The sequence below is a fragment of the Cherax quadricarinatus genome, unplaced genomic scaffold (assembly GCF_038502225.1).
Source record: "Cherax quadricarinatus isolate ZL_2023a unplaced genomic scaffold, ASM3850222v1 Contig1844, whole genome shotgun sequence".
Classification (NCBI taxonomy): Eukaryota; Metazoa; Arthropoda; class Malacostraca; order Decapoda; family Parastacidae; genus Cherax; species Cherax quadricarinatus.
This window is the reverse complement of record NW_027196870.1, coordinates 7,501-75,789: the sequence shown is the minus strand read 5'-3', so window position 1 is coordinate 75,789 and position 68,289 is coordinate 7,501. Positions and strand designations below refer to the sequence as shown.

The window sequence follows — 68,289 nt, the reverse complement described above, 5'->3', positions numbered from 1 at the left end:
TTGTCAGTGTTTGTGTGTTTGGTTTGTGTTCATGTTTTTTTTTTATTGCACACATGTTTTATCTTAGTTGGTGGTAAGTGTAATCATAGAAATTGGTAATCATCTTGGTTATAGTGATTTGAGGGGATTTGTGTGAAAATGGGTGTTAGTTGGTGATGTTGATCTTAATTTATGGCGATTTTGGTTGTGTTTTGGTAGTATTCATTGGCGTATTTGGGATACTTAAATGGCGTTTGAGACTATTCAAAGGTGTTCAAATGATGTGCAAGAGTATCCAAATGATTTATGAGAGTGTTTTGATGGTGTTCGAAGTAATCTGGGGGTTGTTCTGTAATGAGATGATAAAAGTTGTTCATGAGAGAATATATTTCTTAAGAGATATTGAGAAAAGGTGGTCTTCAAACGATGTTTGAGAGTATTCAAATGTTGTATGAGAATGTTTTGATGATGTTCAAAGTAATCTGGGGTTGTTTTGTACTGAGTTAAAGGGAGTTGGTGAGAGAATATTTCTTAACAGTTACTGAGAAAAAGTGTGTGTGTGTGTGTGTGCAACTGTGTGTGTGTGCAACTGTGTGTGTGTGTGTGTTTGTTTGTTTGTGTGTGTGTGTCTGTGTGGGTACTAACTTCGTAATATGTAAAATTGTGACTTGTGAATTTATCGAAAAGTAGTTATAAGTTGTAAGTGTTGTGGTGACTTTTTCTGATGAAATAGATAAAACGAGAAAAATTGTGGGTTATGAGTGAAAATTGTGGCTTGTGAGATGTTGTGGGAAGAGTGAAGTGTTGGGAGATGAGTGGGTGGATATGAGGAGGTAAGGTTTGGGGGTTGTGGAGAAGGGGTAAGAAGAAGATTGTATTAGAATTTTAATGAAATATTGGAATTTTACTGAAATTAAAGATATTGTGTGAATATATTTTAAAATAATGGATTGAGTAAGCATATCTAGGCTTAAAATCTCTGTATGGTAGAAATGAGTGTTATTGTTGAGGTAGAGAGAGAAGGTTAGTTCGTGAGTCTGACCTGAGATCTGTATCTGAGGTCAGTCAGATAAGACTCGCTGGGCAGTCCTTGCCAGTCGGCAGATGTCTAGGCTTGAGGAGAATGAATCTTTTGTTGTATTGTGTAAAAAATTGTGGATTGTTGTGGGTATTAACGAAAATGAGGAATTATTTGGGTTATTCTGGTTAAGAGTGAAAATGTGTATTAGTGTCATTTATGAAAAAATTTGTTTCGAAAGGGGAAAAATTGTGAAATAAAATGGAAAATGATGTGGGTTGTGGGGATTGTTGAACTAGAGATGCTGAAAAAAAGGTTATAATTGTGGGTTGTTGAGGTTGTTATGGTGACAGACCTGATTCTGTCTGTTGGCTTGTGTGTGTGAGGTCATCATGTGACGTCACTGACCGCTGAGTAAACACAGGTGGGGTGACGTCATGCATGCGAAGAAGTTACTTGTTTAGACCTGCATCGACCCAAAAATTTGATCCAAGGAAGTGGAGGGAAAATCTTTGTATTATTGATATCGAGAAAAAAGTGGTTTCAAGGAGATGGAAATTTTTTTTTTGGGGGGGGGAGATGGAGTTTATCTGGAGTTTATCTGGAGAGAGTTCCGGGGGTCAACGCCCCCGCGGCCCGGTCTGTGACCAGGCCTCCTTAGGTCAGTGTCCCAGGATGCGACCCACACCAGTCGACTAACACCCAGGTACCCATTTTACTGATGGGGAACATAGACAACAGGTGGAAAGAAACACGTCCAGTGTTTCTACTCTGGCTGGGAATCGAACCCAGGCCCTCACCGTGTGAAGCGAGAGCGTTAACCACCAGGCCAGGAGAGGGAGGTTTTGATCCAAGGAAGTGGAGCAGGAATATTGGGTTTAGAGGGTGGTGTGAGGGAAGAGGTCTTGATCCATGGAGATGGAGCAGGAATATTGGGATTAGATAGTATGAGAGATGGAAGTGGGTGGTGGGAGGTGGGGTGGAGATGGAGGGTAAATATTGATCCGAGGAGTTGGAGAATACAAGAAAATGGAATTTTTTTTGGGGGGGAATGGAGGTCTTGATCCAAGGAAGTGGAGAAGAAATATTGGGTTTAGAGGATATTGGGAGATGGAAGTGGGAGGGGTACCCATAGGGGGAACCTCAAAACTTGATCCGAGGAAGTGGAGAATATAAGAAAATGAAAATTTTGGGGGATGGAAAGGGAGGTCTTGATCCAAGGAAGTAGAGCAGGAGTATTTAGACATAGAGGGTAGAAGTGGATGGTGGGAGGTGTGGGGAAGGGTGTTGATCCGAGGAGATGGGGAGCACAAAAAAATGAAATTAAAGAAAAATTCGAAAAAACTGGAAAAGAACTCGGGGGCAGAGGCGATCCGGACGATGCTGCAGAAGGTGCTGCAGGGGCGGCGCAGGCACAGGTGGGCGCGGGCGTGTGTGGGCGCGGGCGCGGGTGGGCACGGGCAGGCGGGGGTGGGCACAGGCATGGGTGGGCGCGGGCACAAGCAGGCGTGGGCACGGGTGGGCGGGTGCGCGGACGGGTGCACGGCACTGGGCCAAAAGGGTCATTATCACATAGGTGCGATTTTTCACACCTAGGTGTGAAAAGGCTGCATCCTTTGAGAAGCCACTGACCCGCCTCCCTTACTTCTATATGTATATATATACACACACACCTTGTCCTAAGGTTCGTAGGTTCGAGTCTCCTTCAGCCAGAGATCAGTGTTTGTGTATATTTCGCCTGCTCTCGCGAATTCCTTGCATTGTTAAAATCTCTAGTAAGGCATGCAGGGGATGAGATGAAAAGCTGTAAGCCTTCTCCCTGAAAGCTGGCTGCCTTGGATCAAACGTGTAGCACAAGCTACACGCCAAGGTATTGTCCAGTGTGGGTAGATTGGTAAAGCACTGCGTACCTTGTCCTAAGGTTCGTAGGTTCGAGTCTCCTTCAGCCATAGATCACTGTTTGTGTATATTTCTCCTGCTCTCGCGAATTCCTTACACACTCACACACCCTCACACACACACACACACACACACACACACACACACACACACACATATATATATATATATATATATATATATATATATATATATATATATATATATATATATATTTTTTTTTTTTTTTTTTTTTCAACAAGTCGGCCGTCTCCCACCGAGGCAGGGTGACCCAAAAAAGAAAGAAAATCCCCAAAAAGAAAATACTTTCATCATCATTCAACACTTTCACCACACTCGCACATTATCACTGTTTTTGCAGAGGTGCTCAGAATACAACAGTCTAGAAGCATACACATATGAAGATACACAACATATCCCTCCAAACTGCCAATATCCCAAAACCCCTCCTTTAAAGTGCAGGCATTGTACTTCCCATTTCCAGGACTCAAGTCCGACTATATGAAAATAACCGGTTTCCCTGAATCCCTTCACTAAATATTACCCTGCTCACACTCCAACAGATCGTCAGGTCCCAAGTACCATTCGTCTCCATTCACTCCTATCTAACACGCTCACGCACGCTTGCTGGAAGTCCAAGCCCCTTGCCCACAAAACCTCCTTTACCCCCTCTCTCCAACCCTTTCGAGGACGACCCCTACCCCGCCTTCCTTCCCCTATAGATTTATATGCTTTCCATGTCATTCTACTTTGATCCATTCTCTCTAAATGACCAAACCACCTCAACAACCCCTCTTCTGCCCTCTGACTAATACTTTTATTAACTCCACACCTTCTCCTAATTTCCACACTCCGAATTTTCTGTAAAATATTTACACCACACATTGCCCTTAAACAGGACATCTCCACTGCCTCCAACCGTCTCCTCGCTACTGCATTTACCACCCAAGCTTCACACCCATATAAGAGTGTTGGTACTACTATACTTTCATACATTCCCTTCTTTGCCTCCATAGATAACGTTTTTTGACTCCACATATACCTCAAAGCACCACTCACCTTTTTTCCCTCATCAATTCTATGATTAACCTCATCCTTCATAAATCCATCCGCCGACACGTCAACTCCCAAGTATCTGAAAACATTCACTTCTTCCATACTCCTCCTCCCCAATTTGATATCCAATTTTTCTTTATCTAAATCATTTGACACCCTCATCACCTTACTCTTTTCTATGTTCACTTTCAACTTTCTACCTTTACACACATTCCCAAACTCATCCACTAACCTTTGCAATTTTTCTTTAGAATCTCCCATAAGCACAGTATCATCAGCAAAAAGTAACTGTGTCAATTCCCATTTTGAATTTGATTCCCCAAAATTTAATCCCACCCCTCTCCCGAACACCCTAGCATTTACTTCCTTTACAACCCCATCTATAAATATATTAAACAACCATGGTGACATTACACATCCCTGTCTAAGACCTACTTTTACCGGGAAGTAGTCTCCCTCTCTTCTACACACCCTAACCTGAGCCTCACTATCCTCATAAAAACTCTTTACAGCATTTAATAACTTACCACCTATTCCATATACTTGCAACATCTGCCACATTGCTCCTCTATCCACTCTATCATATGCCTTTTCTAAATCCATAAATGCAATAAAAACTTCCCTACCTTTATCTAAATACTGTTCACATATATGCTTCAATGTAAACACTTGATCTACACATCCCCTACCCACTCTGAAACCTCCTTGCTCATCCGCAATCCTACATTCTGTCTTACCTCTAATTCTTTCAATTATAACCCTACCATACACTTTTCCTGGTATACTCAATAAGCTTATTCCTCTATAATTTTTACAGTCTCTTTTGTCCCCTTTCCCTTTATATAAAGGGACTATACATGCTCTCCGCCAATCCCTAGGTACCTTCCCCTCTTTCATACATTTATTAAACAAAAGTACCAACCACTCCAACACTATATCCCCCCCTGCTTTTAACATTTCTGTCATGATCCCATCAGTTCCAGCTGCTTTACCCCCTTTCATTTTACGTAATGCCTCACGTACCTCCCCCACACTTACATTCTGCTCTTCTTCATTCCTAAAAGATGGTATACCTCCCTGACCAGTGCATGAAATTACTGCCTCTGTTTCTTCCTTAACATTTAAAAGTTCCTCAAAATATTCTCGCCATCTACCCAATACCTCCATCTCCCCATCTACTAACTCCCCTACTCTGTTTTTAACTGACAAATCCATATTTTCCCTAGGCTTTCTTAACTTGTTTAACTCACTCCAAAATTTTTTCTTATTTTCATTAAAATTTCTTGACAGTGCCTCTCCCACTCTATCATCTGCTCTCCTTTTGCACTCTCTCACCACTCTCTTAACCTTTCTTTTACTCTCCATATACTCTGCTCTTCTTATAACACTTCTGCTTTGTAAAAACCTCTCATAAGCTACCTTTTTCTCTTTTATCACACCCTTTACTTCATCATTCCACCAATCACTCCTCTTTCCTCCTGCACCCACCCTCCTATAACCACAAACTTCTGCCCCACATTCTAATACTGCATTTTTAAAACTATTCCAACCCTCTTCAACCCCCCCACTACTCATCTTTGCACTAGCCCACCTTTCTGCCAATAGTCGCTTATATCTCACCCGAACTTCCTCCTCCCTTAGTTTATACACTTTCACCTCCCTCTTACTTGTTGTTGCCACCTTCCTCTTTTCCCATCTACCTCTTACTCTAACTGTAGCTACAACTAAATAATGATCCGATATATCAGTTGCCCCTCTATAAACATGTACATCCTGGAGCCTACCCATCAACCTTTTATCCACCAATACATAATCTAATAAACTACTTTCATTACGTGCTACATCATACCTTGTATATTTATTTATCCTCTTTTTCATAAAATATGTATTACTTATTACCAAATTTCTTTCTACACATAGCTCAATTAAAGGCTCCCCATTTACATTTACCCCTGGCACCCCAAATTTACCTACTACTCCCTCCATAACATTTTTACCCACTTTAGCATTGAAATCCCCAACCACCATTACTCTCACACTTGATTCAAAACTCCCCACGCATTCACTCAACATTTCCCAAAATCTCTCTCTCTCCTCTACACTTCTCTCTTCTCCAGGTGCATACACGCTTATTATAACCCACTTTTCACATCCAATCTTTATTTTACTCCACATAATCCTTGAATTTATACATTTGTAGTCCCTCTTTTCCTGCCATAGCTTATCCTTCAACATTATTGCTACTCCTTCTTTAGCTCTAACTCTATTTGAAACCCCTGACCTAATCCCATTTATTCCTCTCCACTGAAACTCTCCCACCCCCTTCAGCTTTGTTTCACTTAAAGCCAGGACATCCAGCTTCTTCTCATTCATAACATCCACAATCATCTCTTTCTTATCATCTGCACAACATCCACGCACATTCAGACTTCCCACTTTGACAATTTTCTTCTTCTTATTCTTTTTAGTAATCTTTACAGGAAAAGGGGTTACTAGCCCATTGTTCCCGGCATTTTAGTTGACTTTTACAACACGCATGGCTTACGGAGGAAAGATTCTTATTCCACTTCCCCATGGATATAAAAGGAAAATTAATAAGACCAAGAACTATTAAGATAAAAATCAAAGAAAACTCAGATGAGTGTGTATAAATAAATGTGTACATGTATGTATAGTGTGACCTAAGTGTAAGTAGAAGTAGCAAGACATGCCTGTAATCTTGCATATTTATGAGACAGACAAAAGACACCAGCAATCCTACCATCATGTAAAACAATCACAGGCTTTCGTTTTACACTCACTTGGCAGGACGGTAGTACCTCCCTGGGTGGTTGCTGTCTACCAACCTACTACCTAACCTAACCTAACCTAACCTAACCTAACCTAACCTAACCTAACCTAACCTAACCTAACCTAACCTAACCTAACCTAACCTAACCTAACCTAACCTAACCTAACCTAACCTAACCTAACTATATATATATATATATATATAACTATATATATATATATATATATATATATATATATATATATATATAACTATATATATATATATATATATATATATAAATATATATATATATATATATATATATATATATATATATCACAGAGTTGTGACAAACCTCTACATCGGACCATTGCTTCTGTATCAGTGAAAGTGCAGTGTGCATGTTGGGATTTGGGAAGTAGCGGTGGTGAGGGGATCCTGGCAGTGGAGGTGTGGAGGGGGTTTTGTTTACATCTGTGATCGGCCGGGGTCGTGGGTTGGGGAAGGAAGTGGCCGCCCACGACACGGTCATTGGATGGTGAACAGAACACCTCGGTTAATAGTGTGAGCATGGTGATTAGTGTGCCAAATGGCGAGGGGTTTTTTCTAAATGGAACAATAAGTGTACAACAATTAGCAAAAGTTAGTCAGTGATGTGCGTCTTGAGCGAACACACAGGGCCACTCCCTCCCCCCTCCCCCATCCAGATCCCCTCCCCTCATCCCAGCCTAGGCCCACTGACTTCCTGACCAAGGGTGTTGCCGTTTAGTGCCCCACCAATTACAAGTTCCGCCGCTCGCTACTCCCCCACCCTCATCCCCCATGCATCCATGCTGCCCTTCACCCGTCACCCCACAGCTGGCGCCCTCCCACCCCCACGATATCAGCAATGTCACAAGTAGTCGCGGGTTCCCAGGAATCTTCACGACAGAGCCAAAGCTGTCGTTCACGAGGCATCTGCCGGGTGTGCCACAGGGAATGTGCACTCAATCCCACATCTGGCAACATCCGTGCACACAATAGATGTCTAGGCTCCAGGAGAGCTCCAAATGAGAACAACCAACAGCCCCAGCAGACAGGGCTGACAGCTACCGTGACTTCACCTCTACAGAGGACCTCAAATCTGCAATCAAATTAACATCCACCAGGACTCTGACACACATCCCCAAAGCAGCTCGCCCTCAAGCTGCTAGCAAATTCACTGACCTTCTGAAGAAAGTCAACGATGCTCCTTCAAACAACAGATCCTGGCACAACTTGCTGCTTTTTGGCAATGCCTGTTTGGCTGTCCCACCAAGGAGGGACAAGTCACTAGCAACACATGTTATTAGGGCAATAAATGCATTCCCAAGGGATGACAACCTCGTCGGTCTCCCCCCTAGGGCGACAAACACCCGCCGGGCAAATGCCAACAACAGGACACCCGACACCTCAAAAATCAGAGCCCAAATTAGCAAAAAAATAGAAGAGGGTAATACTATTGGAGCTTTGAGACTTATAACCAGTGAGGATACCATCGCTCCCAAGGACGTCAGCACGGCGCAAGCTCTGAAGGACAAACATCCACCCAGGGCTCCCAGTACCAACATTGACCTCCCTGACATAGCAGCAGGCGAAGAACATCTAACCTTACAGGATGCTGATGTGTATAAAGCTGCTATGTCATTTCCACAGGGTTCAGCAGGAGGTTTCACCGGTTTAAGGCCTCAACACTTAAAACAAATACTCAATCCAGCACTTGGTGAGGTTTCAGAGAGGCTGCTGTCTGAACTCACCAAATTTTCCAACCTGTGCCTGGCTGGCGGTGTCCCAGAGGCCATCAGACCCTTTTTCTTTGGTGCCTCATTGTGTGCCCTCCGGAAAAAGGATGGCGGAATCAGGCCCATTGCAGTGGGTAACACCCTTCGGCGCCTAGTCGCCAAGGCTGCAGTAAGAAGGGTGAGTCAAGAGGCTGCTGCAATGCTGAAACCAACTCAGCTCGGTTTCGGCGTTCAACAGGGCTGTGAAGCAGCTGCCCACACAGCACGAGTATATATCAAAAACATGTCCTATGAAAAAGCCTTGGTCAAATTGGACTTTGCCAATGCTTTCAACTCAGTCAGAAGGGATGCTGCTCTCCAAGCAGTTTATAGAAACTTCCCTTCCCTTTATCCCTTCATAGAATCGTGTTATAGTGTGACTTCCAAACTATTGTTTGGGGACCATGAAATTGACTCGTGTGAGGGCGTGCAACAGGGGGACCCTCTCGCCCCCTTTCTATTTTGTTTGGTCATCAAGGAAGTCACGGAGGCACTCTCCAGCGAGCTCAATATCTGGTTCCTGGACGACGGTACCCTAGCTGGCACAACAGAATCTCTCCTGGAGGACATCAGTAAAATTAAAGACATGGGAGAAAGCCTGGGCCTTTCTTTAAACCCCACCAAATGTGAAATAGTTTCTACCAATCAACAGTTGATCCAGAATATTAGTACCGTTTTACCAGGAGCACGAGCCATTGATCCAGCCAATAGCACTCTCCTCGGTGCTCCTCTTGGGTCCAATGCCATCGATCTGATCCTAGGAAAAAAAGTCTCAGACCTCCGGACGATGGAAAGCAGGATGAAAGACATTGACACACACGATGCCTTCTACCTACTCACCAGGTGCCTGTCAACCCCAAAACTTACCTATTTTCTGAGATGCTCCCCAGCCTTCAGCAGTCCAAAACTCAAGGAATATGACTCTCTCCTGAAGGCCATGCTAGAGAGTGTATTGAATCTTTCCCTTGACGATGGACAGTGGTTGCAAGCCTCACTTCCGGTCAGGCTTGGAGGGCTAGGAGTACGCAGATCCTCCCAGATTGCTCTACCAGCTTTCCTATCCTCTTCCATTGCATCAAACGAGTTGATAAGACAAATTCTTCCTGACACCCTCAGTGACTCAGCAGGAATAGAAGACCCTAGCTATGTCAGTGCCATCACCGAATGGGAGACTCTTGCTGCTCCAGCACCAAACCCTAGTGCAGCACTGGCTCACAAACAGTCAAGCTGGGATAGCCCAATTGCTGAAAAGGTGCTTGACAACATGCTCAGAGCTGCAACATCAGATAGGGAGATTGCCCGTCTTTAGGCTGTGAGTGCACATCACTCCGGGGACTTCCTCCAAACAGTTCCCATATCGGCAATGGGAACGCGACTCGACCCTAAGACCCTCCGTATTGCAGTGGCTCTGCGCCTTGCTGCCCCAATTCACACAGAATATATGTGTATTTACGGCAAAGTGCAAGCAGACCAATACGGTCTACATGGTCTTAACTGTTCCAAAACCAAGGGCTGGCATGCAAGACACAATGAGGTCAACGACATCATTAAGAGAACCCTTGCTACAGCTGGATGCCCTGCCGAGAGGGAGCCACGATCACTTGCAGCAAACAATACCCACAACCCAGCAAACCGCCCCGACGGGATCACCATCTATCCTTGGAAGAATGGCAAGCTCTTAGCATGGGACTATACCTGTGTGTCCACACTGGCTGACACCTATATCCATCACAGTGTGGGGCGACAGGGAGGAGCTGCTGACCACAGGGAGGAGTACAAGATCAGCAAGTACAGGGACATTAGCCAACAGTATCAATTTGTCCCAGTGGGATCAGAGACCTTGGGATCATGGGGAAAAAATGCCACATGTTTCCTTAAAGAATTGGGTTCCAGACTCATCGACACCACCAGGGACCCAAGGGCAGCCACTTTCATGTTCCAGCGCCTCAGCGTCGCCATCCAGAGGGGAAATGCTTGCTGCATACTTGGCTCACGTCCAGCCTCGGAGGAGCTGGAGGAAATTCATGATCTTTGATACATTGTGCATTTGTATTCATGTTTATGTTTTTTTCTGTAAATGTATTTTGTTTATTAATAAATGTTCACATAGAAGAAAAAATATATAGGGGGTGGTAGGAGAAGAAAATATTCAAACAGCTCCGGGGAGAACCTTGAGTTTTCTCTGAGGTACGTTTATTGTCTTCTCTGAGGATGAGGGTCCCCATTCCAGCTATAGAGGTGGTACTTCCCTATATTTTAAATATATATATATATATATATATATATATATATATATATATATTTTATATATATATATATAATATATATATATATATATATATATATATATATGTGTATGTATATATATATATATATATATATATATATATATATATATATATATATATATATATATATATATATATATATATATATATATATATATATATAGATAGATAGATAGATATATATACACGTGTGAACATTGGGAAAAAAATCCTACAGGTAGGGAAGAAAAAATAAGGTGGGATGTGCTAAAAAACATAGTGAACCAAGGCAATGAGCGTCGATGGGCATCACTGCACACCTTCCTGCTTCTGGACAGATACTGCAACACAGGAGAAATTGCTGCTGCTGAGCTGTGATATAACAGGGTACGGTCTCCTTTGGAGTGGTGAAGTAGTCATCGTAGTAGTCACTGCAGGGTTTACTAATCCTGGGGCACAACCTGCTGGTGCCTTCTAGTGAGGCATCATCAGTACTCGGCAACTGGGCAGGACTTCTTCTGGCAAGTGACTCAGGAGGACATTTCTCGACCGGTACTGTAGCTGGGACTGTCACTGCCGGCGAGTGTGGAGTTGTGGCAGGGACGACTCGGTGAACGTCTGGGAGTTGTAACAGCATAAACCATACTGCAGTGAGCTGGCTAGCAGTCAAAGGGACATCATCTTTGTGCAGGTTGCTCACTGAAGCTGTGACATAAGTTAGACAATTGTCTACCAACAGGGCTACTCCGGCTGGATGAGTGTCATTCTCTCGACAGTTGGAGTTATAGCAGAGGTTAGTCTAAGCATCCTCAGACTGGTTCTCTACATATAACAGCTCTCTGATGGTCAGGAGATGAAGTGGAACGAGTCTCAATGGGGAACAGTAGCAGGTACGACTCAGGAGGGTGTCTACGAGCGCCGAACAAAGCGAGCTTTCTGTACAAGGGGCTCAGATGCTCGTAGCTGATGCTGGGACTGACTAATGTCAGCTGTCAACAGTCAATGGTCTGTTGAGACACACGAAAAACACCTACCATACACATGCGGTTCAACATGGCTTGCACTAGCAAATGACACTTTTCTGTGCAAAAATCGACACTAAGCCATTCATGAACATGTGAGAACACTGACTGAGAGGAAATTAACATGTGACATAGCTTCTCTCAATTTTCCCAACAAAACTGCAACAAAATGCTCACTAATAGACTAGAACACTCAATGTGACATCATGTGGTGATGTCAGGCATGATGTCATGGGGTGACATTGCGAGGTGATGGAAGGGCAACATGGAGTAACGTTGTGAGGTGACATCGGGCAGCATCCTGGAGTGACTTCAAGCAGACGTCCAGGGGGATGTCAGGCAGACGTCGTGGGTAATATCACAAGGTGAAATCCTAGAGTGATGTTGGGCAGATGTGGTTGGTGACATCGCGAGGAGACGTGAGGCAACATCGTGGGTGACGTCGTGAGGTGACGTCAGGCAGCATCGTGGGTGACGTCGTGAGGTGACATCAGGCAGCATCATGGGTGATGTGAAATGACGTGGGGCAGCATCGTGACATCAGGGGAGTGATACGGAGAGCATTGTGACTTCATGGGTGATGCCAGGCAGCATGTGGCTTGGGTTGTAGATCCACATGGCTTCGTGATCCATGTGGCTTCGAGTGACCACAGTGGGCACAGAAATCACCACTAACTCACCTTTGACTTGCTGAAATAGTCGTCCTGAGCTGAACAACAACAGCAGAGCCATACAGGTGATGCTGAACTTGAAACAGGACTTGAAACAGCATTGGATGCTGTAGGATGAAGTTGCAGGGACACCACATATATTTATCGAAGAAATTTGGAAGATTTCGGCCTAGATCCTGCTGGTACCAGTGTCTGGATGCTGAGACCTGCAGACACGACTTCAGGATAATGCGTAGAGAGACGGATATTTCTTGTATGGGGTGATGAAGTGAAGACAATGTCTTCATTCCCCATCCTTCCTCTCTCTGGGCAAACTGCTTTGAACACTACTTCCACCATTTATCATGCAATAGTTATGTGTGTACTTGGTAGCGGGAATAAATGATAAGGCTTCGGAGGCTTTTTATTTTGTTTGCAGTTCATGGTACAAAGACAGTATGTTTTAAGTGCCCATGGCCCACAGGGTCATCCCCGAGGAGAGAGTGGTGAAGTGGCACCTTATTGACTCTAAGATGCCTGGACGTCAAGTGAGAGTAAGGTAGGGTGATGCGGGTTGAAGGGACATGCCCACCAGGCTTGCCCTCTGGTGGCAACTATAAAAACTAGCCATGTAGGCTTACAGTCTACATTCATAATACGAGTGAAACAACAAAAATGACTCTCTTTATCTTAGCAGTAAAATTATAGGAAAACCCTGCACCCCTTTACTTACAGTGTAGGACAATATTAAACTGTAGTCAATAGTTAGATAATAAGAAATTGACTATCTTGTATTGAATATAATAAGAGATAAACCATATTGTATTGAATACTGTGAGTATGTTAAGCAATGGTAAAATCATGCTGAAGTCAGCATTTAGGGGCCTGCCCTAAAACAAAGTGCGCTGCGAGGCTCAGATTGCTCTAAGAAATGGACTGGGAAATGTGCGTCACGTGGGCATAGCCCCTGAACAAAAGAATAATTGTGCAGTGCATTCTCGACTTTTGTTTATTTGACAGAATCAAAAATTCGTGGTAGAACTTTTACAGTGAAGTATAACTGGTCTTCCTGTTGTGAAAATACCATGAAGCAAAAGACTAATTTTGGTTCGAATAGTGTAGTGTAACGTGCACGTTGCCAAACATTCCTGTCTGAGTGAAAGACAGTGCAACAGTTTGAGAGACACTACTACATCAATCAAGACACCTATTTTGGGGTAAAATTTTCCCTACCAAGCCAGGGAAGATTTTTGGGTCCAATACAAATACCCAGTAAGTCTAGACACCCCTGCTTCTAGTTAGGCTGGCTGCAGCTGATAGTTAGGGGCAAGCCTTGCCTAGATTTACCAATAGACCTTGTAATGGGTGGGCCATTGAGCCTAACCAAGTAAGTGAAAATCCATTCAGCATTAAATTACCAGTGTTACAAATGCTGAAATATTCACTTTTTTGGGGCAATTATTTACTCATCACTTGTACCCCCAAAGTTCAGGGATAAAGATAATACGGTTTTCCTCACAGAAGTAACCCCGGATGCAGCTATGGAGAAGCTGAGCTGTCGTGAAGCTAAGTATCTTTCATTCATGTTTTTTTAATAGACTTAGCTTAGTAATATTCTCAAGAGCACTTATGTTTTTGTGCTGGGTGACAGGGGACACTGGGTACTGGGTGAGCAGTGACTGGGTACTGGGTGAGCAGTGACTGGGTACTGGGTGAGCAGTGACTGGGTACTGGGTGAGCAGTGACTCCCGTTTCCTGTCAGGCTAGTGAGGAACAGCTGGCCCTCACCATTCTCTTTGAGCCTGCAGGAACTCAAATATTTGTAAAGACTCCAGTCTTTACAAATATGTGTGGATGCCATATACACAATACTTCATAAACTATTAAAATATTTTGTTATAAACAAATAACCCGCACATAGAAGAGAGGAGCTTACGACGACGTTTCGATCCGACTTGGACCATTTACAGTCACCCTGTTATTGACAGGTAGAGACTGGCTCCTCTGATCCACTTCAGAATTTCAACTCGTGTATCCTACTTAAGTAGGTTTGATATTTAATGGAGAGTGTTAATAACATTTTCCCGCTTTTAATCTCGAAATGGTATACTATTGTTTTATGTTTTGCATTATTTTGCTTTTGTTAGTGAAAAGTTCTTGTTTCAAGGAACTTGACTTATCTTCTCCTAGCTATATGACCCTAACAGGTTTACCACTTTTCTCTTATTAAAACATAATAATTGTGGCTGATGCATCGTATGAAATGATTGCATTCCTTTATAAATCACAATGCTTTATAGGTTAAAGCTGTGTAGGCACAAGTGGTCAACTTTACATTTTTAGTGCAGACGCACTAATCAAATTGGTTTCTGTGAAGTAACTGAAGAATGTCCCTTCTGACTGGAAATAAATCAGATGTTAATGATCACTGTGTTCACTGCCGGTATGTAACATCCTATCAATAACAAAAAAAGGCACAATACCGTGACTGGAACGATACACAAATAACCCCACATAAAAGAGAGAAGCTTACGACGACGTTTCGGTCCGACTTGGACCATTGACAAAGTCACACTAACCAGAAGTGGAGCAGGACGGCTATGTATAGGCAGGAAGAGGTAGTGGTGGTGGTAGTAGTAGTAGTAGTACAAGAATGGTATATAATACCGACAAGATGAAATTAAGACACATGCGCAACACCCGGGCATCCCTATCGTAGACGTTTCGCCATCCAGCCAGCCACTGGATGGCGAAACGTCCACAACAAAGACAACCAGACTGTCAATGGTCCAAGTCGGACCGAAACGTCGTCGTAAGCTTCTCTCTTTTATGTGTGGGTTATTTGTGTAACATCCTATCAAATCCAAAAGTGCTTTAATGTTTTAATGGTATTTTCCAGCAGTAAGCAAGGCATGTATTCACTACTAGCAGTATTTATCACGCTGAAGTAATATGTCGAATTCATTCCAAGCTTCACAAACCCTTGCCTTTATAGTTTACGTTGCTTTTACAGTGTTATCACTTGACTTAATTATGTATTTCTTTTAGCATTAAAGTAGAATCTTGTCCACTTTTAATTATGAATTTAAACTTTTTCCTTCCAGATAAACTGTCAGACATTGTAAAAATCATTGGTCCAAAGAATGATGTTGACCAGTGCTTTAAACTCCTGAATAAAATGTTAAAAGAGCTTCACAAAACGAATTACCAGGTTAAAGTGTCTATCCCCCACAAGTTCCACAAGTTCATCATTGGCAAAGGTGGTGCAAATATCAACAAGGTGAGCATGTCCTGACAATAATATCATTAATGAAAATGTTTATACTTGGTATACATTGTTTGCCAGAATTCAGTGAACTGGAAAAATTGAAAGATATAAAGAGGAGTCAAGGTAATATTTCTGAAAGGATTCATATAAACTGGTTAGCAAATCGAAATCTAGAGGGGAGTGTTTGCATTATGAAGGATGTGGCCGATTTTGGAATTCCCATGATCATTTAAATTGTGATGACTATCGCTTGAATTTCAGCTAGAGCAATGGTTCTTTGCCTTTCTCGTCCTTTGACCCCCAGAGACTCTTCAGGGTATTACCGTGACCCCTGTAATAAATTTTGAAATGGTGAACCTTGTGAAAAGGTAAGATAAAATAAAATGATAGGACGACCATAGTTTATTGAAAATACCACAGAACAAAAACCTTGAAAAAAATCCACATATCCTCTACAAATGCCAGAACACTGCAAATTCCACAGAACTGTTGAACATCATACGAAACCTATTTCTCATTCACTCAGTGGTGGGTCGAAATTGTTTTGCAGCCATGAGTCTGTCAAAGCGAGGAGCAGTGCTTCATTTTTAGTGTTACCATTGCTGAGAATCGAACCTCGCAGTGATAGGTTGACGGGGACTGGATCATCTTGGCCAGTGCGCACACCGAAAGAATAGAACAGTCGTGCTGCACTCTTTGCCCAAAATGTCGGGAGCTCTTTTTCAGAAAAGTTCACTTTCAGCTGAGAATCCTCGCGAATTTGAAGAAATTCTACCTTAGCAGCAACATCAGTATCACTGATGGCACTATCCTTGACTGAAAAGGGTCTGAAGATACACGCATCAGTACAGCGGTCGTCCAATCCTGAAAAGTAACTTTAGATGGCGTCATTCACTGCCAAACGATGAGTTAAGATCTCCTCACGGAAACTGCATTCAGCATCTGGTATAGAATCCAGGAGAGTCATCATCTGAGTGAAGACAGTTGTCACTATCCTCAACTCTTTTCTGGTAAAGTTGAATCTTATACTTGAACGCTGCCACTTTGTCACGAGCTTTGTGCAGCATTGTAAGGTTTCCTTTGAGTGAAATATTCACCGAATTCACTTCAGAGAAGAAATCTGCTAAGTAGGCAACCTTTGTTACATATAAGTTAGGTAAGGTTCGTCAGGAAACAGGAGTGTGTCCTGACGTACTTGTATGAGCCTAGTATGGGCCAACAGGCCTGCTGCAGTGTTCCTCCTTTCTTATGTTCTTATGATCTTATCATGATGACCAGCCTTTGGAGCTTTGGTCATCTGACCGAGGCCTTCCGCTGGCTTACAGGTCCACCCCTTTAAAAATTATGGTCATTTATAAGCCACATTGGCAGACACCTACTTGCCATACTCCGTAATGGAAGGGGGTGGAGCTGCCAGCCACAGGGAGACCCAGAAGATCCGAAAATATGAAGACCTATCCCCTTGCTATAACTTCATTCCAATAGGGTCGGAGACCCTTGAAGCATGGGGCAAGTGTGCTCTAAAGTTCCTCAAAGAGCTAGGTGAAAAGCTCATCATACAAACCAAGGACCACAGGGCGACCAGCTTCCTCTTTCAGAGACTCAGTGTTGCGATCCAGAGAGGAAATGCCTGCAGCATTCTGGCCACGCGGCCCACTGCAGGGCAGCTGCACGAAGTATTTGAGATGTAGCTCAGAGTTACCTATGTTGTTTTACTTTCTGTTGTATTTTTGTGAATGTTTGGCCAATGTATTTTGGCTTTAAATAAAACATACTTGAAATATACCTCCAATACTCTATACTTCTTTCTTACTACTATAAATTGCTCATAATTTTAAATTACAAGTCAAATCTTACTCCAAATTAATAATATTCATTATTCTTACCTGTCCATTTAATTTTGTTTATCACTACTTGTTTTTTAGTCACTTTTTATTGTGTATGCAATTAGTGTATATTCCAATTACTTTTTTGCAAGTACCAAAACTATCTTTTGCTAGCTAGTACCAACTACCTCATTTTTTTACTTTTACTGTGCAATAAACTGCTCAATTTATTTAATATTACAAATCAGATCTTACTCCTAAACCAATATTATTTCATAGTGACCACCTGTCCATTTAACTTTGTTTACCATTACTTAATTTTAGTCCCTCATATATTTTCTCCTTTATTTTAGCTTTATATAACTACCCTAGTTTATACATTCACAATTGTTAAAATAATCAAGGTGCTATTCTCAGGTGCTAAAGTAGAATAAGTTCACAACTTTGCCATTATATTCCAAAACTACCTTAGCTCATTATTTTACATTTGTTAAATAATTCAGGTGCTATTTTTTTAGCTTAAGACTATTTACTTTGTTTTATACTTAATTCTAACTATAGATTCACTACATATCTTATGATTACAAGCATTGATCCTGATACCAACCTCTTATTTAATGACTTAAATGATTCAAACAGTTACTGTAATTACTACACTGCAGAACAATCAAAGGCACTTCTCAGTGCCAACAACAACATAACTATTTTTAACTACAATATCAGATCTTTAAGCAAGCATTACGATGACCTCATAGCATTACTAAATTCCTTACATGCCAATATGTCCATCATTACACTAACTGAAACCTGGCTAAAGCCTGATAGTACAGATGTCTATGCCATTCCTGGTTACACAGCCATACACAACTGTAGGCCAGACCAACAAGGGGGTGGCACAGCCATATACTACTCAGACCAACTAGAATGTATCACTAATACTTGCACAAGGGATGAACATGGGGAATATATAATAGCCAAATTCAAATCCAAATACCTACAAAAACCTCTCACATTGATAAACATTTACAGAGTTCCACAGTCAAACATTAGCCAATTTAGTCAAAACCTAGGAAGTATGATAACTGATGCACGCATGAACAAAGATCACTTACTACTCTCAGGTGACTTCAATATAAATCTCCTGCAAGACCAGGACCCACACGTTACTGAATTCACAAACACAATGAGTAACTGTATGTTGCTACCAACAGTAACAAAACCTACAAGAGTTACAGAGACTAGTGTTTCCCTACTTGACCACATCTGGACCAACACCATATCCCCTTTAAAATCAGGCATAATTACAGATAATACCACAGACCACTACCCTACTTTTCTCATAACAACTCTTGGTAAATTACCCCAAGACACTACTAAAGTCACCTTCAGACTTCACAATGAGGCAGCCATTAATAACTTCACAACAGCAGTAGCAAACATTGACTGGCACACTGAGCTAGAAATCTATACAGATATTGACGAATGTATTAATAATTTTCTAAAAAAGACCCAATACCTCTATAACAAGCACTGCCCTAAAAAAACTAAACAGATGACAGCTAAGAGACTGAACAGTCCCTGGTTAACACCCAGCATTCTCAAATCCATAAATACAAAACACCAATATGAAAAACAGTACAGAATGGGTCACATAACCAGAGACCAAACAAAACGTTACTCGTCAATCCTAACCAGCCTGATAAGAAGGGCAAAAAAATTGTATTATGAGAACAGATTATCCAACTTACGAGGTGATATAAAAAAGACCTGGAAAACCCTATCAGAAATTCTAGGAACAAAAAAGATATCACGAAATAGCGAAATAAAATTAGCAAAATCAGATGAACCCCAACTCCCACCAACAGAAACAGCAAACAGACTCAATGACTTCTTCTCCACTATAGGACAAAACCTTGCCAATAAAATCCCAAGCTCAGATACCCCACCAAATGACTACCTCACTGGCAACTACCCGAACACACTGTTCCTAGCTCCGACTAACCCATACGAAGTCTCCCTTATTATCAACACGCTAAAAAACAAGGCAGGAGATTTAAATACCTTACCACCCTTTATATACAAAAAAGTGTCACAAGTGCTATCACCAATCATTGCAACACTCTTTAACAAATCCATTGAATCCTCCACCTTCCCCACAGTACTCAAAATAGCAAGGGTCACCCCGATCCACAAAGGAGGAGACCAAACAGAGTTGAATAACTATAGGCCAATATCCAACTTACACCCTCTCTCAAAAATCTTCGAAAAATTAATTCATAAACGAATCTACTCCTACCTTATCTCCCAAAACATACTCAACCCCTGCCAATTTGGATTCAGGCCAAATAAAAATACTAATGATGCTATTATACACATGCTAGAACATATATACACTGCAATAGAGAAAAAAGAAGTCCCACTGGGGATCTTCATTGACTTACGTAAAGCTTTTGATACAGTTAACCATGACTTGCTCCACGTAAAATTGTCACACTATGGTATAAGAGGGCACTCCCTCAACTACCTCAAGTCATACCTCAGCAACAGAAGCCAATATGTGTATGCAAATGGGGCAAACTCTTCTGCACAACCAATTACAGTTGGTGTCCCACAGGGAAGTGTCCTTGGCCCTCTTCTCTTTCTCCTATACATAAATGACCTACCAAATGCTTCGCAATTACTCAAACCCACACTATTTGCAGATGACACTACATACGTCTTCTCCCACCCGAGCCCAGTCACGCTAGCCAATACTGTAAATACAGAATTACAGAAAATATCTACCTGGATGAGGACTAACAAACTTACACTAAACATTGACAAAACCTACTTCATTCAGTTTGGTAACAGAGCTACAGATGTCCCTCTTAACATAATGATAAACGGATCACCTATCACAAAGCTAACAGAGGGAAAATTCTTAGGAATCCACCTTGATAATAGACTCAAATTTCATACACATATACAACAAATTTCTAAGAAAATTTCCAAGACTGTAGGCATACTATCGAAGATACGGTACTATGCTCCACAGTCAGCCCTCCTGGCCCTATATCACTCTCTTATTTACCCCTATCTCACCTATGGAATTTGTGCATGGGGCTCAACAACAAGTAACCATCTCAGACCACTAATTACCCAACAAAAGGCTGCAGTTAGAATGATAACAAATTCTCACTATAGGCAGCACACTCCACCAATATTCAATACACTAAACCTATTCACCATACAAAACATTCATACTTATTACTGCACCTATTACATACATAGAACACTTAACTCTGATATTAACCCTCCCCTCAAACATCTCCTTGCCAACCTCAACAGAACACATGACCATAACACAAGGCACAGATCACTCTTTGATGTTCCTCGTGTCCATCTCACACTATGCAAAAACTCAATGCACATAAAAGGCCCTAAAATCTGGAACTCATTACCTGTAAATATAAAAGAAACACTACCTGTTTATAAATTCAAGTCTCTTCTCAAAGATCACTTACTCACCCAAAACCAAATAAATACTGAATAACTGAACCTTATAAATTGTATATCTTAAATGTTTCTCACAATTATATCACATAAATGTTAAACCTAAAACCCAATCTAACTTTATTATTTTTTAAATACACTACCTAACAGAATACTCCATTCTACTGAATGTACAACAATGCATACAACCATATGACCTGTCTTTGTAATACTCACTTGTGCTTTATAGTAATCTGTTTACATTAAAGTTTTATCACCGATGTCATCATTGCTTAGTTCATCTTAAGTTAATTTTAAGCCAGCCCGTAATGCTATGCATAGTATAAGTGGCTTTGGCATACTGCTCTTTTCTGTATTTTTTGTACCTCTGTATGTGTGCACAAATTTTTAAATAAATAAATAAATAAATAAATAGGGGGTGGTAGGAGAAAATTCTCAAACAGCTTCAGGGAGAACCTTAAGTTTTCCCTGAAGCAAATTTATTCTTTTCTCTGAGGATGAGGGTTCCTAGGACAGTTCTTGAGGTGGTACCTCCCTATATTTTATATATATATATATATATATATATATATATATATATATATATATATATATATATATATATATATATATATATATATATAATGTATATATATATACATATATATATATATATATATATATATATATATATATATATATATATATATATATATATATATATATATATATATATATATATATATTTTTTTTTATTATCACACCGGCCGATTCCCACCAAGGCAGGGTGGCCCGAAAAAGAAAAACTTTCACCATCATTCACTCCATCACTGTCTTGCCAGAAGGGTGCTTTACACTACAGTTTTTAAACTGCAACATTAACACCCCTCCTTCAGAGTGCAGGCACTGTACTTCCCATCTCCAGGACTCAAGTCCGGCCTGCCGGTTTCCCTGAATCCCTTCATAAATGTTACTTTGCTCACACTCCAACAGCACGTTAAGTATTAAAAACCATTTGTCTCCATTCACTCCTATCAAACACGCTCAAGCATGCCTGCTGGAAGTCCAAGCCCCTCGCACACAAAACCTCCTTTACCCCCTCCCTCCAACCCTTCCTAGGCCGACCCCTACCCCGCCTTCCTTCCACTACAGACTGATACACTCTTGAAGTCATTCTGTTTCGCTCCATTCTCTCTACATGTCCGAACCACCTCAACAACCCTTCCTCAGCCCTCTGGACAACAGTTTTGGTAATCCCGCACCTCCTCCTAACTTCCAAACTACGAATTCTCTGCATTATATTCACACCACACATTGCCCTCAGACATGACATCTCCACTGCCTCCAGCCTTCTCCTCGCTGCAACATTCATCACCCACGCTTCACACCCATATAAGAGCGTTGGTAAAACTATACTCTCATACATTCCCCTCTTTGCCTCCAAGGACAAAGTTCTTTGTCTCCACAGACTCCTAAGTGCACCACTCACTCTTTTTCCCTCATCAATTCTATGATTCACCTCATCTTTCATAGACCCATCCGCTGACACGTCCACTCCCAAATATCTGAATACGTTCACCTCCTCCATACTCTCTCCCTCCAATCTGATATTCAATCTTTCATCACCTAATCTTTTTGTTATCCTCATAACCTTACTCTTTCCTGTATTCACCTTTAATTTTCTTCTTTTGCACACCCTACCAAATTCATCCACCAATCTCTGCAACTTCTCTTCAGAATCTCCCAAGAGCACAGTGTCATCAGCAAAGAGCAGCTGTGACAACTCCCACTTTGTGTGTGATTCTTTATCTTTTAACTCCACGCCTCTTGCCAAGACCCTCGCATTTACTTCTCTTACAACCCCATCTATAAATATATTAAACAACCACGGTGACATCACACATCCTTGTCTAAGGCCTACTTTTACTGGGAAAAAATTTCCCTCTTTCCTACATACTCTAACTTGAGCCTCACTATCCTCGTAAAAACTCTTCACTGCTTTCAGTAACCTACCTCCTACACCATACACTTGCAACATCTGCCACATTGCCCCCCTATCCACCCTGTCATACGCCTTTTCCAAATCCATAAATGCCACAAAGACCTCTTTAGCCTTATCTAAATACTGTTCACTTATATGTTTCACTGTAAACACCTGGTCCACACACCCCCTACCTTTCCTAAAGCCTCCTTGTTCATCTGCTATCCTATTCTCCGTCTTACTCTTAATTCTTTCAATTATAACTCTACCATACACTTTACCAGGTACACTCAACAAACTTATATAATATATATAATATATATATATATATATATATAATATATATATATATATATATAAAAATATATATATATATATATATATGTCGTGCCGAATAGGCAGAACTTGCGATCTTGGCTTAAATAGCAACGCTCATCTTGCCATATAGGACTAGTGAAAATTTGTGTATGCAATAATTTCGCCAAAATCATTCTGAACCTAACGAAAAAAATATATTTCACTGTGTCTGTTTAGTATTAAATTACTGTAAACAAATCTAAAATATATTTAGTTGGGTTAGGCTAAAATAAATTGTTCTTGCTGTAATAAGGTTACGTAAGTTTTCTAAGATTCTTAAATGTGCGTGGATGTAGTGCGGATGACAAGAAACAGATGATTGCTGATGCTATGAATGAAAAGAAGTTGGATGTCCTGGCCCTAAGCGAAACAAAGCTGAAGGTGGTAGGGGAGTTTCGGTGGGGGGAAATAAATGGGATTAAATCTGGAGTATCTGAGAGAGTTAGAGCTAAGTAAGGGGTAGCAGTAATGTTGAAGGATCAGTTATGGAAGGAGAAAAGAGAATATGAATGTGTAAATTCAAGAATTATATGGATTAAAGTAAAGGTTGGATGCGAAAAGTGGGTTATAATAAGCGTGTATGAACCTGGAGAAGAGAGGAATGTAGAGGAGAGAGAGAGATTTTGGGAGATGTTAAGTAAATGTATAGGAACCTTTGAACCAAGTGAGAGAGTAATTGTGGTAGGGGACCTGATTGCTAAAGTAGGAGAAACTTTTATAGAGGGTGTGGTAGGTAAGTTTGGGGTGCCAGGTGTAAATGATAATGGTAGCCCTTTGATTGAACTTTGTATAGAAAGGGGTTTAGTTATAGGTAATACATATTTTAAGAAAAAGAGGATAAATAAGCATACAAGATATGATGTAGGGCGAAATGACAGTAGTTTGTCGGATTATGTATTGCTAGATAAAAGACTGTTGAGTAGACCTCAGGATGTACATTTTTATAGAGGGGCCACAGATATATCAGATCACTTTTTAGTTGTAGCTACACTGAGAGTAAAAGGTAGATGGGATACAAGGAGAATAGAAGCATCAGGGAAGAGAGAGGTGAAGGTTTATAAACTAAAAGAGGAGGCAGTTAGGCTAAGATATAAACAACTATTGGAGGATAGATGGGCTAATAAGAGCATAGGCAATGGGGTCGAAGAGGTATGGGGTAGGTTTAAAAATGTAGTGTTAGAGTGTTCAGCAGAAGAGGAGCGATTGGTGGAATGATGATGTAAAGAGAGTAGTAAGGGAGAAAAAGTTAGCATATGAGAAGTTTTTACAAACTAGAAGTGATGCAAGGAGGGAAGAGTATATGGAGAAAAAGAGAGAGGTTAAGAGAGTGGTGAAGCAATGTAAAAAGAGAGCAAATTAGAGAGTGGGTGAGATGTTATCAACAAATTTTGTTGAAAATAAGAAAAAGTTTTGTAGTGAGATTAACAAGTTAAGGAAGCCTAGGGAACAAATTTATTTGTCAGTTAAAAATAGGAGAGGAGAGTTATTAAATGGAGAGTTAGAAGTATTGGGAAGATGGAGGGAATATTTTGAGGAATTGTTAAATATTGATGAAGATAGGGAAGCTGTGATTTCATGTATAGGGCAAGGAGGAATAACATCTTGTAGGAGTGAGGAAGAGCCAGTTGTGAGTGTGGGGGAAGTTCGTGAGGCAGTAGGTAAAATGAAAGGGGGTAAGGCAGCCGGGATTGATGGGATAAAGATAGAAATGTTAAAAGCAGGTGGGGATAAAGTTATAGAGTGGTTGGTGCAATTATTTAATAAATGTATGGAAGAGGGTAAGGTACCTAGGGATTGGCAGAAAGCATGCATAGTTCCTTTGTATAAAGGCAAAGGGGACAAAAGAGAGTGCAAAAATTATAGGGGGATAAGTCTGTTGAATATACCTGGTAAAGTGTATGGTAGAGTTATTATTGAAAGAATTAAGAGTAAGACGGAGAATAGGATAGCAGATGAACAAGGAGGCTTTAGGAAAGGTAGGGGGTGTGTGCACCAGGTGTTTACAGTGAAACATATAAGTTAACAGTATTTAGATAAGGCTAAAGAGGTTTTTGTGGCATTTATGGATTTGGAAAAGGCGTATGACAGGGTGGATATGAGGGCAATGTGGCAGATGTTGCAGGTGTATAGTATAGGAGGTAGGTTACTGAAAGCAGTGAAGAGTTTTTACGAGGATAGTGAGGCTCAAGTTAGAGTATGTAGGAAAGAGGGAAATTATTTCCCAGTAAAAGTAGGCCTTAGACAAGGATGTGTGATGTCACCGTGGTTGTTTACTTCTCTTACAACCCCATCTATAAATATATTAAACAACCACGGTGACACCACACATCCTTGTCTAAGGCCTACTTTTACTGGGATTGTAAGAGAAGTAAATGAGAGGGTCTTGGCAAGAGGCGTGGAGTTAAAAGATAAAGAATCACACATAAGTGAGAGTTGTCACAGTTGCTCTTTGCTGATGACACTGTGCTCTTGGGAGATTCTGAAGAGAAGTTGCAGAGGTTGGTGGATGAATTTGGTAGGGTATGCAAAAGAAGAAAATTAAAAGTGAATATAGGAAAGAGTAAGGTTATGAGGATAACAAAAAGATTAGGTGATGAAAGACTGGATATCCGATTGGAGGGAGAGAGTGTGGAGGAGGTGAACGTATTCAGATATTTGGGAGTGGACGTGTCAGCGGATGGGTTTATGAAAGATGAGGTGAATCATAGAATTGATGAGGGGAAAAGGGTGAGTGGTGCACTTAGGAGTCTGTGGAGACAAAGAACTTTGTCCTTGGAGGCAAAGAGGGGAATGTATGAGAGTATAGTTTTTCCAACTCTCTTATGTGGTTGTGAAGCGTGGGTGATGAATGTTGCAGCGAGGGGAAGGCTGGAGGCAGTGGAGATGTCATGTCTGAGGGCAATGTGTGGTGTGAATATAATGCAGGGAACTCGTAGTTAGGAAAAGGTGCGGGATTACCAAAACTGTTGTCCAGAGGGCTGAGGAAGGGTTGTTGAGGTGGTTCGGACATGTAGAGAGAATGGAGCGAAACAGAATGACTTCAAGAGTGTATCAGTATGTAGTGGAAGGAAGGCGGGGTAGGGGTCGGCCTAGGAAAGGTTGGAGGGAGGGGGTAAAGGATGTTTTGTGTGCGAGGGGCTTGGACTTCCAGCAGGCATGCATGAGCGTGTTTGATAGGAGTGAATGGAGACAAATGGTTTTTAATACTTGACGTGCTGTTGGAGTGTGAGCAAGTAACATTTATGAAGGGATTCAGGGAAACCGGCAGGCCGGACTTGAGTCCTGGAGATGGGAAGTACAGTGCCTGCACTCTGAAGGAGGGGTGTTAATGTTGCAGTTTAAAAACTGTAGTGTAAAGCTCCCTTCTGGCAAGACAGTGATGGAGTGAATGATGGTGAAAGTTTTTCTTTTTCGGGCCACCCTGCCTTGGTAGGAATCGGCCAGTGTGTTAATAATTAATTATAGTATAGGTATGTATGTATGTATGTATGTATGTATGTATGTATGTATGTCGTGCCGAATAGGCAGAACTTGCGATCTTGGCTTAAATAGCAACGTTCATCTTGCCATATATATATATATATATATATATATATATATATATATATATATATATATATATATATATATATATATATATATATATATATATATATATATATATATATATAATATATATATATAAAAATATACCTAACATAAATATATACATATATATATATATATATATATATATGTATATATATATATATATATATATATATATATATATATATATATATATATATATATATATATATATATATATATATATAATATATATATATATAAAAATATACCTAACATATAAATATATATATATATATATATATATATATATATATATATATATATATATATATATATATATATATATAAACCATACCCCCGGCCGGGATTGAACCCGCGGTCATAGAGTCTCAAAACTCCAGCCCGTCGCGCTAGCCACTAGACCAGCTAGCGACGGGCTGGAGTTTTGAGACTCTATGACCGCGGGTTCAATCCCGGCCGGGGGTATGGTTTATTTGCAATCGTGTCATTACGATTTCTTAAGTCAAGTTATATTATATATATATATATATAATATATATATATATATATATATATATATATATATATATATATATATATATATATATATATAATATATATTTATATAAATATATATATATATATATATATATATATATATATATATATATATATATATATATATATATATATATATATATATATATATTTATTTTTATTATTATCACACTGGCTGATTCCCACCAAGGCAGGGTGGCCCGAAAAAGAAAAACTTTCACCATCATTCACTCCATCACTGTCTTGCCAGTAGGGTGCTTTACTCTACAGTTTTTAAACTGCAACATTAACACCCCCTCCTTCAGAGTGCAGGCACTGTACATTCCATCTCCAGGACTCAAGTCCGGCCTGCCGGTTTCCCTGAACGCCTTCATGAATGTTACTTTGATCACACTCCAACAGCATGTCAAGTATTAAAAACCATTTGTCTCCATTCACTCCTATCAAACACGCTCACGCATGCCTGCTGGAAGTCCAAGCCCCTCGCACACAAAACCTCCTTTACCCCCTCCCTCCAACCTTTCCTAGGCCGACCCCTACCCCGCCTTCCTTCCACTACAGACTGATACACTCTTGAAGTTATTCTGTTTCGCTCCATTCTCTCCATATGTCCGAACCACCTCAACAACCCTTCCTCAGCCCTCTGGACAACAGTTTTGGTAATCCCGCACCTCCTCCTAACTTCCAAACTACGAATTCTCTGCATTATATTCACACCACACATTGCCCTCAGACATGACATCTCCACTGCCTCCAGCCTTCTCCTCGCTGCAACATTCATCACCCATGCTTCACACCCATATAAGAGCGTTGGTAAAACTATACTCTCATACATTCCTATCTTTGCCTCCAAGGCCAAAGTTCTTTGTCTCCACAGACTCCTAAGTGCACCACTCACCCTTTTCCCCTCATCAATTCTATGATTCACCTCATCTTTCATAGACCCATCCGCTGACATGTCCACTCCCAAATATCTGAATACATTCACCTCCTCCATACTCTCTCCCTCCAGTCTGATATCCAATCTTTCATCACCTAATCTTTTTGTTATCCTCATAACCTTACTCTTTCCTGTATTCACTTTCAATTTTCTTCTTTTGCGCACCCTACCAAATTCATCCACCAATCTCTGCAACTTCTCTTCAGAATCTCCCAAGAGCACAGTGTCATCAGCAAAGAGCAACTGTGACAACTCCCACTTTGTGTGTGATTCTTTATCTTTTAACTCCACGCCTCTTGCCAAGACCCTCGCATTTACTTCTCTTACAACCCCATCTATAAATATATTAAACAACCACGGTGACATCACACATCCTTGTCTAAGGTCTACTTTTACTGGGAAATAATTTCCCTCTTTCCTACATACTCTAACTTGAGCCTCACTATCCTCGTAAAAACTCTTCACTGCTTTCAGTAACCTACCTCCTTCACCATACACCTGCAACATCTGCCACATTGCCCCCCTATCCACCCTGTCATACGCCTTTTCCAAATCCATTAGTGCCACAAAGACCTCTTTAGCCTTATGTAAATACTGTTCACTTACATGTTTCACTGTAAACACCTGGTCCACACACCCCCTACCTTTCCTAAAGCCTCCTTGTTCGTCTGCTATCCTATTCTCCGTCTTACTCTTAATTGTTTCAATAATAACTCTACCATACACTTTGCTAGGTATACTCAACAGACTTATCCCCCTATAATTTTTGCACTCTCTTTTATCCCCTATGCCTTTATACAAAGGAACTATGCATGCTCTCTGCCAATCCCTAGGTACCTTACCCTCTTCCATACATTTATTAAATAATTGCACCAACCACTCCAAAACTATATCCCCACCTGCTTTTAACTTTTCTATCTTTATTCTATCAATCCCGGCTGCCTTACCCCCTTTCATTTTACCTACTACCTCACGAACTTCCCCCACACTCACAACTGGCTCTTCCTCACTCCTACAAGATGTTGTTCCTCGTTGCCCTATACACGAAATCACAGCTTCCCTATCTTCATCAAGGTCCTAGCCTCTATCACCCAACTGGGAAGATTGTTCCACGCATTATATATGTATATATATATATATATATATATATATATATATATATATATATATATATATATATATATATATATATATATATATATATATATATATATATATATAATGGATTTAATTCGGACAATAGTAGATTTAGAAAGGACATAGGTAAGTACTGGTTTTCTAACAGAGTTGTGTGATAGAGGCTAGGACCTTGAGTAGCTTTAAGAAGGAATTGAACTAATATATGAGTGGGAGGGGCTGGGTTTGATTGGTGTCATTGGGTACGGGAGTTATTTCTTGGGTAGCTTTAGGTAGAGGTCGTTTAGGTAAGGACCTGTCTCGCATGGGCCATTAGGCCTTCTGCAGTGTTCCTCCATTCTTATGTTCTTATGTTCTTATATATATATATAAATATATATATATATATATATATATATATATATATATATATATATATATATATATATATATATATACATATATATATATATACATACATATATATATATATATAACATATATATATGCATACATATATATATATATATATATATAATATATATATATATATTTTTTTTTTTTTTTTTTTTTTTTTTTTTTAATAAATATAGGGAAGTACCACCTCTATAGCTGGAATGGGGACCCTCATCCTCAGAGAAGACAATAAACGTACCTCAGAGAAAACTCAAGGTTCTCCCCGGAGCTGTTTGAATATTTTCTTCTCCTACCACCCCCTATATGTTTTTTATTCGATGTGAACATTTATTAATAAACAAAATACATATACAGAAAAAAACATAAACATGAATACAATGGCACAATGTATCAAAGATCATGAATTTCCTCCAGCTCCTCCGAGGCTGGACGTGAACCAAGTATGCAGCAAGCATTTCCCCTCTGGATGGCGATGCTGAGGCGCTGGAACATGAAAGTGGCTGCCCTTGGGTCCCTAGTGGTGTCGATGAGTCTGGAACCCAATTCTTTAAGGAAACGTGTGGCATTTTTTCCCCATGATCCCAAGGTCTCTGATCCCACTGGGACAAATTGATACTGTTGGCTAATGTCCCTGTACTTGCTGATCTTGTACTCCTCCCTGTGGTCAGCAGCTCCTCCCTGTCGCCCCACACTGTGATGGATATAGGTGTCAGCCAGTGTGGACACACAGGTATAGTCCCATGCTAAGAGCTTGCCATTCTTCCAAGGATAGATGGTGATCCCATCGGGGCGGTTTGCTGGGTTGTGGGTATTGTTTGCTGCAAGTGATTGTGGCTCCCTCTCGGCAGGGCATCCAGCTGTAGCAAGGGTTCTCTTAATGATGTCGTTGACCTCATTGTGTCTTGCATGCCAGCCCTTGGTTTTGGAACAGTTAAGACCATGTAGACCGTATTGGTCTGCTTGCACTTCGCCGCAAATACACATATATTCTGTGTGAATTGGGGCAGCAAGGCGCAGAGCCACTGCAATACGGAGGGTCTTAGGGTCGAGTCGCGTTCCCATTGCCGATATGGGAACTGTTTGGAGGAAGTCCCCGTGACGGTAAGCTGTCCAATATACAAAAAGAGTTAGAAACAGAAATACAAATAGCTAGAGCTTCATTTAAGGTTATTAATATAATATTCAAGAGGTTGCTAGTAGACTTGCAGTAAATCAACCATTCAAATCATTATGAAGCTGTGTGTAGTCTGTGGTCAGTCAAACAAACGGGCTACCACATGGATAAATTGTCATTTTTGTGGAAATTGGTGTCACGCTCCTTGTGCAGATATCCCAGAACTAGCTACAAGCAGTATTAAAACAGAGAAGTGTTTTTGGGTATGCCCAAATGAGGAAAATCTGTGGACTAAAATCACAAGGGTATTAAAAGAGGATAACATCAAAGCTGCTTTCATAGAAAACCTGGAAGCTTTCTACAACAGATGGGAACATAAAAAGTCCGGGCTGAATGGTACTGCCCTTGATACTGGCCATGTAGTCACAAACTGTAAGGCTGGAGGTGATGTCCTGGTAGTCAGTAAATGTAGGGCTGATAGTGCTGTCCTGGGAGACAGTAATGGTGAAGCTGGAGGTGCTGTCCTGGGAGACAGTAATGGTGAAGCTGGAGATACTGTCCTGGGAGACAGTAATGGTGAAGCTGGAGGTGCTGTCCTGGGAGACAGAAATGGTGAAGCTGGAGATACTGTCCTGGTAGACAGTAATGGTGAAGCTGGAGATTTTGTCCAGGTAGTCGGGAATTATACGCAGGAAGGAATACATATAAATGACCTCATAGAGGACAGGAGCCATAGTAGGGAAACAAGTGTAGTCAAAGATAAGATAAAACCAATATTGCAAACCAGAAATACCGCAGGAAATAGCAAACAAGAGGACTCCAATAGCAATAGTGAGGATAAATTACCAAAAACAACTGGTGGGAGCTCCATTGTTGGTGCTAAGGAGGATAGGAATAAGACAGGGAAACATGCACCAACAGGGAATACAGTCACAGAAACCCAAGGCAAACGGAAACCAAGCCTGTGCACATACTATGCACTTGGTATCTGCTGGCATGGGAAATCTGGAAAAACAGATGGGACATGCAACTATGACCACCCTAGAAAATGTCATGCCCATATGACAACAGGAAAATGCAAACTCCCTTCCTGTAAGCTTTTTCACCCTGAAATGTGTACCTCTTCAGTACAGGAAAGACTGTGCTATAACTTAAATTGCCAGGCATACCATCTAAAGGGGACAAAAAGATACAAAACATCCAGGCCATGGGAAAACCTGGGTAGCCACAGCCACTCAAGAGGGAGAGGTTTTTTAGTGCCAGGAAGGAAAAAAAACTGGCAGGAAATGGCAGAAATCGTACACCAAATCCAGTCATTCCTGGAGTGGAACCACAGTCGATGGCCTCCACTCCAAACCAACAGATACAGATACTAATGCCGGAAAAAAAATCCCCCCCCAGTACCAACAATACCACCAGTCCGATAACATTCTTCTTTGCAAATATACAGGGTCTAAAGCCAGCAATAAACAACAAAATACCTTTCATCCGTGGACTGCTTGCAGAGGCAAAGGCAATGTTCGCGGCTTTCACTGAGACCCACATAAAGGATCACTTGGACAACGAAATATGGATCCCAGGTTACAACCTATACAGATGTGACAGAGTGAACAGGCAAAAGGGGGGGGGTTGGCCTGTACATTGCAGAGTCACTTGTTTGCACAGAACTGCTTAATGCCTCAAATGACGTAGTGGAAGTTTTAGCAGTAAAGGTCGAGAACCAAAACCTAGTCATTGTGGTAGTCTACAAGCCTCCGGATGCAACATCCCAGCAATTCCAGGAACAGCTGTTAAAAATTGACCACTGTCTGGAAAATCTTCCAGCTCCTGCACCCAGCATCTTGCTCCTGGGGGATTTCAACTTAAGGCACCTAAAATGGAGGAATATAGCAAATAATATTGTTGCAGTAATAACACCAGGAGGCAGCTCTGATGAAAACTCACACTCACACGAGCTTTTAAATCTCTGCACAAAATTCAATTTAAACCAGCAAATAATAGAGCCTACTAGACTGGAGAATACACTAGACCTCATCTTCACTAACAATGATGATCTGATAAGAAATGTCACCATATCAAAAACAATATACTCAGATCACAACATAATTGAGGTTCAGACATGTATGCGTGGAGCCTCAGACCGACAAAATGAGACTAGTCACGAGGGAGCATTCACCAAATTCAACTTCAATAACAAAAACATAAAGTGGGACCAAGTAAACCAAGTCCTAACCGATATAAGCTGGGAAGATATACTAAGCAACACAGACCCAAACTTATGCCTAGAACAGATTAACTCGGTGGCACTCGATGTATGCACAAGGCTTATTCCTCTAAGAAAAAGGAGGAGTAGATGTAAAATAGAAAGAGACAGGCGCTCCCTTTACAGGCGACGGAAAAGAATAACAGAGCGGCTAAAAGAGGTCAATATATCAGAAATGCGCAGGGAGACACTGGTCAGAGAAATAGCAAGCATCGAACTTAAGCTAAAAGAATCCTTTAGGAGTCAGGAATCGCGGGAAGAACTAAAAGCCATAAATGAAATCGAAAGAAACCCAAAGTATTTCTTCTCCTATGCCAAATCAAAATCGAGAACAACGTCCAGTATTGGGCCCCTACTTAAACAAGATGGGTCCTACACAGATGACAGCAAGGAAATGAGTGAGCTACTCAAGTCCCAATATGACTCAGTTTTTAGCAAGCCGCTAACCAGACTGAGAGTCGAAGATCAAAATGAATTTTTTATGAGAGAGCCACAAAATTTGATTAACACAAGCCTATCCGATGTTATCCTGACGCCAAATGACTTCGAACAGGCGATAAATGACATGCCCATGCACTCTGCCCCAGGGCCAGACTCATGGAACTCTGTGTTCATCAAGAACTGCAAGAAGCCCCTATCACGAGCCTTTTCCATCCTATGGAGAGGGAGCATGGACACGGGGGTCGTCCCTCAGTTACTAAAAACAACAGACATAGCCCCACTCCACAAAGGGGGCAGTAAAGCAACAGCAAAGAACTACAGACCAATAGCACTAACATCCCATATCATAAAAATCTTTGAAAGGGTCCTAAGAAGCAAGATCACCACCCATCTAGAAACCCATCAGTTACACAACCCAGGGCAACATGGGTTTAGAACAGGTCGCTCCTGTCTGTCTCAACTACTGGATCACTACGACAAGGTCCTAAATGCACTAGAAGACAAAAAGAATGCAGATGTAATATATACAGACTTTGCAAAAGCCTTCGACAAGTGTGACCATGGTGTAATAGCGCACAAAATGCGCGCTAAAGGAATAACAGGAAAAGTTGGTCGATGGATCTATAATTTCCTCACTAACAGAACACAGAGAGTAGTCGTCAACAGAGTAAAGTCCGAGGCAGCTACGGTGAAAAGCTCTGTTCCACAAGGCACAGTACTAGCTCCCATCTTGTTCCTCATCCTCATATCCGACATAGACAAGGATGTCAGCCACAGCACCGTGTCTTCCTTTGCAGATGACACCCGAATCTGCATGACAGTGTCTTCCATTGCAGACACTGCAAGGCTCCAGGCGGACATCAACCAAATCTTTCAGTGGGCTGCAGAAAACAATATGAAGTTCAACGATGAGAAATTTCAATTACTCAGATATGGTAAACATGAGGAAATTAAATCTTCATCAGAGTACAAAACAAATTCTGGCCACAAAATAGAGCGAAACACCAACGTCAAAGACCTGGGAGTGATTATGTCGGAGGATCTCACCTTCAAGGACCATAACATTGTATCAATCGCATCTGCTAGAAAAATGACAGGATGGATAATGAGAACCTTCAAAACTAGGGAGGCCAAGCCCATGATGACACTCTTCAGGTCACTTGTTCTATCTAGGCTGGAATATTGCTGCACTCTAACAGCACCTTTCAAGGCAGGTGAAATTGCCGACCTAGAAAATGTACAGAGAACTTTCACGGCGCGCATAACGGAGATAAAACACCTCAATTACTGGGAGCGCTTGAGGTTTCTAAACCTGTATTCCCTGGAACGCAGGAGGGAGAGATACATGATTATATACACCTGGAAAATCCTAGAGGGACTAGTACCGAACTTGCACACGAAAATCACTCACTACGAAAGCAAAAGACTTGGCAGACGATGCACCATCCCCCCAATGAAAAGCAGGGGTGTCACTAGCACGTTAAGAGACCATACAATAAGTGTCAGGGGACCGAGACTGTTCAACTGCCTCCCAGCACACATAAGGGGGATTACCAACAGACCCCTGGCAGTCTTCAAGCTGGCACTGGACAAGCACCTAAAGGCAGTTCCTGATCAGCCGGGCTGTGGCTCGTACGTTGGTTTGCGTGCAGCCAGCAGCAACAGCCTGGTTGATCAGGCGCTGATCCACCAGGAGGCCTGGTCACAGACCGGGCCGCGGGGGCGTTGACCCCCGAAACTCTCTCCAGGTAAACTCCAGGAGTGAGGTGCACTCACAGCCTGGAGACGGGCAATCTCCCTATCTGATGTTGCAGCCCTGAGCATGTTGGCAAGCACCTTTTCAGCATTTGGGCTATCCCAGCTTGACTGTGTGTGAGCCAGTGCTGCACTAGGGTTTGGTGCTGGGGCAGCAAGAGTCTCCCATTCGGTGATGGCACTGACATAGCTAGGGTCTTCTATTCCTGCTGAGTCACTGAGGGTGTCAGGAAGAATTTGTCTTATCAACTCGTTTGATGTAATGGAAGAGGATAGGAAAGCTGGTAGAGCAATCTGGGAGGATCTGCGTACTCCTAGCCCTCCAAGCCTGACCGGAAGTGAGGCTTGCAACCACTGTCCATCGTCAAGGGAAAGATTCAATACACTCTCTAGCATGGCCTTCAGGAGAGAGTCATATTCCTTGAGTTTTGGACTGCTGAAGGCTGGGGAGCATCTCAGAAAATAGGTAAGTTTTGGGGTTGACAGGCACCTGGTGAGTAGGTAGAAGGCATCGTGTGTGTCAATGTCTTTCATCCTGCTTTCCATCGTCTGGAGGTCTGAGACTTTTTTTCCTAGGACCAGATCGATGGCATTGGACCCAAGAGGAGCACCGAGGAGAGTGCTATTGGCTGGATCAATGGCTCGTGCTCCTGGTAAAACGGTACTAATATTCTGGATCAACTGTTGATTGGTAGAAACTATTTCACATTTGGTGGGGTTTAAAGAAAGGCCCAGGCTTTCTCCCATGTCTTTAATTTTACTGATGTCCTCCAGGAGAGATTCTGTTGTGCCAGCTAGGGTACCGTCGTCCAGGAACCAGATATTGAGCTCGCTGGAGAGTGCCTCCGTGACTTCCTTGATGACCAAACAAAATAGAAAGGGGGCGAGAGGGTCCCCCTGTTGCACGCCCTCACACGAGTCAATTTCATGGTCCCCAAACAATAGTTTGGAAGTCACACTATAACACGATTCTATGAAGGGATAAAGGGAAGGGAAGTTTCTATAAACTGCTTGGAGAGCAGCATCCCTTCTGACTGAGTTGAAAGCATTGGCAAAGTCCAATTTGACCAAGGCTTTTTCATAGGACATGTTTTTGATATATACTCGTGCTGTGTGGGCAGCTGCTTCACAGCCCTGTTGAACGCCGAAACCGAGCTGAGTTGGTTTCAGCATTGCAGCAGCCTCTTGACTCACCCTTCTTACTGCAGCCTTGGCGACTAGGCGCCGAAGGGTGTTACCCACTGCAATGGGCCTGATTCCGCCATCCTTTTTCCGGAGGGCACACAATGAGGCACCAAAGAAAAAGGGTCTGATGGCCTCTGGGACACCGCCAGCCAGGCACAGGTTGGAAAATTTGGTGAGTTCAGACAGCAGCCTCTCTGAAACCTCACCAAGTGCTGGATTGAGTATTTGTTTTAAGTGTTGAGGCCTTAAACCGGTGAAACCTCCTGCTGAACCCTGTGGAAATGACATAGCAGCTTTATACACATCAGCATCCTGTAAGGTTAGATGTTCTTCGCCTGCTGCAATGTCAGGGAGGTCAATGTTGGTACTGGGAGCCCTGGGTGGATGTTTGTCCTTCAGAGCTTGCGCCGTGCTGACGTCCTTGGGAGCGATGGTATCCTCACTGGTTATAAGTCTCAAAGCTCCAATAGTATTACCCTCTTCTATTTTTTTTGCTAATTTGGGCTCTGATTTTTGAGGTGTCGGGTGTCCTGTTGTTGGCATTTGCCCGGCGGGTGTTTGTCGCCCTAGGGGGTAGACCGACGAGGTTGTCATCCCTTGGGAATGCATTTATTGCCCTAATAACATGTGTTGCTAGTGACTTGTCCCTCCTTGGTGGGACAGCCAAACAGGCATTGCCAAAAAGCAGCAAGTTGTGCCAGGATCTGTTGTTTGAAGGAGCATCGTTGACTTTCTTCAGAAGGTCAGTGAATTTGCTAGCAGCTTGAGGGCGAGCTGCTTTGGGGATGTGTGTCAGAGTCCTGGTGGATGTTAATTTGATTGCAGATTTGAGGTCCTCTGTAGAGGTGAAGTCACGGTAGCTGTCAGCCCTGTCTGCTGGGGGAGGCTGTTGGTTGTTCTCATTTGGAGCTCTCCTGGAGCCTTGACATCTATTGTGTGCACGGATGTTGCCAGATGTGGGATTGAGTGCACATTCCCTGTGGCACACCCGGCAAATGCCTCGTGAACGACAGCTTTGGCTCTGTCGGGAAGATTCCTGGGAACCCGCGACTACTTGTGACATTGCTGATATCGTGGGGGTGGGAGGGCGCCAGCTGTGGGGTGACGGGTGAAGGGCAGCATGAATGCATGGGGGATGAGGGTGGGGGAGTAGCGAGCGGCGGAACTTGTAATTGGTGGGGCACTAAACGGCAACACCCTTGGTCAGGAAGTCAGTGGGCCTTGGCTGGGATGAGGGGAGGGGATCAGGGATGGGGGAGGGGGGAGGGAGTGGCTCTGTGTGTTCGCTCAAGACGCACATCACTGACTAACTTTTGCTAATTGTTATGCACTTATTGTTCCATTTAGAAAAAAACCCTCGCCATATGGCACACTAATCACCATGCTCACACTATTAACCGAGGTGTTCTGTTCACCATCCAATGACCATGTCGTGGGCGGCCACTTCCTTCCCCAACCCACGACCCCGGCCGATCAGATGTAAACAACACTTCCTCCACACTCCACTGCCAGGATCCCCTCACCACCGCTACTTCCCAAATCCCAACATGCACACTGCACTTTCACTGATACAGAAGCAATGGTCCGATGTAGAGGTTTGTCACAACTCTGTGATCTCCGGTCGATACTCACGATGATGTCTGCCGAAACTGGCCCGCGTAAACCATGTTGGTTCCTGGTTTACACACGGAATGTATGGAGCACCACACACTGGCTCCCTCCCTCCACGCCGGCAAGCGCGTATATATATAAGAACATAAGAACGAAGGAACACTGCAGAAGGCCTACTGGCCCATGCGAGGCAGGTCCAAGTCCCTACCGGCTTAAGCCAATGCACCCAACCTAGTCAGGTCAGGTCACATTGACTTAAGGGAGGAACACGGCAACCGACCTGTTAGCACAAGCTATCAGGTCCAACTCACACCCACCCACGTCTACTCATGTATTTATCCAACCTATTTTTAAAGCTACACAACGTTCTGGCCTCTATAACGGTACTTGGGAGTTTGTTCCACTCATCCACAACTCTATTACCAAACCAGTACTTTCCTATATCCCTCCTGAATCTGAATTTTTCCAACTTAAAACCATTGCTGCGAGTCCTGTCTAGGCTAGATATTTTCAGCACACTATTTACATCCCCTTTATTTATTCCTGTCTTCCACTTATAAACCTCAATCATATCCCCCCTAATTCTACGTCTTTCTAGAGAGTGCAGTTTCAGGGCCCTTAGTCTATCCTCATAGGGAAGGTTTCTGATACATGGGATCATCTTTGTCATATATATATATATATATATATATATATATATATATATATATATATATATATATATATATATATATATATATACATATATATATATGTATGTATATATATATATATATATATATATATATATATATATATATATATATATATATATATATATATATATATATGTATATATATATATATAAATATATATATATATATATATATATATATATATATATATATATATATATATATATATATATATATATATATATATATATATATATATATATATATATATATATATATATATATATATATATATATATATATATATATATTTTGACGAATATGTAAAAATGGTCAATTAGCAAGAACTCATTTAAAATAAAGTCCCTTCTGAAATTTTCTCTTATATGTTTAAAGATATATTTTTTTTCATTAATGTTAATGTAAAAAAGTTTAATTTTGCACCAAATGAATCTTAGAAAACTTTCCTAACCTTATTATAACAAGTGCAATTTATTTTAGCCTAACCCAACTAAATATATTTTAGATATATGTACAAAAATTTAACACCAAACAAACACAATGAAATATATTTTTTTCGTTAGGTTCAGAACGATTTCTGCAAAATTATTGCATACACAAATTTTCACTTGACCTATATTGCAAGATGAACGCTGCTATTTAATAGCTTAAATAGCAACGTTCATCTTGCCATATAGGACAAGTGAAAATTTGTGTTTGCAATAATTTAGCCAAAATCATTCTGAACCTAACGAAAAAAATATATTTCACTGTGTTTGTTTAGTATTAAATTACTGTCAACAAATCTAAAATATGTTTAGTTGGGATAGGCTAAAATAAATTGTTCTTGTTATAATAAGGTTAGGTAAGTTTTCTAAGATTCTTTTGGTGCAAAATTCTAAATTTTTAATTAACATTAATGAAAAAAATATGTCTTTAAACGTATTAGAGAAAATTTCGGAAAGGACGTAATTTTAAATGACTTCTTGCTAATTGACCAGTTTTACATATTCGGCACGACATATATATATATATATATATATATATATATATATATATATATATATATATATATATATATATATATATATATATATATATATATATATATATATAAATGTATATATATGTATATATATATATATATATGTATATATGTGTATATATATATATATGTATATATATATATATATATATATATATATATATATATATATATATATATATATATATATATATGCAAGGAATTCGCAAGAGCAGGCGAAATATACACAAACACTGATCTCTGGCTGAAGGAGACTCGAACCTACGTACCTTGGAACAAGGTACACATTGCTTTACCAATCTACCCACACTGGACCAATACCTTGGCGTCCAGCTTGCGCTAGACCTTGATCCAAGGCAGCCAGCTTTCAGTGAGAAGGCTTACAGCTTTTCATCTCATCCCCTACATGCATCAGCCTTACTAGATATATTACCAATGCAAGGAATTCGCAAGAGCAGGCGAAATATACACAAACACTGACACTGCGACATTATTGCATACACAAATTTTCGCTTGTCCTATATGGCAAGATGAACATTGCTATTTAAGCCAGGATCGCAAGTTCTGACTATTCGGCACGGCATATATATATATATATATATATATATATATATATATATATATATATATATATAGATAGATAGATAGATAGATATATATATAGATATATGTATGTGTGAGTGTGTGTATATATATATATATATATATATATATATATATATATATTATGTACATATTTTATATGCAAAACAACCACTGCGAAAGTATAGAGAAACTTCAAGCGATTTCGTGACTACTCACTATGATAATGTGAGTAGTCACGAAAGCGCTTGAAATTTCTATTTTCTTTCACAGTGGTTGTTTTGCATATTCTGGAATCACCTGTTTACTGTGATCTTATTGCATATATTATATATATATGTTATATATATATATATATATATATATATATATATATATATATATATATATATATATATATATACATATATATATATATATATATATATATATATATATATATATATATATATATATGTATATATATATATATATATATATATATATATATATATATATATATATATATATATATATATATATATATATATATTTATATATATATATATATCTCTATATTTATATATATATATATATATATATTTATATCTATATATATATATATATATATATATATATATATATATATATATATATATATATACATATACATATGTATGTATGCAAAAAAAACACTGTGAAAGAATAGAGAAATTCCAAGCACTTTAGTGACTACTCTCATTATCAAGGAAGAATTAAAGTAATGCATCAGAGGTAGGCATATAAAGGGTCTAGGCCACACTATGCTATCACATCCCACAACAAAGCAACACCTGATGCACGACTCATAAGAAAGGGGACATTTCTAGATCCACTATTCAGTCCATCAATCGACTCAAGGTTGAGGGACTGATTACCTCATTCTCCTCCTGTTCTTCAAGTTTCTCCTACGTATGGACTGAATATGGACTCAATAAAGATACCCAAGAGTTGCACATGTGTCTAGTTTATCAGTTTTCCCTTTCTTATGAGTCACGCATCCGGTGTTGGTTTGTTGTGGGATGTGATAATGAGGTGTGGTCTAGACTCTTTATATGCCTTCCTCAGATGCATTACTTTAATTGTTCCTTGATAATGTGAGTAGTCACGAAAGCGCTTGGAATTTCTCTATTTTCACAGTGGCTGTTTTGCATGTTTTGAAATCACCTGTTTACTGTGATCTTATTGCACTAATGGATACCACACGACTCTTTAGAATGTTCTCGATAAGATTTCCTAATCATATTTCTTTTGTTTCCCAGTTTTCTTCTGCACTGATCAAGTCCCACAAGTTAAAAATTCGACTTAATTTTTTTAAAAATTGTTTAAATGAACAAGTTGTGCCCAAGTGTCTTTTAGCCAATATCATCCTTGACATGAGAGACCGTGCTTTTGATGATTTTATGAGAATTATTCTTCAGAAACATATTGAAATAACTAAAATTCAGGAGAAGGAAGCATTCAAAATATTGAGAAACAAAAAATACTCTTTTAAGGCCATTGCTATAATAAACTCAGAAGAATTTGTAATGAACTCAAAAACAAACTACAAAGAAAATAAAAAAAATTAATTTAAAATAGTGATTGGAGAAAGCATGCTAATAATAATTTTGTAATTAACTTATCAGATGAATTATTAGATAAAAATACAACTGCTGCTCTAGATTTTGGCCTAAGTTTTGCAACTTCAAAAAAACTTAATAATGTTGAAATTGCAAAAGCCTTTTGTAACTTTGAAAAATTTTCTGATTTATCCTCTGATGAAATTAATATTAGTAAAGGAATGGTATATGCTAGTTCTATGTTAAAACATATATGTCGTGCCGAATAGGCAGAACTTGCGATCTTGGCTTAAATAGCAACGCTCATCTTGCCATATAGGACAAGTGAAAATTTGTGTATGCAATAATTTCGCCAAAATCATTCTGAACCTAACGAAAAAAATATATTTCACTGTGTTTGTTTAGTATTAAATTATTGTAAACAAATCTACAATATATATAGTTGGGTTATGCTAAAATAAATTGTTCTTGTTATAATAAGGTTAGGTAAGTTTTCTAAGATTCTTTTGGTGCAAAATTAAAATTTTTTACATTAATATTAATGAACAAAATATATCAAACGTATAAGAGAAAATTTTAGAAAGGACTTAATTTTAAATGAGTTCTTGCTAATTGACCAGTTTTACATATTCGTTTTACGTATTAGTTTTACATATATATATATATATATATATATATATATATATATATATATATATATATATATATATATATATATATATATATATATATATATATATATATATATATACATATATATATATTTATATATAAATATATGTTGCTTAATAGGTAAAACTGGTCAATTATCAAGAACTCATTTAAAATTAAGTCCTTTCTAAAATAAATTCTTATATGTTTAAAGATAAATGTTTTCATACATGTTAATGAAAAAAATAATAAATTTGTACCAATAGAACCTTAGGAATCTTACCTAACCTTATTATAATAAACGCAATTTAATTTAACCTAATCCAACTAAATATTTCTTAGATAAGTTCACAATAATTTAATAATAAACATACATAATGAAATATATATTTTTTGTTTGACTTAGAATGATTTTTGCGAAATTATTGCATTCATAAATTTCATAGACCCATCTGCTGACAAGTCCACTCCCAGATTTCTGAATACATTCACTTCCTCCATACTCCCATCATCCTGTCTGATATCCAGTCTTTCATTACCTAATTTTTTTTTGTTATCCTCATCCTTCTCTTCAGAATCACCTGAAAGCACAGTGTCATCAACAAAGAGCAAGTGTGACAACTCCCATTTTTTGTTAGATTCTTTATCTTTAAATCCCACACCTCTTGCCAACAACCGAGCATTCACTTCTCTTACAGTCCTTTCTAGAAATATAGTCTAAGGCCTCGTTTTATTAGGAAATAATCACCCTCTCTTCTACATGCTCTAACTTGAGCCTCAATATCCTTGTAAAGACTCTTCACTGCTTTCAGTAACCTACTTCCTATTCCATACATTGCAGCATCTGCCACATTGCCCCTCTTTCTGCCCAGTCATACACCTTTTCCAAATCCATACATGCAACAAAAACTTCTTTCCTGTTATTTAAATATTGTTCACCTGTATGTTGCACTGTAATCACTTGGTCTACATCCGCATACCCTTCATAAAGCAATCTTGTTCATATGCTATTCTCCTCTCTAGTTTACTCTTACTTCTTTCAAAAATAACTCTACCAAACACATTACCATGTATATTCAACATTCCCCTATAATTTTTACGCTCTTTTTTGTCCTTTTTGCTTTTATAGAAAGGGACTATGCACACCTGCTGCAAATCACTAGGTACCTTATCGTCCTCTGTACCTTTATTAAATAAAAGCAATTTATTCCCTTCTATTCTATCCACTGCTTCATGCACCTCCCTCACATTCACAACTATCTCTTCTTCACTCCTACAAGATGTTATACCTCCCTGTCTAGTGCACAAAATCACAGCTTCGCCATCTTCATCAACATTCAACAGTTCATCAAAATATTCCCTCCACCTTCCCTACTATTTTTAACTGTCGCTTAGGCTTTCTCAACTTATTAATCTCGCTTTAAAACTTTTTCTTATTCTCAACAAAATTTTTTAATATCATCTCACCCACTCTTTCATTTGCTCTTCTACATTCCCTCCACACTCCTCCACTCTCTTAACCTCTCTTTTTCTCTCCATATACTCCTCCCTCCTTGTATTACTTCTACTTTGTAAAAACCTTTTTCTCTCTTACTACTCCATATTTCCCTCATTATTCCATCAATCGCTCTTCTTCCCTCCCACACCCAATTTCCTGTAACCACAAACTTCTGCTGAATACTCTAACACTGCATTTTAACTCTTCCCGATACCTCTTCAACATTATTGTTCGTACTTTCATTAACCCATCTTTCTTCCAATAATTATTTATATCCGACTCTAACTGCCTCTTCCTTAAGTTTATAAACCTTCACCTCTCTCTTCCTTGCTGATTCCATTATACTTATATCGCAAGTACATTTTACTCTCTAGAGGTACCACCTCTAGAACTGACATGGGACCCACTTCCTCAGAGAAAAGAATAAACGTACTTCAGAAAAAACTCGAGTAATTTCTCCTTGGAACGTTTGATTATCTTCTTTTTCTACCACCCTTATGCTATATTTGTGAAATTTATTTCAAAATAAAATACAATAAAACAAAAATATATTACGGAGCAGAACATGTATTACAATACAATGCCTACATCTCAATACTTCATCCAGCTCACCAGCAGTGGGTCGTTTTTCCAGAATGCTGTAAGCGTTTCCTCTCTGGATCGCAACATTGAGTCTCTGGAAAATGAAACTAATCATTATGGGGTCCTTGGTTTCCGTGATGAATTTGTCACCTAACTCTTTAAGGAATCTGAGAGTACATTTACCTCATGTTCGCTCCGAGGGTCTCCAAAGAGAGAGGAATCCTATCAGAATAGACGAAATTACACTATCATTCTTAAAACAATTTAACCAAGATTTGAAAAAGCGTTCATAAGTATTATTTCATGAAGACATTCCTTCATATGTATGGACCAGTGACCACAGTATTTCTTTCATATCGTCAGAGAACATTGTTTTACATGCAATAATATTTTATAGTTGTTGGGCACTGGGAGGAATCTTGCTTGTTTCTGCTTGTTGTACCCATGTCTTTGTTTACTTGTTTTGAAGACAGTAATACCCACGGAACGTGTCACCACTGGTCTCGCTTTCATTGCTGTGTGGTATTTTATAAATAACCCATTATTCCTACGTTTTATTTACAGTCATCGAAGCATGTTACAAATCACCAAAAGTATCACTATCAATGCTGTTTGAAAAATTTTCAGTCATCATTTTTATCTTCCCACAAAATGTTCACTCACATTTCTGCCAACTTCTCTGCTGGAGGTAAATGTGGTAAAAATGATCCAAGGTTTTCACATGATGCAAATTAAAGGTTCGCTTAAATTAAGGATTTGATAACGAACTGTTTTTTTTGGAGTATCCAGATTTCCCAGTAGTGGCAAAAATAGATAATGTAGTTTAAAGGATTATGGGTAGCTATCTCATTATCTACTACTGTATTTTGCCAGTAACAAGCAATGTTTTGGAGTTAATTTTTTAGACAAATGTTTTCCTTATGTTCTTTATGGTCATTATCGAAAGTATGATTTATTTTAACAGATCAGAAGACAAACTAACACACGCATTCAACTGCCTTCAGGAGGTCAAAAGAGTGATGGCATCATCATCACAGGTAAAAAGGAGAACTGTGATAAGGCTCGTGACTGTATTCAGAAAATCCACGAAAAGTTGGTAAGTTCTTAACTAAATTTTTTAATACATTGTTTTGCAGTTCTCTCAATGTATAGTAGAACATTTCTGTTATAATTTATTTATAGCACAGTTTATGAATAAAAATGTTCATCATTCATTATATTGAATGGCGTGCAAGAGCTGATGATTACAAACTTCTGCTCGCTACTCTTACTACTGTGAGGATTTACATCCCACCCTGTCTTCCTCTTCTACTTTATCTATCCTTTCTTTACCTTCTGTCTCTTCTCCTTTTCTAACCTCGATCTCTGTCTCCTCTCTTTTTCTACCCTCGAGCTCTGTCTACCTCCGTATGTCTGTTCATCTGCTTGTGTGTCTTTTCTGTGTGTTTGTTTATTTGTATGTTCATTTGTCTGATTGTTTGGCTCTTTGTATGTCTGCCTGTCTGTATGTCTGCCTGTCTGTATGTCTGCCTGTCTGTATGTCTGCCTGTATGTCTGCCTGTCTGTATGTCTGCCTGTCTGTATGTCTGCCTGTCTGTATGTCTGCCTGTTTGTCTGTCTGTCTGTCTGTCTGTATGTCTGCCTGTCTGTATGTCTGCCTGCCTGTATGTCTGCCTGTCTGTATGTCTGCCTGTCTGTATGTCTGCCTGCCTGTATGTCTGTCTGTCTGTCTGTCTGTCTGTCTGTCTTTCTCTCCCTCTCTCTCTCTCTGTATATTTATTTAATTTTACCAAATATATTACAACTTGTAATATGTTTAATAAAGACTGCTCAAGAACTGTAGATTTAAAAAAATAATTTTGATTTAAGAATGAATGGAAATATGTATATATATTTTTTAAGATTTTTTTTTTCAAATTCACTTATGCTTTGTGTTATGTTCATTTTATTAACATGAAGAGCTTACACTTGTTTGGCAAAGATAGGTCAAAAATTTAAGATTTAATACTGACTTTTTTAAATCATGACTGAGGCTTTGAAAGGACTAGAGCTAGAGCACGCCACAGCCACGCCTGTGCGGGATTCGTCTGTAAAAACCTGTATTTGTGGTCTCAGTGGGGCTCATGCTAACCTCCTTAAGATACGTAATTGGCCACTGGCCCAGTGGTTAGCACAATGGCCTGTGAGTTTTATAGCTCACCTGGCATGGGTTGAAGTTCCACCTGTTCCGTGATTGGAGGAACCGATTATCATAATATTTAGTTGGTTATTTGCAGCTCTGTTCCCAAACAACATGTAACAGGTCTTATTAATGTTTAGAGTGTGTTCGGTGGAAGACATCCAGGTACATATCTTTATGAGCTCTTCATTAACAAAGGAGAAATTATATTATATTCTTGGTGTTGCTGAGGACTACTTTTGTTTGACTTGCTGTGCAGTAAAGGCAAGTATTTTTGTAGAAGTATTGATTACCTTTGTGATTTGACAGATTTAAATTGAGGTAAGTATCAGCATTCATGAAGTATGAAGTGATACTTGGAAAGTGAAGGATGAGGTACAGGTATCAGGAATTACTCACTTGTAATATGAGCAGTGGAGTGAAAAATAGTGAGTACAAGTCTGTGATAAAGCAGCTTATAACACAAAATAAGAAAAAAATCTGTTATGCAAATATAAACAATCCAATGTAAAAAACTACATAATGAGACAGTACATGAAATATAAATAAATATGAATAACATTATAAAAACAATAGAATTTATTAATAAAAGAGTAGGATTGGCATTGTTAATTGTACAAATTAATGGCACTGCAGTGAGGTAAAGGGAACATTATACTGTACGTAGAGTGAAGTATGAGCTGTGTACTGTTTACACTAGGTCAGGCTTGTGAGTCTAAGAAAATTTGCTAGTTAGTGTTCATTAATTATTTCATACTAGTGACCTGAGGCTAATTTTTTAACTATGAATTTACCAGCTCGGACAAAACACTGATGAATGAGTTTTCTTAGTCTATACAGTAAGTTCTGGAGCTAGTTTATTAGACAAGCATTTACGTACACACTCCATCGTGATCGAAGATATAAGTAGATCTTTTTCTTCAGATATGAATGAAATCTTAGCACTACGCTTCGCTTAAGTCTCAATTTGCTTAATAATCGAGACTTCTTGATATCACAATTCATCTTTGAGTAGTTATAGGGTGGTGTCTAAAAAAAGAACTTGGGTTAATATTATCACATAGACATTAACTCTTTACAGTTGTATCTGATAACTGCTGTTGTTCCATTTTGTCCAATTGTTTTTGAAAGAATTCCGAAATCTGTAACAATGCGAGATTTCCAGTTATGTACAACGTCGTCTATCTTGAGGGAAGTTATTTGTTCGGCTTGCTTTACAACAGTTCTTAGCACTCCCTTATGGTCATCACTTGCTTTTTCTAGGTTGGGCAGCTTTTGCTCAAGTTTTTGAATACTCATGGCTTGAACTGATTGAGGGAGTTCAAGTATAGAAATCTTCTTGACATGAGTGGCCTGTAATGAATCAAGTTTACCGTATGCCAATTTTATGTTATGTCGGTCATATGGTAATGATGTGATGTGTCCAGCTTGTACTCTCATGGCTTCAGCCAGTCTTGAGTATTTGGTGAAGATATCAGTGAGAGTTAAAAGGTAGATGGGATACAAGGAAAATGGAAGCAGCAAGTGCGAGAGAAGTGAAGGTATATAAACTAAAGGAGGAGGCAGTTAGGGTAAGATGTAAACAACTGTCGAAGGACAGATGGGCTATGGGGTAAGTTTAAGAATATTGTGTTAGTGTGTTCACCAGAACCTTGTGGGTACAGGAAAGTGGGTGCGGGAGGGAAGAAGAGTGATTGGTGGAATGATGATTTAAAGAGAGTAGTAAGAGAGAAAAAGTTAGCATATGAGAGGTTTTTACAAAGCAGAAGCGATGCAAGGAGAGAGGAGTATATGGAGAGAAAAAGAGAAGTTAAAAGAGTGGTGAAGCAATGTATAACGAGAGCAAATGAGAGAGTGGGTGAGATGTTACCAACAAATTTTGTTGAAAATAAGAAAAAGTTTTGGAGCGAGATTAATAAGTTGAGGAAGCCTAGGGTAAGAATGGATTTGTTCGTTAAAAATTGGAGGAGAGTTATTAAATGGAGAGTTAGAGGTATTGGGAAGGTGGAGGGAGTATTTTGAGGAATTGTTAAAAGTTGATAAAGATAGGGAAGCTGTGATTTCGTGTAAAGGGCAAGGATAAATAGCATCTTGTAAGAGTGAGGAAGAGCCAGTTGTGAGTGTGGGGAAAATGTCTGGGGCAGTGAGTAGAATGAAAGGGGGTAAGGCAGCTGGGATTGATGCGATAAAGATAGAAATTAGAAACAGGTGTGGGATATAGTTTTGGAACGGTTAGTGTTTTTATTTAATAAATGTATGGAAGAGGGTAAGGTACCTAGGGATTGGCAGAGAGCATGAATAGTTCCTTTGTATAAAGGCGAAGAGGACAAAAGAGAATGTAAAAATTATAGGGGGATAAGTCTGTTGAGTATACCTGGTAAAGTGTATGGTAGAGTTATTATTGATAGAATTATGAGTAAGATGGAGAGCAGGATAGCAGATGAACAAGGAGGCTTTAGGAAAGGTAGGGGATGTGAAGACCAAGTGTTTGCAGTGAAACACAAGTGAACAGTATGTAGGTAAGGGTAAAGAGGTTTTTGTTGCATTTATGGATTTGGAAAAGCCATATGATAGGGTGGATAGGGGTGCAATGTGGCAGATGTTGCAGGTGTATGGAATAGGAGGTAGGTTATTCATAGCAGCGAAAAGTTTTTACGAGGATAGTGAGGCTCAGGTTAGAGTATGTAGGCGAAAGGGAGATTATTTCCCAGTTAAAGTAAGCCTTAAACAGGGATGTGTGATGTCACCATAGTTGTTCAATATATTTATAGATGGAGTAGTAAGAGAAGTGAATGCACTGGTGTTGGCAAGAGTTGTGGCATTAAAAGATAAAGAATGTTACGCAAAGTGAGAGTTATTGCAATTGCTCTTTGCTGATGCCACTGTTCTTTTGTGAGATTCTGAAGATAATTTGCAGAGGTTGGTTGATAAGTTTGGTAGGGTATGTAAAAGAAAGAAGTTAAAAGTGAATTTAGGAAAGAGTTAGGTGATGAGGATAACAAAAAAATTAGGTAATGGGAGATTAGATTCCAGATTGGAGGGAGAGAGTATGGAGGAGGTGAATGTGCTCAGATATTTAGGAGTGGACGTGTCACCAGATGGGGTGAATCATAGAAATGATGAGGTGAATCATAGGATTGATGAGGAGAAAAAGGTGAGTGGTGCACCGAGGAGTCTACGGAGACAAAGAACTTTATCCATGAAAGCAAAGAGGGGAGTGTATGAGAGTATAGTTATACTGGCGCTCTTGTATGAGAGTGAGACAAGGGTAGTAAATGTTGCAACAAGGAGAAGGCTGGAGGCAGCGGACTTACCATGGCTGAATGCATTGTGTGGTGTGAATATAATGCAGGGAATTCGTAGTTTGGAGATTAGGAGGAGGTGCGGGATTACCAAAACTATTATCCATAGGACTGAAGAAGCGTTATTGAGATGGTTTGCACATGTAGAGAGAATGGAACGAAATAGAACTGACTTCGAGAGTATACAAATCTGTAGTGGAAGGAAGGCGGGGGTAGGGGTCGGCTTAGGAAAGGTTGGAGGGAGGGGGTAAAGGTTTTGTGTGCGAGGGGCTTGGACTTCCAGCAAGCATGCGTGAGCGTGTTAGACAGGACTGAATTGAGACAAATGCTTTTCAGGACTTGACATGCTGTTGTAGTGTAAGCAAGGAAATATTTGTGAAGGGATTCAGGGAAACCGGAAGGCCGGACTTGAGTCCTGGAGATGGGAAGTACAGTGCCTGCACTCTGAAGGAGGGGTGTTAATGTTGCAGTTTTATAACTGTAGTGTAGGCATACCTCTGGCAAGACAGTGACGGAGTGAATGATGATGAAAGTTTTTCTTTTTCGGGCCACCCTGCCTTGGTGGGAAACTGCCGATGTGTTAATAAAAAAAGTAATCATTGAAGCCGTGGAAGGGTAAGGAAGAGTCTCGTAGTATACCACTATGTCGGTCATGTTTGTTGTTCCATCAGCTGCAGTGAGAGAGGAGATGGGTGATGCGTCTTGATATAGTTTCTAGTGCTGGTTTCATGCGCTTTTCCTCTGCCCATAAGAACTCTGATTTTGTTTATAGTGCTGTAATGGGCAGATCTTGTAATACTAGTAGCTTAGGTAACTTGTTGTCCGTCTGGAAGTGGTACTGATGTTGGGTAGTTCTGTGTAGTTCTCTTTCTTAGTCGTCGGCGAGTTTAACAATTTGGTTGATTTCCACAGTCAGTTAATATCACTTTGTGTTTCCGCGTATGTTAGTACACCAAAGCTTAAAGATTGGTCATTACAGGGGGACAGTATTGTCTGCAGAGACTGTGAAATTGAGGAACTCCGCTGCCACTACTTTAGCAAACAATCTTCCTCTCAAATCCATCCACATGCACATCAACCTACCCCTTATACCTACCCACCCTCACACTCACCCACACTCACATGCACACCTACCCACCCACACATCTACCTACCCCTCACACCCACTCTCATTAACATGTATCCATTTATTAAGAAATGTTTAATATTTGTAAGTGAAAAGGAACAGGAGTGTAAAATATTTCATAAAAATTGTCTGGAAAAAATTCACTGGATAAAAGTACGGAATATTAGGGCTCTATAACGACTCTCCAAATATGACAGGTTTCTGTGAGATAATAGCTTCTAAGTACTGAAAAATGAATATGCAATGAATTTTCATATATGCATTAATGCAAGTTGGGCCCTATGTATTTAAATCTTAATGCACTACAGTAGTTCTTAAACAACCATTCTTGCACAGAGAACAAAGAAAAATGTTTAGAATTCTTTAGTACCTATAAAAAGGTGGCTGGTGGATTTTTTATTTTATTTTTTAGGACATGAATTATAAAAGTTTTAGACCCCTTGTTAATACCTACAAATACTATTTTTGTCCCTGTTTGAGTTGAACCGTGAGTTACTGCACGTCTTAATGTTTCCTTCGAATATTTCAGGTTTTTTTAAAAGGAGCTAAAGAGAATGGTCAAGTATCTAAGGCTAGGATCCAGCAGAGGGCGAATGATAATGAGACGGTGAACTTAAAAGTATATATTCCACGAAAATATCTTGGTATTGTGCTGGGTACCTGGGGCAGTAAGAAGCAGGAATTCAATTCAAAGTTTAAAGTATATATCAACTTCCCTAAAAATGACAGTGGATCTCTTGTTAATTGTCAGGAAAATCAAGGACAACTCAGTGGCAAGGTGAATAAAAAGACAACAGTTAGACCTCTAAACATTGTACACATTATGGGCAGAAAAAACAGATGTGAGGTTGCCCGTAAGGCCCTATTGAGCCTAGTGCCAGTTACAATCAAAGAGAACATCGCCTTCAGACACCACTGCTTCATAGCTGGAAAAGAGGGAGAACAGATCAAAAAGATGAAAGCAAAATACAAGGTGCATGTTGACGTTCCTCCAGCAGAGGAGCAGAGTGATATTATTAAGATTACTGGCTTACCAGCCAACATTGAGCGAGTGCGGGAAGCTCTGAGGGAAAAAGTGCGTCAGCTAGAAGTGAAAGAGATGCAGGTTGAAATGGATCCTGAATATTATCCCAAAATCATTTGGATGAAAAGTGCTGTTATCTCTAATCTCATGGATAAATTTAATGTCAGTATTCAGTTTCCTCCTCGCGGCGATGTAACGAAAAAGAGCATCACCATCACTGGATGTGAGGAAAATGTAGAGGAAGCAAAAGCTGCTATCAGTGAAAAAATTAATAAAATGGTGAAGGACACTGTTGAAATTGATAGTGGAATGCAATTTCGTCCTCTAGTAACCGTGAAGTTCAAGGTAAGTACACTGTGTTTTAATTTGAAATAACATGTTTAAGATAAATAAGAATTTATGTTATTGTATTTTAAATATTCTGTACATTGTATGCACTTACCAAATTTGTGCATGGTGAACTACACCTCCCCACACCCTCCCTTCCAATTAATGATTCAAATTAATAACTAGATGTATTTTGGTTGCTGTGTCGTCCTAAAATGTATTCATATATTACATAACTCAACCTCATATATGGCATTAAACTTAAAAAAGATTAGTGCAGAATACAGCATAAATTTCTAATATGGTTACATATTATCAGTGAAGATCTGAAGTGAATTAGATTTGGCATTCACAAGTTATCACAGGGACACTCATCCTTATGTCTTCAATGAAAACGCAAATTACGACATATAAAGGACAAAACTAATTCAAACTTTTGACTAAGAAGTACAAACTTTGAAACCAAACTGATGAGACATTTTGTTTTAGTTTCACACAAACCATCATCCTAAAATTCAATGGAACATTAATTTTGAAATTGCCTAGGATTTTCATTCTTAAGTTATGACAAGAAAACCATTATTTAATTTTTCCAAGTTTAGTCCTTAAAAAAAGGCAAATCAAGGGCAACAGAGGCAAAAATCTAAATTTCTCTAAGTAAGATTTCCAGGTTTATAAGGTTTAAGTGTGAATGTGAGTAATGAAGTAAGAAACTCGCTTCATATAATGTACATTTTTTAACAATGATCTTGAAGACAGACATTATGTGCACATATATGTACATTATGTCAATTAGCCAGGATAACACAGTAAACTTAAATATTCAAAATATCTGAACTACTCAAGGTGAATATGAGGTCCAGCCTAGCTGTTTCATCCTTTCCTCTCTTTCCAGTTGTGTCCCTAACACACTGATGCATGAGGTTTACTAGTATTGGCTCCATCATTTAGCCCTCCACATTTCTGGTCCCCCAGGTGACTCCAGGTTTTTTTTAATCAATCTCTTTGAAGTCACAAAACAGCTAATAACTTTGCCCTACCCATGTGGGCCATTTTGATCACTTCTGCTAGTGTGTCCACCATTGCCCTGTTGCTCTCATTGTACTCTTGACTTGACACTGCAACCACCACCTTGGGATCCTCAGTTTGAAGTGATCATACTATGCAGATTCTTGCTTACCCTCTGTCCAATCCTTCCAACTCCACTGGTTGTTTGATGAGTAATGTAACTCCTCCACCCCCTCTGTTCCCTCTCTTTACTCAGGTTCTGATATTGGGTAGAAAAGATTGTGTCTGTTATCATCCCTGAGAATTTTGTTTTTGTGAGTTCTATGTCTGGAGATGCCTTTATGATTCTTTCATGTCATTCCTCATACTTACATTATTCTGTTTGCATTGGTATACCATACTTTCAGCTTCCTTTACATTACTGTATTTTGGGTGGTTTGTTGTGACTTGGGGAGTGGTAGACTGGGCAAGGTACTATGGGAGGTTACCATGAAGGTGGGAATTGTGCTGGGAGGGGGGGGGGGGGAACTGTGAATGCTGAGTGTCGATCGATTGTTTTGGATTATTGTGCTTTGTTTTGGTGGGGGAGGCGATTGAAATTGTTCTGTAGGTGGTTTTGTGAATGGTTCTGTTTACTGGACCTCCTGAATCTAGGCACCCCTGCCTGTATCTAGTCTTGACTCTCTTTCCTACCCCTTGCATGTTTGTTCCCTCTCAGTTTCTGTCATTCTGAATGTGTTCTATCATAGTCAAGGTACACCAGTTGGTATTTTGATGAGATCTTTAGCCTTGGTTTACCGTGCAGTAACCTGTTCCTCACCATTTCTGTCTTGAAAATCATCTTGACTGCTCGATTTCTTCCCTTCGAGTACCCTCTATTCTCTGAAAATTTGTCAGCTCGGTCATGTCTTTCTCTCCTGATTGTGTGATGATATTTTCAATCTTCTTTTCTCCCCTGTATGTCATCCCTAAGGCCTCCTAAAGCCCATGAATATAAATCGACATCTAACTCTCCTCTTCTGTGTGTGTGTGTGTGTGTGTGTGTGTGTGTTTGGGTGTGTGTGCATTAGTATGTGGATATGTACTCACCTAATTGTGATTGCAGGGGTCGAGTCATAGTTCCTGGCCCTGCCTCTTCACTAGTCACAACTAGGTCCATTCTCTCCATTCTCCATGAGTTTTATCATACCTCTTCTTAAAGCTATGTATGGCTCATGCCTTCAATACCTCACATTCCAGACTATTCCACTTACAACTCTGTGACTGAAGAAATACTTCCTAACATCCCTGTGATTCAACTGAGTATTCAACTTCCAATTATGACTCATTTTTAATTCATTCATGTTGATTCGCTGGTACTTCCGGCCAGGGTCTTCTTCAGATGGTGACCCGGCAGTGGCCCCCCGGGTGGGGGGGGGTGACGTTCATCTTCTTCTCTCTTGGGCCCTCCGGTTGGAGGGTGTCTTCTTCTATCTTGCACTGACTTCCCAGGAGGGAAGTGTCTTCTCGCTTCAGAAGCTCAGTCGGGCAGAGGCAGCAATTACAGGGTCGATTGGAGCCACACCCCAGCTTTAGCAGACACCAAAGTGCTGGGGAAACTTGTTTTCATGGTGAGTGATCGTTGATAGTCCTGCTAGGTGAGAGTACCATTCTCAGGAGATCCCTTCTCGAAAGCCTTGAGTTTCTTCCTTGTAGTATATTCAAGTGCCACAAAGCGGCGACTTTTTGAGAGGAGGTTGATCAGGGATTCAGTGGTGAATGAACGAGTTGAGTCGCAGGTGAACGTGACTGTCCCATTGTGGAGGCGTTGGATGAGTTCTGGAGTGTACATTGCCTTCTCATACTGATTGGTTGTGTAGAAGAATACATCAGGCAAGAACTGGACTTGCTGTGCAGGCGTGGTAACATCTTGTTGGGCTGCATCCCGAGGTTCCTGTGTCTTAACCTTCTTGGCTGGTGGCGGCGACGATTGAGGTGAGGCGTCTGAGTGGTCAGTTGCGGCAGAGGTGGAAGCAGGTGTTGTGTCGAGAGGAAGGTGTGGTAGCAGTGTAGCAGCGGTGATGTTCGCAACATTAGCAGTGGATTTTATGATCTCAGTGGAAGGTGGGGATGCAGGGAATGTAAAACCAGGCATATTGTTGAATTTGAAAAGTTCATTGATGGTGGCGTTGAAGGAACCAGGCTCAGCTACATTCCGTACATGAGCATACATGATGCAGTAAAGAATCTTGGTGAAGTCGGCAGTAGGTGATGGCAAGGAAGTGGTGAGAGCAGCTTGCGTGGCTTGTAGGATCTTGGTGGTGTCAGCTTGAAGCTTGGTGATAGCAGCACATGTGGTTGCTTGTGGGTTGGGCTTCTTTTGTTGTTGTTGTTGTTTCCTGAGTATGTCTCTTCTGGTAGGGCATGGCAGCAAGAGTATGGTGGTCATTCTTGCAGTTCAAGCATTTAGGTGGTGAGGCAGTAGTGCTCATTTTTAATGTATTTCACCTCTGAAATATCACCTCCTCCTCAGTTGTGTGTATGTCATCCAACACTTCTTGGTATATTACTTGTTGGTGTCCCCCTCTGTTCTGTCTTCCCAGAGTCCTTCCTGTCTCTACTGTAAAAGCTTCCTTAAATTTCGTGTTGAGCTCCTCACATACCTCTTGATCGTTTCTTGTGAGTTCCTCACCTTCTTTCCTCAACCTGATCACCTGGTCCTTGACTGTTATCTTCTAATGTGGCTATACAGCAGTTTCGGGTCAGACTTGACTTTTAATAATAATAATAATAATAATAATAATAATAATAATAATAATGTTTATTTGGACATGATACATAGTTGTACAAGGAATTATAGTAGTTGGGTGTACATGCCAAAAGCCCCTTGTATGTAGAGCATTCTGGGCAGCTTAAAATTAACTTAGTTTAACTAAGCAATGATAGATTCAGTGGTAAAAATTACCGTAAACAAATTACAACATGAAGTACAAATGAGTATTTTAAACAATGACATTTGAACATTACAGTTAAACAGCATTATAGTTGTACAAAATTGTAGCATAACAATGTATAATACAACAAAATGATCAATGAAGTCATACAATTTATTAATCCGATCAAATCGAATACATTCAATGATTTGTAGTGCAGAAACAGGTCATATGGTAATTAGATGAGTAGCTGTGCATTCATCAGAATGGAGTATTTTATTAGGTAATGTAATTAAAAAATATAGTTTGATAGGGTCACGTGTTATTATACATTTACGATATACAGTTATCCAATATTTATTTAGTTGTGCGTGAGTAAGTGGTTTTTAAGAAGAGTCTTGAATTGATAAACAGACAGTGTTTCCTTTGTATTCACAGGTAATGAATTCCAAATTTTTGGGCCTTTTATGTGCATTGAGTTTTTACATAGTGTGAAATGGACACAGGGAACATCAAAGAGTTATCTGTGCCTTGTGTTATGGTCATGTGTTCTGTTGAGGTTGGTAAGGAGAAGTTTGAGGGGAGGGTTTATATCCGAGTTTAGTGTTTTATGTATGTAATAGGCGCAATAATAAGTATGGGTGTTTTGTATGGTGAGTAAGTTTAGAGTTTTGGATATTGGTGGAGTATGCTGCCTGGAGTGGGAATTTATTATCATTCTGACCGCAGCGTTTTGTTCTTTTCATACTGTCACTGGGCCTCCTTCCTTATCCTTGCATGCTCGTTTCTGGCGCTTCGACTAATCTCCTTATTTTCCTGGGTCCTTTGCCTTCTGTACTTTTTCCATTCTCTAGTGCACTTAGTTTTTGCCTTCCTACACCTTCGGGTAAACCAAGGACTCTTTTTGGTGTTTCCATTACTTCTATTGTCCTTGGGAACAAACCTTTCCTCTGCCTCATTGCATTTTGTTGTTACATATTCCACCATCTCGTATATTGACTTTCCTACAAACGTATGTGTGTGTGCGTGTGTACTTGTGTAGATGTGTGTGTGTGTGTGTGTGTGTGTGTGTGTCTGTACTCACCTATTTGTACTCACCTATTTGTGGTTGCAGGGGTCGAGTCACAGCTCCTGGCCCCGCCTCTTCGCTGATTGCTACTAGGTCCTCTCTCTCCCTGCCCCATGAGCTCTATCATACCTCGCCTTAAAACTATGTATGGTTCCTGCCTCCACTACATCACTTTCTAGGCTATTCCATGGCCTGACTACTCTATGACTGAAAAAATACTTCCTAACATCCCTTTGATTCATCTGAGTCTTCAACTTCCAATTGTGACCTCTTGTGTCTGTGTCCCATCTCTGGAACATCCCGTCTTTGTCCACCTCGTCTATTCCGCGCAGGATTTTATATGTCGTTATCATGTCTCCCCTGACCCTCCTGTCCTCCAGTGTCGTCAGGCCGATTTCCCTCAACCTTTCTTCATAGGACAATCCCCGTAGCTCTGGGACTAGTCTTGTTGCAAACCTTTGCACTTTCTCTAATTTCTTGACGTGCTTGACTAGGTGTGGATTCCAAACTGGTGCTGCATACTCCAGTATGGGCCTGACGTAGATGGTATACAGAGTCTTAAACGAATCCTTTCTGAGGTATCGGAACGCTATCCGTAGGTTTGCCAGGCGCCCGTATGCTGCAGCAGTTATCTGATTGATGTGCGCCTCAGGAGATATGCTCGGTGTTATACTCACCCTCAGATCTTTTTCCTTGAGTGAGGTTTGCAGTCTTTGGCCATCTAAACTATATTGTGTCTGCGGTCTTCTTTGCCCTTCCCCAATCTTCATGACTTTGCATTTGGCAGGGTTAAATTCAAGGAGCCAGTTGCTGGACCAGGCTTGTAGCCTGTCCAGGTCTCTTTGTAGTCCTCCCTGATCCTCGTCCGATTTGATTCTTCTCATTAACTTCACATCATCTGCAAACAAGGACACTTCTGAGTCTATCCCTTCCGTTATGTCGTTCACATATACCAAGAACAGCACAGGTCCTAGGACTGACCCCTGTGGAACCCCGCTTGTCACAGGCGCCCACTCTCACACCTCGTCGCGTACCATGACTCGTTGTTGCCTCCCTGTCAGGTATTCTCTGATCCATTGCAGTGCCTTTCCTGTTATGTGTGCCTGGTCCTCTAGCTTTTGCAGTAACCTCTTGTGAGGAACTGTGTCGGAGGCCTTCTTGCAGTCCAAAAATATGCAGTCGATCCACCCCTCTCTCTCTTGTCTTACTTCTGTCACCTTGTCATAAAACTCTAGTAGGTTTGTGACACAGGATTTTCCTTCCCTGAAACCGTGCTGGTTGTCAATTATACACTTGTTTCTTTCCAGGTGCCCCACCACTCTCCTCCTGATGATCTTCTCCATGACCTTGCATACTATACACGTTAGTGATACAGGTCTGTAGTTTAGTGCCTCATGTCTGTCTCCCTTTTTAAAAATTGGGACTACATTTGCCATTTTCCATACCTCAGGGAGTTGCCCAGTTTCAAATGATGTGTTGAAGATCTTTGTTAATGGCTCACACAATATCTCTGCTCCCTCTTTAAGGACCCATGGAGAGATGTTGTCTGGTCCCACCGCCTTTAAGGTGTCAAGTTCGCATAGCAGCTTCTTCACTTCCTCCTTGGTTATATGTACCTCATCCAGCACTTGCTGGTGTGCCCCCCTGTTCTGATTTCTTGGAGTCCTACTGGTTTCCACTGTAAATACCTCTTTAAATCTTGTGTTGAGCTCCTGACAAACCTCTCGGTCGTTTCTTGTGAATTCCCCATCACCCTTCCTCAGTCTGATTACCTGGTCCTTGACTGTTGTTTTCCTCCTGATGTGGCTGTACAACAGCTTCGGGTCAGTCTTTACTTATGATGCTGTGTCATTTTCATATTGTCTGCGAGCCTCCCTTCTTATCTGTGCATATTCGTTTCTGACTCTTCGGTTAATTTCTTTATTTTCCTGAGTTCTCTGTCTTCTGTGTGTGTGTGTGTGTGTGTGTGTGTGTGTACTGTGTGTGTGTGTGTGTGTATGTGTGTGTGTGTGTATGTGTGTGTGTGTGTGTGTGTGTACTGTGTGTGTGTGTTTGTGTGTATGTGTGTGTGTGCATGTGTGTGTGTACTGTGTGTGTTTGTGTGTATGTGTCACCTCACCTATTTGTGGTTGCAGGGTCGAGTCACAGCTCCTGGCCCCGCCTCTTCGCTGATTGCTACTAGGTCCTCTCTCTCCCTGCCCCATGAGCTCTATCATACCTCGCCTTAAAACTATGTATGGTTCCTGCCTCCACCACATCACTTTCTAGGCTATTCCATGGCCTGACTACTCTATGACTGAAGAAATACTTCCTAACATCCCTTTGATTCATCTGAGTCTTCAACTTCCAATTGTGACCTCTTGTGTCTGTGTCCCATCTCTGGAACATCCCGTCTTTGTCCACCTCGTCTATTCCGCGCAGTATTTTATATGTCGTTATCATGTCTCCCCTGACCCTCCTGGCCTCCAGTGTCGTCAGGCCGATTTCCCTCAACCTTTCTTCATAGGACAATCCCCGTAGCTCTGGGACTAGTCTTGTTGCAAACCTTTGCACTTTCTCTAATTTCTTGACGTGCTTGACTAGGTGTGGATTCCAAACTGGTGCTGCATACTCCAGTATGGGCCTGACGTAGATGGTATACAGAGTCTTAAACTTACTGAGGTATCGGAACGCTATCCATAGGTTTGCCAGGCGCAATATGCTGCAGCAGTTATCTGATTGATGTGTGCCTCAGGAGATATGCTCGGTGTTATACTCACCCCCAGATCTTTTTCCTTGAGTGAGGTTTGCAGTCTTTGGCCACCTAAACTATATTGTGTCTGCGGTCTTCTTTGCCCTTCCCCAATCTTCATGACTTTGCATTTGGCAGGGTTAAATTCAAGGAGCCAGTTGCTGGACCAGGCTTGTAGCCTGTCCAGGTCTCTTTGTAGTCCTGCCTGATCCTCGTCCGATTCGATTCTTCTCATTAACTTCACATCATCTGCAAACAAGGACACTTCTGAGTCTATCCCTTCCGTTATGTCGTTCACGTATACCAAGAACAGCACAGGTCCTAGGACTGACCCCTGTGGAACCCCGCTTGTCACAGGCGCCCACTCTGACACCTCGTCGCGTACCATGACTCGTTGTTGCCTCCCTGTCAGATATTCTCTGATCCATTGTAGTGCCTTTCCTGTTATGTGTGCCTGGTCCTCTAGCTTTTGCAGTAACCTCTTGTGAGGAACTGTGTCGAAGGCCTTCTTGCAGTCCAAAAATACGCAGTCGATCCAACCCTATCTCTCTTGTCTTACTTCTGTCACCTTGTCATAAAACTCTAGTAGGTTTTTGACACAGGATTTTCCTTCCCTGAAACCGTGCTGGTTGTCAATTATAAACTTGTTTCTTTCCAGGTGCCCCACCACTCTCCTCCTGATGATCTTCTCCATGACCTTGCATACTATACACGTTAGTGATACAGGTCTGTAGTTTAGTGCCTCATGTCTGTCTCCCTTTTTAAAAATTGGGACTACATTTGCCATTTTCCATACCTCAGGGAGTTGCCCAGTTTCAAATGATGTGTTGAAGATCTTTGTTAATGGCTCACACAGTATCTCTGCTCCCTCTTTAAGGACCCATGGAGAGATGTTGTCTGGTCCCACCGCCTTTGAGGTGTCAAGTTCGCATAGCAGCTTCTTCACCTCCTCCTTGGTTATATGTACCTCATCCAGCACTTGCTGGTGTGCCCCCCTGTTCTGATTTCTTGGAGTCCTACTGGTTTCCACTGTAAATACCTCTTTAAATCTTGTGTTGAGCTCCTGACATACCTCTCGGTCGTTTCTTGTGAATTCCCCATCACCCTTCCTCAGTCTGATTACCTGGTCCTTGACTGTTGTTATCCTCCTGATGTGGCTGTACAACAGCTTCGGGTCAGTCTTTACTTTTGATGCTATGTCATTTTCATATTGTCTCTGAGCCTCCCTTCTTATCTGTGCATATTCGTTTCTGGCTCTTCGGCTGATTTCTTTATTTTCCTGAGTTCTCTGTCTTCTGTACCTTTTCCATTCTCTAGTACACCTAGTTTTTGCCTCCCTACACCTTTGGGTGAATCAAGGACTCGTTCTGTTCTTCCCATTATTTCTGTTTCCCTTGGGAACAAACCTCTCCTCTGCCTCCTTGCATTTTGTTGCTACATAGTCCATCATTTCTTGTACTTGTTTTCCTGTCAGTTCCCTCTCCCACTGAATGTCTTGAAGGAAGTTCCTCATGCCTGAGTAGTTCCCCCTTTTGTAGTTTGGTTTTTCCCAGCCTATTCCTGCTACTCTCTCCACTTGGAGCTCAACTATGTAGTCGAAGCACAGAACCACATGATCACTAGCTCCCAGGGGCCTTTCATACATGATACCCTCGATGTCCGAACTACTCATGGTGAATACAAGGTCCAACCTTGCTGGTTCATCCTCTCCTCTCTCTCTCTGGTAGTGTCTCTAACATGTTGATGCATGAGGTTCTCCAGTACCACATCCATCATCTTGGCTCTCCATGTTTTGGGACCCCCATGGGGCTCCAGGTTTTCCCAGTCAATCTCCTTGTGATTGAAATCACCCATAACTAGTAACTTTGCTCCCCCCATGTGTGCTCTCCTGGCCAACTCGGCTAGTGTGTCGATCATTGCTCTGTTGCTCTCATCGTATTCTTCTCTTGGCCTCCTGCAGTTCTGTGGAGGGTTGTACATTACTGCAATTATCACCTTATGTCCCTCAGACTGGATTGTTCCTACTAAGTAGTCCCTTTCGCCCATGCCATCCATTCCTTCCATTTTCTCAAATCCCCACTGGTTTTTAATGAGCAGTGCAACTCCTCCTCTCCCTCTCCTCCCTCTGTCTTTCCTGAGGATTTGATATCCGGATGGAAAGATTGAATCTGTTATTATTCTGGTGAGTTTTGTTTCTGTGAGTGCTATTATGTCTGGGGATGTCTCTTTGATTCTTTCGTGCCACTCCTCATACTTGTTTGTTATTCCATCTGCATTTGTATACCACACCTTCAACTTCTTTTCTAAGACTGTGGTCTGGGAAGTATATTGGGGTTGGGGAAGTGGGAGACCTGGTAAGGAACTATGGGTTGTTGCTGTGGGGGTGAAGTTTGTAATGTAGTGGGTGGGGGCATTGGATGTGGCATGGGTGTTTTGATTTAGAGTGTTTGGTTGCACTGGGGTTGCCCTGGTTGGGAGGCTTCTATAGAAAGTTGTGAGGGAGGCTGTATTTGATCTTCTTTCTGGGTCTGGGATCTCCTGTCTGCCTTCTCCATCCCCTCTCTTTCCTCCTTTCGCCTTTGTACCATCTCTCTCAGTTTCTTCCTTTCTTCTTGTGTTCTGTCGCGGTCGAGATACACCCTCCTGTATGCCGTCATGTCCCTTAATCGTGCTTTCTCCTGCAGGATCCTGGTCCGAGTCGCTTCTGCCTTGAAGGTCACTCTCACTGGCCGGGTTCTTTTTTTTAAAAAAACCCCTATTCTCCGAAAATTTTCCAGCTGGGTCATATCGTATTCTCCTATTGCTTTCATGATGCTTTCAATTGCTTTTTTTTCCCTTTGTTTTCTTGCTTCATATGTTTCCCCTTCGACTTCCTGGAGCCCATACACAAAGACTGACCTCACCCTTTCATTCTCCCACTGCATATCCCTGTGTACCCCCTCATTTAATTTGGTTTCCTCCACTGCAGCTTTCCTTTCATCAGTTTCACTGGCTAATGTACTTGGGCTCAGTGGCCTGTCATTTTCCCTTCTCGGCTTTCCTTGGGCTCTGTTGTTGTCTGTTAGGGCCTCCACTTAAAGCTTAGCTCTTTCATTTGCTACAGTCCCCTCTGATAGAGCATCTCCATGCAGTTGTGCCCCTTCTTTCCCTACAGTCCCCTTATTTGTGGCTGAGGTAGCAGTCTCTGTTGTCAATCCCAAAATGTTCTTTAGTTCTTTAGGCTGTTTCAGATTTTTCAATTCCTCTTCTAAACTCTGTATCCTAGCTTCTGCTGCTTTGACATGCACCTCTCACTTCCTGCTTTCCATATCTATCCTCTCTTCCATTCTCATGCTAAGTTCTTCTAGTTTCTTTTCCCATTCATGATCCCTTTTTATGAGCTCTGCTGCCCAATCTTCCTTTGCATTTTCCTCCTTCTGTCCCTTGGTTTTTCTTGTTGCTCTCTGGCAACCCATTTTTGTTTTATCCTGATTGCCTCAGAGTGGGAAACCTATGTAGTTCTGTATGTTAGGTTAGTAGTGTGTATGTCAGAGTGTGGGGGGGGGGAGGTAGTGGAGGAACTGTGGCTATGTGGGAGCTGAGTGGGGAGGGGTGGGGAGGGTTTTGGGTGAACGCGGGAGGGGAGGGTGATCGAGGGAGGGATCAGGGGATGTAGTGAGATGTCGGTGGTGAGGGGGGAGTGTATGTGTGTCTGGATGTGTGTGTGTGTGTGTGTGTGTGTGTGTGTGTGTGTGTGTGTGTGTGTGTGTGTGTGTGTGTGTGTGTGTGTGTGTGTGTGTAATTTTGTGTGTAATTGTGTGTGGAATTATGTGTGGGTTTATTATGTACTGAAAGGTAGGAGGCTTGTGCGTTTAAGGTAAGTCTCAGTGGTCCTGTGTGTGTGTGTGTGTGTGTGTGTGTGTGTGTGTGTGTGTGTGTGTGTGTGTGTGTGTGTGTGTGTGTGTGTGTGTGTGTGTGTGTGTGTGTGTGTATGCGTGTGTGTGTGTGTTTGTGTGTATGTGTGTTTGTGTGTGTGTGTGTGTGTTTGTGTGTGTGTGTCTGTGTGTATGTGTTTGTGTGTGTGTGTGTTTGTGTGTGTGTGTATGTGTGTGTTTGTGTTTGTGTGTATGTGCATGTGTACTCACCTAATTGTGGTTGCAGGGGTCGAGACTCAGCTCCTGGCCCCGCCTCTTCACCGACTGCTACTAGGTCCTCTCTTACCCTGCTCCATGAGCTTTATCATACCTCGTCTTAAAACTTTGTCTAGTTCCTGCCTCCACTACATCGCTTGCCAGACTATTCCACTTCCTAACTACTCTACGACTGAAGGAAGTAATCTGTAAATACCTTTGTAACTTGTCATGATTGTGACCAGACTTACCTGGAGTTCATTACCTTTGTAAATTGTGAGTTCATTACCTTTGTAAATTGTGAGTTCATTACCTCTGTAACTTGCTCAGCTATCAAAACTTTGGAGTCCAGTCCCTGGACCAATTATGTACCTCTGTAATCTTTTGACTACCGCCCACAGGATGGGTATGGGGTGCATAATAAACATATTAAACTAACTAAACTAGACTGAAGGAATGCTTTCTAACATCCCTTTGACTCATCTGAGTCTTCAGCTTCCAATTGTGACCCCTTGTTTCTGTGTCCCATCTCTGGAACATCCTGTCTCTGTCCACCTTGTCTATTTCATGCAGTATTTTGTATGTCGTTATCATGTCTCCCCTGACTCTCCTGTCCCCCAGTGTTGTCAGACCGATTTCCCTTAACCTTTCTTCATAGGACATTCCCATGAGCTCTGGAACTAGCCTTGTTGCAAACCTTTGCACTTTCTCTAATTTCTTGACGTGTTTGACCAGGTGTGGGATCCAAACTGGTGCTGCATACTCCAGTATGGGCCTGACGTACACAGCGTACAAAGGCTTGAACGATTCCTTACTGAGGTACCGGAACGCTATTCTCAGGTTTGCCAAGAGCCATATGCCGCAGCAGATATCTGGTTAATGTGTGCTTCTGGCGATATACTCGGTATTATATTCACTCCTAGGTCTTTCTCCTTGAGCGAGGTTTGCAGCCTTTGGCCACCTAGCCTATACTCTGTCTGCAGTCTTCTTTGCCCTCCTCCGATCTTCATGACTTTGCATATGGCGGGGTTAAATTCTAGGAGCCAATTTCTGGACCACACATCCAGCCTGTCCAGGTTTCTTTGTAGACCTGTCTGATCCGCGTCTGATTTAGTTCTCCTCATTAATTTCACGTCATCTGCAAACAGGGACACTTCTGAGTCCATCCCTTAAGTCATGTCGTTCACATATACCAAGAATAGCACTGGTCCCAGGACTGACCCCTGTGGGACTGCGCTCGTCACTGGCGCCCACTGTGTGTATGTGTGTGCGTGTATGTGCGTGTATGTGTGTTTGTGTGTGTGTGTGTGTGTGTGTGTGTGTGTGTGTGTGTGTGTGTGTGTGTGTGTGTGTGTGTGTGTGTGTGTGTGTGTGTGTGTGTGTGTGTGTGTGTGTGTGTGTGTGTGTGTGTGTGTGTGTGTGTGTGTGTGTATGTGTGTGTGTGTGTGTGTACTCATCTAGTTGAGGTTGCAGGGGTCGAGTCCGAGCTCCTGGCCCCGCCTCTTCACTGATTGCTACTAGGTCACTCTCCCTGAACCGTGAGCTTTATCATACCTCTGCTTAAAGCTGTGTATGGATCCTGCCTCCACTACATCGCTTCCCAAACTATTCCGCTTACTGACTACTCTGTGGCTGAAGAAATACTTCCTAACATCCCTGTGATTTATCTGTGTCTTCAACTTCCAACTGTGTCCCCTTGTTACTGTGTCCAATCTCTGGAACATCCTGTCTTTGTCCACCTTGTCAATTCCTCTCAGTATTTTGTATGTCGTTATCATGTCCCCCCTATCACTCCTGTCCTCCAGTGTCGTCAGGTTGATCTCCCTTAACCTCTCCTCGTAGGACATACCTCTTAGCTTTGGGACTAGTCTTGTTGCAAACCTTTGCACTTTCTCTAGTTTCTTTACGTGCTTGGCTAGGTGTGGGTTCCAAATTGTTGCCACATACTCCAATATGGGCCTAACGTACACGGTGTACAGGGACCTGAACGATTCCTTATTAAGATGTCGGAATGCTGTTCTGAGGTTTGCTAGGCCCCCATATGCTGCAGTAGTTATTTGGTTGATGTGCTCTTCAGGAGATGTGCCTGGTGTTATACTCACCGCAAGATCTTTTTCGTTGAGTAAGGTTTGTAGTCTCTGGCCCCCTAGACTGTACTCTGTCTGCAGTCTTCTTTGCTCTTCCCCAATCTTCATGACTTTGCACTTGGTGGGATTGAACTCCAGGAGCCAATTGCTGGACCAGGTCTGCAGCCTGTCCAGATAACTTTGTAGTTCTGCCTGGTCTTCGATCGAGTGAATTCTTCTCATCAACTTCACGTCATCTGCAAACAGGGACACCTCAGAGTCTATTCCCTCCGTCATGTCGTTCACAAATACCAGAAACAGCACTGGTCCTAGGACTAACCCCTGTGGAACCCCGCTGGTCACAGGTGCCCACTCTGACACCTCGCCACATACCATGACTCGCTGCTGTCTTCCTGACAGTTTTTCCCTGATCCGTTGTAGTGCCTTCCCTATTATCCCTGCTTGGTCCTCCAGTTTTTGCACCAATCTCTTGTGTGGAACTGTGTCAAACGCCTTCTTGCAGTCCAAGAATATGCATTCCATCCACCCCTCTCTCTCTTGTCTTACTGCTGTCACCATGTGATAGAACTCCAGTAGGTTTGTCACACAAGATTTCCCGTCCCTGTAACCATGTTGGCTGCTGTTGATGAGATCATTCCTTTCTAGGTGTTCCACCACTCTTCTGATAATCTTCTCCATGATTTTGCATACTATATATGTTATTGACATTGGTCTGTAGTTTAGTGCTTCATGTCTGTCACATTTTTTTAAAGACTGGGACTACATTTGCTTTCTTCCATGCCTCAGGCAATCTCCCTGTTTCGATAAATGTATTGAATATTGTTGTTAGGGGTACACATAGCGCCTCTGTTCCCTCTCTCAGGACCCATATGGAGATGTTATCTGACCCCATTGCCTTTGAGGTATCTAGCTCACTCAGAAGCCTCTTTACTTCTTCCTCGGTTGTGTGCACTGTGTCGAGCACTTGGTGGTGTGCCCCACCTCGTCGTCTTTCTAGAGTCCCTTCTGTCTCCTCTGTGAACACTTCTATGAATCTCTTGTTGAGTTCCTCACATACTTCATGGTCATTTCTTTTTGTCTCTCCTTCCTTCCTTAGCCTGATTACCTGGTCCTTGACTGTTCTTTTCCTTCTGATGTGGCTGAATAACAGTTTCAGGTCAGATTTGGCTTTCGCTGCTATGTCGTTTTCATATTGTCGTTGGGCCTCCCTTCTTATCTGTGCATATTCATTTCTGGCTCTACAACTGCTCTCCTTATTCTCCTGAGTCCTTTGCCTTCTATATTTCTTCCATTCCCTAGCACACTTGGTTTTTACCTCCCTGCACCTTTGGGTGAACCATGGGCTCATCCTGGCTTTTTCATTATTCCTGTTACCCTTGGGTACAAACCTCTCCTCAGCCTCCTTGCATATTGTTGCTACATATTCCATCATCTCATTAACTGGCTTCCCTGCCAGTTCTCTGTCC

The 68,289-nt window shown here is 40.9% G+C and overlaps 1 protein-coding gene across 1 annotated transcript; it reads left to right on the top strand.

Moving 5' to 3' along the window:
* Window positions 1-13,972: 13,972 nt before the first annotated feature.
* LOC138850982 (vigilin-like) lies at window positions 13,973-53,033 on the top strand. Its single transcript, XM_070081146.1, has 3 exons — window positions 13,973-15,743; window positions 45,914-46,045; window positions 52,086-53,033. The coding sequence occupies exons 1-3, from the start codon at window positions 15,543-15,545 to the stop codon at window positions 52,953-52,955; spliced, it is 1,203 nt and encodes a 400-aa protein (XP_069937247.1). The 5' UTR covers window positions 13,973-15,542; the 3' UTR covers window positions 52,956-53,033.
* The last annotated feature ends 15,256 nt before the right edge of the window (window positions 53,034-68,289 follow it).

What these genes read in the sequence shown, in the direction of transcription:
- LOC138850982 (XM_070081146.1), top strand. Translation starts at nt 15,543, where the DNA reads ATGAATTTAAACTTTTTCCTTCCAGATAAACTGTCAGACATTGTAAAA. An exon ending in GTGGTGCAAATATCAACAAG is followed by an intron (nt 15,744 to 45,913) that starts GTGAGCATGTCC and finishes TTATTTTAACAG; the next exon opens with ATCAGAAGACAAACTAACAC. An exon ending in AGAAAATCCACGAAAAGTTG is followed by an intron (nt 46,046 to 52,085) that starts GTAAGTTCTTAA and finishes CGAATATTTCAG; the next exon opens with GTTTTTTTAAAAGGAGCTAA.